This window comes from Malus domestica, chromosome 05, assembly GCF_042453785.1.
Source record: "Malus domestica chromosome 05, GDT2T_hap1".
Classification (NCBI taxonomy): domain Eukaryota; kingdom Viridiplantae; phylum Streptophyta; class Magnoliopsida; order Rosales; family Rosaceae; genus Malus; species Malus domestica.
Genome location: NC_091665.1, coordinates 24457225 through 24518062, shown reverse-complemented (window position 1 = coordinate 24518062; position 60838 = coordinate 24457225). Strand labels below are relative to the sequence as shown.

The following is a 60838-nucleotide window of genomic DNA, read 5'->3' as shown; positions in this document are numbered from 1 at the left end:
GGGATTTTGGAAACAAAAAATAAATAAAAATAGGAAGGATTCTTAGAGCAATTCCACCCCTAAAGACTTTGCGCCAGCACCCATCACATTTATCTACTCAAGTGAACAATAATATACCCCAGTGAACAGTAATAGACCAAAGCATCTCTACCCCTAAAAAAATGCGCTGACATCCAGTCTAAAAATGCGCTAGCACAAACGATCTCCACCCCTACAAAATGCGCTGGCATCGAGCCCATTTAAAATTTTTTAAAATTTTTTTTATAAAAGAATAAATAAATAAAATAGTTTTAATTTCGGATAAGATTTTTAATCAATCTCGTAACGCCACATGTCATTATCCGAACGTACTATTTTGTGAAAAATGGGGATTGCAAGAAAGTGAAGATAATTAAAATGAGCTTGTGGTTGAAGAACAAAGTGTATTTTTTTTTAAGTTTATGTAATTTTATTTTGTTTGTTTTTTTTTAAGTTTATTTGGTGAGGTTATGTATTCTTATTTGATGTGTTTAAATAAAGTACAAAAAAAAAATTGAAATTGCATAAAGTTCTAACAATAAATAAGGAATTACATAAAGTACTAATAATAAATAAGAAATTACACAAAGTACTAATAAGAAATAAGAAATTACATCTATAAATAAAAATAAATAAGAAATACAACATCTTCAATGAGCTTCCACACAAACATTTTTTTCTCTCAAAGTGTAGAAAATATTGAAATATGGTGTAAGGTGGAAGATGAGGGTTAGGTATTTATAAAATAAAAAAAAATTAATTTGTTTTGAATTTTTTAATATTTTTTATGTATTTTTAATAAATTTTAATGTAGTTAATTAATCTGGACTGTTGGATTTGAAAATATTCAAATCCAAGAGCCAAGGAGCTGCCACATGGCCAATGGTCATAATCACATGGCCAATGGTCATAATTATGATCGTTGTGCATTTTTGTTTTTGGGGAAAAAAACATAGACCGTTGATATGTGATCGGACGGTCCATTTTAAAAGTAAAATTTAATTTTTTTTTACTGTTGGAAATCCAACGGTGCTGAGAGGGCCACGTCGCCTACTTCCGGGTAAAGAACAAGTGGGCTGACAGAGGGCCCCGCCGCCTGCACCCATGTCCCCTACTCGCGTCGCGCCCACTTGCAAGTGCACTACACATGCCAGCTAAATAGGCCGGTCTCTGGGTCTGTCAAAAATGGGCTGGTCTATTGCCTGGCTTGGGCTGGGTGCCAGGCAAGTTTGTGGACTGGAGTGAATGGACTGACCCCCAACTTAATTTTTTGAATGGGTGCTGGCACATTTGCACCCCGATGGAAATGCTCTCAAGTAAAATGTCATACAAGCTCAACAAGTAAATTGTAGCAATAATCTCTTAACTCAATTGGAGCAATGTTCTCTCTACTAAAAATCTATTATCATTAGTCCATCAACTCATCAAAACGTGCAACTATGGTCCCTCAACTAAAAATCTATTACCATTGGTCCCTCAACTTTAATCCAACTGGAGAAATGGTCTCTCAATTTTAACCCAATTGGAGCAATGATCCCTCAACTTTAACCCAATTGTAGCAATGGTCCTTCCAACATAACTCATTTTGACAAAATTTTGACGAAGTTGATAAAAATGACCATAGCTACACGTTTTTATGAGTTGAGAGACCCAATTGTAGCAATGGTTCTTCCAACATAACTCATTTTGACAAAATTCTGACGAATTTGATGAAAATGACCGTAGCTACACATTTTGATGAGTTGAGAGACCAATAGTAATGGATTTTTAGTTGAGAGATTATTGTTTCAATTTGATTAAAGTTGAATAATCATTATTACAATTTACTCGGTCTGAAAACTTGGAGGCACATGTTGTTGAGTTGCTTTTTAATCCGAGCCGTCCATCAAGAATCTAAACCTTCATAAAGGGCAACGTCAGCTAATTACCAAAAAAACCACCCCCAAGCAAAGAAAACAGAAACAAAGATTAGAGATGTGTTATCTACGTATCTTTTTTATTTCTCATACACCAATTATTAATTTATGGCATTTATACTCCCTCTCCTCTCTCTCGATCACAGTGTTTTTGGGTTAATTCAATCTCGGCAAGTTTTTAAATTTCAGCTCTTACTCTCTGGAGGATACCCAGAAGAAAAAAAAGGTGCTTTCTTTGAGGTAAAACCAGAAAAAGGAGCTCGCTTTCACGCTTCAGGTGGCATCTGCAGCTGAGATTTGATCTGGGTTTTGAAATTTCAAGCTTTTGGCTTCAATCCCTTCCCTTGTTAACCTTTGGATTCTGGAAAGTTTTGAGTAAGTTTATATTTACCGTTCACATTGCGGTTCTTTCTTCTTTTTACAAATCCTGAAGTTTCTTTTAATGGGGAGAGGTTCCAACCACGCCATCTTCAATATGTAAGTCAATTTTCACAACCCAAGATTTCGTTTTTCAGTATTCAAAAACCAAACTTGAATTGCAGCCGATAAACTTGATCAATTTTGTGAGTAACCCAGATCTGGAATTCGCTTGGATTGATTTGTGTTAACCAATTTATATGCAATATGTTTATTAATCTTGATTCGTGGTTTGAAGATTTTTGGGAAGTATAATATAATGCTAATCAATATGGGGATAGTGTTTGATTATGGTTCTTACTTTAGATATATAATGTAGAATGTATGCATTGTGCTGCAGTTGAAGTTGTAGTGGTTGATTATGGATAAAGAGAGTCCGCGGTCTGTATCTTTTCGCACACATCGTAGAGGCGAAAGGAGTAATTTAAACCAACAGAGTAAAGGTAAGCAAAGCCTACCGTCGTCCCATTGTGAATTGTATCATGTTAATTGTTGAGTCTAAAGATATTGATGTGTGGTTTTTGGTGTAGCATTGATTTTTGGATTGATGAAATGGATATTTTGTGTAGCATGAAAAATGTGAATAAGATGTTTGGTGGTGCTGGTGGTGCAGATGTTGAAGAGGGATTTCCTCTGGGAAGAGTGCCGCAGGATTATCCCATGAAGATTGTTTGGAAGAAGGGCTTTATTCGATTGGTTCTTGTAGGTGGCATTTTGTGGATGCTGCTAATTCTCCTCGCGTCATTATTTCATGTTTGGTCCTGCCAGTCTTCTATCTCCTTCTTCTCAGGTATCGTAATTTTTCTGTTGGAACCATGCATTAAGTTCTTTGGGTTCTTTGTTTGAGTTCATGTTTTATAAATACAGTGCTTGAGCTTGATATGTTTTTTGTTGCTGTTTGGCTCAGCCCCGATGCCCAATGTTTGAAGTAGGCTAGTTGATTGGTGCACCCTGTTCCAACAAATGCAAAGTCTTGTGTTTAAATCTACTGTTTTTGGTCTTCATATACATTTTATCTATATCGAACAGTGGATTTTAGGAATTCTTTGCATACCATGGGTGATAAAACATTTTTTTATGATTTTTTTTTAATTAAAACTTAATTGTACGAGTCTGGGTAACATATTTTAGTAAGCCTGTAAAGGTCTGGCTTGAAATACATGAACAAATGCTGAATGTATCGCTGTTGTTGGTTTAAACTTTCCTGTAGTATGAAGGGTCATAGTTGTCAACTTGTGAGTATCAAATGTTTCCACGATGATCCAATAGTAAGATAATCAACTTGCAATAGCTGCTAAATACAATTTTGTAATATTACCAGCGCATGCTTTGTAAATAAGGTTTCTGTCATTTAATTTGAGGTAAACCAATATGTGTTCTTAGTACTTTGATCCACTTGAATTGCAGCTATGTGTAACAAAGAGAGCAAGGTCTTCTCCATGTTAGGCTCCCTGGGGTTTGTACCAAAAGGACAAAATCAACACCGTAAGAACATTAAAATATTTTACATTGAACTATCGATAACTTATTAGTTTTATTTAATAATGTTGTTTGTTTTCATATCAAATAGGCTGCCCAATTCCTGTTGTCGGTGATCCTGATAAGATAAAAATTCCGAAGGGAGGAACTCCTGATGAAATTGTCAAAAACTTAACCTATGTTTTGGAAGATGAGATTTTGCCCAAAGGAACTCAGTCATCCCCACTATTCGGAGGACATCAAAATTGGGCACAGAGAGAGGAGAGTTTTAGACTAAAATCAGACATGAAGGTAAGGACAAACATCAATACTCTGTTATCTTCAGTCAAAGCATGTTCTTTAATTATTTGTTTTGGTATCAGAAGTAAGAGAGTTATAGGGCCCCGACTTCCTTAGCATCTTCTTATGTTAAAATAATTGAAAATAATGGTGGTGGATATGGAGAAAATTGTCAACTTAATGTAGTGTTTCCCTTTCCTATTTATTGAATTGTTCTTTTTCTGTCTGTTTAAGAGTGTTACTTTTTCCATTCTCCATTGTGAGTTGGTTGATGTCTATATCCTGCAGGTGCACTGTGGTTTTATTCGAAACGGTGGTGCTGAAATGGCTCCTGCAGACATCAAATATGCCAAGAAATGTAGGTTTGTGGTTGCATCAGGCATTTTTGATGGTTATGATGTACCCCATCAACCTTCAGATTTAAGTCCTCGTTCTAAGAAGCTCTTCTGTTTTCTCATGGCGGTCGATGAAACATCTCTTAATTTTATCAAGGAAAATGTCACTGTCAGAGAGGATAATGATGGGGGAAAATGGGTTGGTATCTGGCGTCTTGTTTTGTTGAAGCATCCACCATATGATGAACCAAGAAGGAATGGGAAGGTCCCCAAGATATTAACCCACCGCTTGTACCCTAACGCACAGTATAGCATTTGGATCGATGGTAAAATGGAGCTCATGGTTGATCCACTGCAAATTTTAGAAAGGTAATAAATCGACTCTATCTTTCTCATTCTCTATATTTGTTTGTGCGCATATAGCTATTATCAAGGGATCTAATTTGATTTGCAGATATTTATGGCGTGGGAAGCATACATTTGCCATTTCTCAGCACAAGCACCATCACAGTATATACGAGGAGGCTGATGCAAACAAGCGGAGGAAGCGATATGCTCGACCTCTTATTGATCTACACATGAAAATTTATCGTTATGAGGGTTTGGAGTCATGGGATCCAACCAAGAAAACCGTTAGTGGTAAGAAGGAACACCGTAGATTTTGAGTTGTGTCATTTGTTGGTTTTGCTTATTTCTTTCTCCTCTGCTTCAAGTTACAGGCACCTGCCGACAAAGTGAATGTCTAATACTATCTACATATGCATTGGTATAATACTATTTATTAAAAGTATTGATGGAAGCTATTGTATGCAGATGTACCAGAGGGTGCCATTATCATACGGGAACATACTGCGATGAGTAATTTGTTTAGCTGCTTGTGGTTCAATGAGGTCCACCTCTTCACACCAAGAGACCAACTGAGTTTTGGTTATGTTGTGTACCGGTTAGGGGGTTTGTTTAAGTTCTTTATGTTTCCGAATTGCGAGTACAATTCCCTGTTTGTGTTGCATCCGCACATAAGGGAGCATTCTTCTCGTATAGAGTGGGTAACAAGTTGGAATCAGCTCAAGGGGAAAGGAACTATTTCGAATAGGGGTAAAGATTGGGACCAGGCCAATGCAAAAAATGGTTTGATAGAAAGTAGGGGAGGCTTAGGCTTGTGGACTCCTTACCCTGCAAATCTTGATTCAGTTGTCCTACCCCCTGTGGCAAGAACGTCGAAAGCTGGCTGAGGGGTGAATTGGATCCATTTGGTCGTGTGAAGTTTTTATTGAGCTCCTCCTGGTTCTCTATTTTCTGTCATCCCAGAAGAGACTCGAACGGTATATAAAAAGAAGAGGAAGAGGAAGAAGAATAGCAGCGTCGGGTCGTTTAAATTTCTGGGTCTGGGTGTTGTAGAGATGATTAACAAGGAAATTGCAGCAACCTTTCTGCTACCACTGAGATTCAAACTGGAAACACATTGTGTACTATTTTGATACCGTTTGTTTAGCATCTATTTGAGTTCCGATGGTAGAAAATGGAAGGAAAAACAGTATAGAGTATATATATTGTTTTTACTGGGGTACTAAAAAGGGTCGTACCCAGTGCAGGCTCCCGCTTTACGCAGGGTCTGGGAGAGGTGAATGTCGGCTAGCCTTACCCCCATTTATGGAGAGGCTGCTCCCAAGTCTCGAACTCGAGACCTACCGCTCATGGGCGAAGGCACTTGCCATCGCACCAAGTGCGACCTCTAATTAATGTGTATCTGAAGCATAATTAGTGATTGATTAGATTAATGCGACCTCTACTAGAAAAAAAAAATGCAAGATTGATTGATTAATGTGTATCTGAAGCATAATTAGTGAATATGTGTATTATACGCATATGTGCATATTTTTCAGTAATACTTCTGCTTTTCCGTACACGTTTAAGTATTAGTTAAATTGCATGTTTTTTTAAAACTCCAATGTATTATACATGTGTATATGTATCTTGTACGTTTGTTACACGTTATTTTGACACATAAAATTCATGTTTTTTATATGCATATGTAGCATATTATTGAAGAAATGATAAATAAAATATTAAAATTTTTAAAAAAAAGGCCAAATTTTTCAAAGTACTATTTTAGCAAAGTTGCTGAATAATCCACGTTTTTTATATCCATTCCGTATTTTACCATGATCTGAAATGGAGAATATGTAACTGCTGCTTCCACACTACCCAGGCTCTTGTCTTTTGTCGTACCGTTATTATTCTGTGTAACCGCTTCGGCTTATAAGCACTTTTGCTGAAAACTTAAAAGCAACAAAACTTTTATAGAAAGGAGTAAGGACCTTATTAGACCCAGCACTAAGCACTTTTAGCCCTTCTAGACCATTTCCAACCCTTAAGTTCAAACTAAAAAAATTTTAACCCAGAAATAATTTTTCTCCTCCAATCCTTGTGGGTTAAATTTTTAACACGAAATTATTAAAGAATGAATTTAAGATAATTTTTTTCTTAAAGTAACTTTTTAAAAAGAAAAAAAATATGTAGTCTATCCTAATTTAATTTTATGAACATTTTAACCTAAAAATATTTAGATTCCGATAAGTATTGAAAAATACTAAACTGATACCATAAAACTCATGAAACACTATGAAAGAATATGAAACACATAAAAGAATTTTTTTTAATTACTTTAGCCGTTAGATTTAAAATTTGACCGTTAGATCATTTTTTTACCGTTGAATTTGATCATATTAAACCTTAGCCGTTAGATTCAATGAATTTATAAATATAAAAAGAAAAAATGTACACATATATGATGGCCTAGCCTCACTAACCCGGGGAAATCTTAGGCTAATTTGCCCCATAAATAATTTTTGGATTAAAACTCATATTTGCCCTAAGAGTTGGAGCAAGTTTAGAACCTAAAATTTGAGTTTTATTCCAAGTGTTGGAGTAGATCTAAGGGCAAGCATAAATTTTAATTTTTTTTGGCCTTTTTTTCTCTCACTAGGGCAATAATATCCTAAGCTCTCTCTAATCTATAGAGGTTCGAACTTGAATGTAAGAAATGACAAGACATCAAAGTCAGAGGAAATATTTAATAAGAAGCAAAAATGACAGATTACAAAATAAATAATAGGGGTCTTGAAACAAAGCAAATATATACTACTGAAGGGGCTTTTTGGATCCTAGATGGCCTCGACTGTTTCCGAAACTTTCACTTGGGGAGGAAAAAAGCATAATCAAACAACAACTGGGTGACCAACTAACAAATGAGAAACGAAAATACAAAGCGCTACAAGATCTCTGAACGTGCTCATTGAAATAAAATCTGGACTAGCCAAGACCTTTGAGGGACTTGAACCGACCGCAACCTTTATTATATATGCCGGGAAAGAAGAGATGCAAACCTAGGCGGGCAGAGAATCAATAAACGAATTGCAGAGCTCATTGATGGCTAAATAGGCTGAAGAACTTCGACAAACGGGGATCTCTGAACTCCATCAATTAGTTGCATCTCTGCTGTAGAACAGGTCAAGGGTCTTCGCAGGTATACGGTGGAGAAGCTCACGGGGGAAGATTCGCAGCAACGTCCATGCCAAATCAAGGGACTGGAAGATGTTACGGGTGTCATAGGCTCCTTGGGACACAAACTTCTTCTCAAATTTGTCCAAGAACTCCAGGTATAGCTGTGTTTCATTCAAAAGAAAAATCAAATCAATTTCTTCCAGAAGGTGATTGCTAATAAACAGAAGCATTCTCAATAAGCATATGGGAAATATTACCAAGTCCTCCGAGGAAAGTGCTTCTTCTCCGACCACAGCTTTCATTGCCTGGACATCCTTCCCAATAGCATAATTTGCATATAACTGAAAGTCAAACATTGCATGAGAGGGAAAGATTAGAAGGCTTTTAAGTGAAGACAGATTAAAATAGATACTACCAGGGAACCCCAAACAAACCTGATTTGATACATCAGAATGATCCCGGCGAGTCATGCCTTCACCAATAGCACTCTGCAATTATAGCCAACAATTTTATTTTAACCCCCATTATTGTAGGAGGATGAAAAGGCTCTCTATCTTTAGAGTTGACATCAATGTATCATTACCTTCATCAGACGAGATAGTGATGGAAGGACATTGATTGGTGGGTATATCTGCACAGGTTAAAGAACTTAATAGTTAGTTCAGTTCATTTATAATCTCCACATATCTGATCGTTACCACCTCTTTGGACTTTTACCAAACATAGAGAGCCAACTTTCTACAAGCATCATTAATTACCTTGATTTAGTATCAAGCTAAATCATAGTTTTTTTAATGGACTGATACAGCAGCAACCGCAACAACAATTTCATCAAATTAAACCTTGATGAAAGAAGTCCTAAGGCCATGGGAATACAAACGATAAAACCATGGTAAATTCCCTTGAATTAAACCATGCCGAATGTTGTATTGTGATTTGCATTCTGAATGCATGACCATGAGCAGATACTCAAGACCTTGTTTCTTAATCCAATGAAAAATGATAAAATTTTAGTAACCTGTCTGTTGTGGAGCTGCCTGTCAATGTATATCTGTCCCTCAGTAATATATCCAGTAAGATCTGGAGTGGGGTGGGTAATATCTGGGCAGATAAAGAAATTAAAGATTGAGTTAAGGAATATCACTTGGATGCATGATATGAGACCATCAACATGTAACAACAAGCATTACCATCATTTGGCATAGTTAAAATTGGAATTTGGGTAATAGAGCCTTTTCGCCCTTCAATTCGTCCAGCACGCTCATAGATTTGTGCCAGATCAGTATACATGTACCCAGGGTATCCACGCCTTCCCGGCACTTCCTCTCGGGCAGCAGACACCTGCAGTAGCAATCAGCAGTTTGTGTCATGGAATTAATATAAGAACGAAGATGAAAATGAGGCACGTAATTTGTGAATTCATAATTAGAAACTTTTTCATGTTACCTCACGAAGAGCGTCAGCATAAGAACTCATATCTGTGAGAATGACAAGAACGTGCTTCCCACATTCATATGCCAAATATTCTGCAGTAGTAAGAGCAATACGAGGAGTAATAATGCGTTCAATTGTAGGGTCATTTGCCTGTAGAAGAAAATGGCAGAAAACACATTTAGGCTAAATAGAAATCTCATGAGATATTTGAAAAGAAAAAAAGTTACAAACATATCATGAAACGCTTCATATGTTCACTTCATAATATACCAGATTCAGAAAAAGGGTCACTCTCTCCATTGAACCATTTTCCTCAAAATCACGCTTAAAGAACTGTGCAGTCTCCATATTTACTCCCATAGCTGCAAACACAATGGCAAAGTTGTCGTCTTCTACGTCCTGTAATTTCACAATGTAGGTTAGTCACATGAATGCTAGAAGACAATGATAATTTGTGATAAATCAAGCACCTATCCATGTACAATAATCCATTAACTTGAAAAGCAAAAGGAGCCTATTACTGTTATTTATTTTCTAGCTGTTGCTTTGTTTTGTTTGCAATTACTTTTTCTTCAAATTTCTGCGAAAATATAAAACTTAAAAACATAAAGAGGCCCAAATCAAAATTTTTAGTGAAGCGCTCAAACTATTTCGAGCAAGCTGAGCAGGCTCTTTTCTAGTACTTACTCATTTAACTAGGAGTTCCAATGTACTAGAATCATCAAGATTAATATCTTATCAAATGACTAAATGTAAATGAATTTCGTTTTGAAATCAAAGATGTTTTGCCATAATAATTTGGCTATTTGTAAAATAATGTTACACATGCACTTAAGACTGTCGAACATGAAAATAGTAGATATATGTGATCTCTGCTGGCTAAAAATATATATATATATTTAGCATAAAGCATACCCCAGCGTCAAGAAGACTCTCAGATTTCTCCAACCGCTTGACCAAACCGGCCTGGCGACATATCTGAGCAGCTATTTCATTATGAGGAAGACCAGCAGCAGAGAAAAGGGGGATTTTTTGTCCTCTAGCAATGGAGTTCATGACATCAATAGTAGAAATTCCAGTCTGAATCATTTCTTCAGGATATGTTCTCTCACTAGGATTAATAGAACTCCCTGGAGATGACAAACAATAGATTGACACGCATGTTAATGCAAAGAAACTTGGAGCATAACTTATTTTCATTGAAACAAATAACACACCAGATATGTCTAGGTAAGCCTCAGGCAAAATAGGGGGGCCATTATCAATGGGCTTCCCAGAGCCATTAAAGATGCGCCCAAGCATGTCAAGTGAGACTGGAGTTTTCAAAACCTGACAAATATGCAAGGGGGAGGGTCAAAACAGCATAATTGGTTCTACGGTTCATGTCAGAATATATATTTATTCTTGATTCCGCAATTCAATGAAGGAAGAATATAATTAGAGGGTTTAATACCTCTCCTGTGAATTGCACAGTAGTGTACTTGTTGTCAATTCCAGATGTTCCTTCGAAAACCTGGCAGCATATAAATTGATTGTGTAAACGGTCAAAATAATAAGCACATTGCAGAAAACCTAATGATGCTATTATTTAAAAAGGTTAAGACAATCAAAACAGCTGCTGTCCCAGAAGATGCACACAAGCCCCCAAAACTACAAATTCTCAAAATTATGCACCTATGCCAGAATGATATGATGGGGCAAAACCACAAGAAACCAATAATCATTACACAGCAGTCACCTGTACAATAGCTTTCTCTCCATCAACTTCCAGGACCTGACCACGTCGAGTTGTTCCATCTCCCAAACGAATATTAACAATCTCTTGAAACTTAGGTCCCTGGGGCAGTTTAAGAGTATACATTAGTTTTTGATTCTGAAGAGGACAAATTCCCTGTTGAGAAAGCTTAAAAACATTTTAAATGAGTAAGAGAGCGGATAACCTACCTTAACTTTTTCAAGGATAACCAGAGGTCCGGCCACACCAGACACAGTTCTGTATTCTGCAATGTCAATGTAAGGTGAAAATGTCAAACTTGACACCATTAATGTAAGTGTAACACTCCATAAAACAATCATCGCAATGCTAAGACTTTCTAACAGGACATATTTGAAGAGTTTGACATCTGACTCATATTGATTTCATTACGACTAATGAGTTTTGACCAAAAACTGCATGCCCACTATAGCTATTACCTCATCAAATTACTTCACCCTGTCTACCACAAAAGTATGAAGTAAACCAGTCCAAGACTTACCCATTCCGACCTCTAGGTTTCCCTCGTCCATGTCGTGATTGTTTTGTGAAACAGCCATTTGCAATCTTCATGAAAAAGAAAAATTATCAGCAATTACGAACAAAAAACCAATAGAAGCCATCCAAATGAACTGCGAATTCTGAAACCAAATCTGTAAGATGACAACTAACACCACTTCCTAAAGTTAAATTTCCAATTAGTCGAACCAAATGAGTGAAGATTTAGATCATATCAATACGATTGTGCTTAATTATCACTAGGGGCACGCAGGTTAATGAGAACAGAAAATATTAAAAAATAAAAAATTTCAAAGTCTTTTACTTTCTGTTTGGCTGCTGGGGGAAAATAATGTAACACTAAAAATAATCAGAAAAACACAATAAATCACTGAATTGCATTAATCCAACATGTCTAAATACTTGACAAAGTTCAGGTAACTGTACGGTAGAGTTTCTCCGAATCAAAACAACGAAAACTATAATCTTTGACATTCCGCTATTCTTCATTACCATCAATTTTCTCAGCAACCAAACAAGCCTCAAAATTGATTCAAAACAGCTAAAGATAAACAAAAATAAAGCCAATTGCTGATTCCAATACTTGGTTAAAAATAACCAAATTTGGATCTGCAACAACAATTCGATGAACGCGGTCTTCAATCAAGTGAAGTTTGCGCCTTTTGGAGTCGACGATCAGACGGTTAAAGTCAAATTGAATCAAGTAAAACTGCGATCAAGCGGCTGATACTTGCGTACGGATCTGAAAGCGTACCTACTTTTCGATCTGGAGCGCGCGGAGCCAAGCGGAAGAGAGAGAGAGTGGAGCAGAACGGAGGAGGAAGACGAATTAGAAAGAGTGAGATCTGAATATCTGATGGACTAGAAAAATAAATAAATTAGAAATTCAGTGATACATAAATAATGGAAAGCAATCCTTTCCAATCCCCTTCTTCAAAATTTTAAAGAATCCGTGTTATTGAAATTTGATTAATTAAAATTATAAAATTAAAATTAAATTCATTAAATTAAAAAATTTATGTCGTTAAAATTTAATTTAACGAAATTATGAAATTAAAATTGATTCAACGGAATTACGAAATTAAAATTATTTAATTGCAAATTTAAATACAATTGTATTTTTTTATTTTTGGTGTGTGGTAATAATGGGAATAATGTGAAAGACAACAAAAAGACTGACACAAGTGTCCAACAAGATTGGGCATCCATCCTCTCCACGTGGGTGATTTGGACAGCTGGTTGGGGCCCACTGCAGCTTCCTAGTTTGGACAGGCTATTGATACTCTTCCTACTTAGTAAGGTCACTTTCAATCGAAATGATTAAATATAATTTCGTCTAAAATTATAACTTTATAAAAAATTATTTTTAAATAAATAGTATCAAGTCATACTTGTATATAATTTCTAATTGAAGATATTAATTGGTTCACTTTTACCAGTATAATAATAGGAAGGTAGAGACTTGTAAGCTAAAGAAATGTTTCAGACGTAGAATTAGGTAAGATCAGTTTATTGATGATAGATGTAGGTTAGGTCAATTAGTTAGAACATTATGTATATTATATACAAAATGTACTAAGCACGTCACTTGTGTGTTTGATTCATTTATAAACTCTCATGCATCAACGGTCAAAAATCTCTTACTTGCATTTAGACGATTGTCTGTAATATTTCTTAGGAGCCATTGGATTTGTTCGTATGCCTTTGAGTTCATACAATGCATGACTCTACAAACTATATCTCAGTTAAAGGTGGAACATGCCTCAGCTTACACATATTTACACACGTAAATCAGTTCTAATTTCTAAAGACAAGTCACTTTTGCATATATGAATTTGAAATTTTACGTAGTTGGTCAAGACAGTATACCCATTCTATTGCACTTAAGCATCAATTCTCCTATCTTTAAATTAGAGTAATTTAGAATAAAAGAAATTAGATTCTCGTCCTTGAATTTTTTTATTTCATTGATTGAAATCTTATTCATTTTTCATTTTTGTTCAAGGTCCTTTGATTTGTATCCATGTCATTATTTAAATGATAAAACATTTAAAAATCTAAATTTTATAATTAAAATTATTTAACTATTTCCAAACATATTCAGTTATTAATAAGAAACATTGCATTTGATATACTCATATTTATGGCTAAATTTTGTATCATATTTCTATTTTAATTTGTACCCATTTTTTTATTGCAATCATTTTTGCAACCTTTAACAATTTTATTTTTTAATTTTAACTTGTACTAATATATTTTAATTTCTTTTTGTGCCCCATATTTTTAAACTTTTAGTTCTATCCATATATATTTTTTTAAATCTTTTTCATGTTAAATATTACCACTTTGTTATATGCGGATTGTACCGATGTTTAATATAAAATATACTCATTTTTTAAACGTAAAAGTTATTCAATTTTTTATTTTTAATGTACCCCTGTTATGTAATAAAATAATTACCAAATGTCATTTAGTACTGTTTGTACCATACTTGACCAATCCCGAAACTACCGAGCACCGGCCAACGCTATACTGTCAAGGACCCAGAAGAGTTCCCCTCCGACCAGGAGGCCAATCACTACTCGACACGTGTCAAGATTAGAAGCCAATCAGAGCGCAGCACGTGTCGACATCAAGAACCAATCACAACATGACACATGTCAATGTGACAAAGCTACAAGTTTTTCTATAAATAGGGGTCATTCCCCCACAATATTGCCTAATGCCATTTTGTGTTAAATCATTCACAAGAACTCACTAAATTGAGAGCTTGATCCTTTGTACTTGTGTAAGCCCTTCACTACTAATAAGAACTCCTCTACTCCGTGGACGTAGCCAATCTGGGTGAACCACGTACATCCTGTGTTTGCTTCTCTGTCTCTATTCATTTACGTACTTATCCTCACTAGTGACTGAAGCAACCAAGCAACCAAGCGAAGGTCACAAAACCTGACACTTTCTGTTGTTCCAAGACCTCCGGTTTTGTGCATCAACATTTGGCGCCGTCTGTGGGAAACGACACTTATTCCTACTCTCTTCAGCTGTGTCAAGCTGGTTTCTATCATTCGTACACTTTCTTTTGACCAGGCATCCCTCTCCAACATGGGAAGCGAAGGAAGCCACAGCACACAGAATGACACCCCCCTTGCACATAGTGCGAAACAACGAAAGAAGGAAGGAAAACGAGTTCTTCTTCAAGCTAAAGTCGATGAGTTGGAAGCTCAGAACAACAAGATAGCAATGAAGAATGAGGTCCTCCAGGAGCAATATGAGAAGCTCTTCGAGACACTCCACGAAGCTAGGCAAGCTCAGACACGCGAGCTTGTTGCCCCCGTGGAAGTCAACCATCAACTGGGTGCCCTCCAACATGGAGGGTCACATGCATTCGACATAGATATCCCTGATAGGGAACAGATTACCCCTCGACTTGATAATCAACATGAGGCTTCTCTTAACCCAGTTGCTTCAACCCGAACCATGAGAAGTGGAGGGAGACACCTCTTTACTGAAGGGGCAGAAGGATCGAAAGCCGTCTTTCGCGATTGTCGGGATTTCCTGAAGCAACGTCGAGAGAATTCCATCCATATAAGCTCAAAGATTAATGACCCAAGGATTTCTGAGAGACTCGGTCCCCTGCCACGGCCCAAGCCGGCCACCAATTTGGGGAAGGGGCAACAAGTCCCAGAGAGACATGAGGGTACAGGGGACTCAGAGGTGTTCCGACAGACATACCCTGGAAGCCAGTACAGCGAGTCCAGGGAAAAATCACATGTCCTTGATCAAACCTTCCTAATTCCAAGAGGAGATGGAGATTTACGAAAGAAAGCTCCAGTGACACATAACTCCGCTCAGGACCCCCTTGTCCTACAACTTCTTGAGGAAGTAAACAAGTTGAAGGCTGAACGTCAGGCTGAAATACCTGACTGGAACCAACCCAGGCCTGGCCCTCTTACAAGGAGGATCCTCAACACCCCCCTTCAAGCAAAGACAAAGCAAAAGCTTGGCTTGCAACTTTATACTGGAAAAGAGGACCCGATTGAGCACCTTAACCTCTTTGAGTCCACCATGGCATACCGGATGCACACCGACGAAGAGCGATGTCTTCTCTTCCCCTCCACCCTCTCTGGTGCAGCTCTAAATTGGTATTGTCGTCTTACACCTGAGACGGTAGACTCATTTGAGGAATTGAGGAAACTATTTGTTTCCCAACACATTTTCCAAACCGATCGCTTGCACTCTGCAGATGACTTGTACACTATCCGCCAGAAGCCAGACGAGTCATTACGTATGTATGCTGGCCGCTTCAGCCATGAATACTCCCGGTGTGCCGAAGCAGATGACAAGACTGCCCTCAAAGCCTTCACGGCAGGCCTACGTGATTGTTTCTTTAAATACATGATCAATGCCAATACTTGGAAGACTTACTCTGAGGTGATGGCGCAGGCTTATAACCATGCCTCCGCCGAGGCAAAGACATATCAGGAGAAACCCCCTACAACCATCCTTTATCAACAAGTGGGAGGTGGAAGCCAGACTCACCTAAATGAGAAGACCTCGACTTCCCAAACAGCAGTGGCACCTCCCCATGCCTTGCATAATGCTTCACCGAATCAACAGACATATCAATTTCAAGGCAAGAGGAAGGATTTCCATCCTCACCACTCTCCTTTCAGTAAAAAGAGTAAGGGACACTATCCCGATAACCAAGGGTATCGCCACAATAACGCTCGCCCCCAGGCAGTCAATGCAGTGGGTCAAACCCGCGTCAAGATACCCCCTACCCCAAGGTATGAGACATACACGCCCTTGAATGCCACATGCGCGGCCATTTACCCCAGCATAGCTCACCTGATACCAAAACCAAAGCCGAGGCACCCAGATTACACGCCCCCGAATAACGCGGGCACGTTTTGTTGCTACCATGAGCATAACGGCCATGATAGCGAGAAATGTATCATCCTCCGTGATCGTATTGAAGCTTTGGCACGAGAAGGAAAAATTGATCAATTCCTTCTTCACCCTCAAAGGGATAACCGTAACCAACGCCAGGTGAATGTCATATATTCCATAAGCGGCGGCACACCCATATCTGAATCTTCCAATAGGGCCATGAAAAACAGTGAACGAAGTCTGAGGCCTGGTCACCAAGTGTTTCACGTGGAAGACATCAGGGGAGGGAAGTATCAAAAACCTAACTGGGATCCGATATGTTTCTACCCTGAGGAAGAAAGAGGCATCATCTACCCTCATAACGACCCATTGATCGTGGAGGCTCACATAGCCAACTTTGATGTTCGACGAATCCTCGTAGACACAGGGGCTTCGGTCAATATCATGTTTGCCGAAGCTTTCAGGGCGCTCAGTGTAGCTGAACACTTGCTCGATCGCTCGATTTCTCCTCTGATAAGCTTCTCCGGTGATATCGTGCAACCCTTAGGGAGCATACATTTACCCTTTACTATTGGTACAGGCCCTTACACGGCTACCATTACCACTAACTTCCTAGTGGTTGACTGCCCAACGGCATACAATGTCATCTTTGGGCGCACAGGCATCAATGATCTCAAGGCTATGGTATCCACGCATATGCTGTTGATGAAATTTCCAACCCCCCATGGCAACGGCTACATCAGAGGAGATCAGCTTAGTGCACGATCATGTTACAACACTTCAGTTAAGCAACAACACTTGCCCGGACCCAAGGAAACCCTGTCTGTACATGACCAAGTCACAAAGACCAGCTTAGATGAAGCGAACTTGGATCTTCCTGATAGCAACAATCAACCCGATGATCCTCGAGATGACTCTTTCACCCAGCAAGCCCAACCTGCTGAAGAGTTGGAGAAGGTACCTATCTCAAGAGATTATCCAGATCGCATGGTGAAGATTGGCACCACATTGTCACCACCCCTTCGGTTAGCATTGATATCTTTTTTGAAAGAGAACACTGAAGTCTTCGCCTGGTCATACGAGGACATGCCAGGCATCTCTCCCGATGTCATCTGTCATCGTTTGAGTATTGACCCCAAGATCAAGCCGGTGAGACAGAAGCGAAGATCTTATGACGCTGAACGATACGAGGCAATGAAAGCAGAAGTTGAAAAACTCAAAGGCATAGGCTTTGTCCGCGAAGTCAATTACCCGACATGGGTAGCAAATGTGGTCCTTGTTAAGAAAAATCCGACCAAAGAAAGTCTTTTGCTTCAAAAGGTCTTGTGGAGAATGTGTGTTAACTACACCGACCTAAACAAAGGGTGTCCGAAAGATAGCTTCCCTCTTCCTCTTATTGACAGACTTATAGACTCTACGGCCGGGTGTGAACTCCTGAGCTTCATGGATGCTTACTCAGGATACAACCAAATCCTCATGAACCCTTCGGATCAAGAACACACAGCCTTCACTACCGACAGAGGACTATACTGCTATAAAGTCATGCCTTTCGGCCTAAAGAATGCAGGAGCGACTTATCAGAGACTAGTCAACTCAATGTTCGCCGAGCAGATTGGGAAGAGCATGGAAGTTTACGTTGATGATATGTTAGTCAAGAGCAAACATGCTGACCAACACATCACCAACCTATCTGAAACTTTCACTATTTTGAAGAGGTATCGAATGAGGTTAAACCCCAACAAATGTGCCTTCGGCGTAGGCTCTGGCAAATTCTTAGGTTTCATGATTAGCCAACGAGGCATTGAAGCTAATCCCGAGAAGATCAAAGCAATCCTCGACATGAAGGAACCGGTAACTTCAAAGGACATCCAGAGCCTTACTGGCAAGGTGGCAGCCTTAACCAGGTTCATTTCTAAGGCCACAGACAAATGTGCTCCCTTTTTTAAAGCACTTAAGGGAAGTAGGAAGTACATTACATGGACTGATGAATGTGCCGAGGCATTCAAAAACCTCAAGGAGTACATGAGTAAAGCCCCTCTACTCTCCAAGCCCGAGGTAGGAGACATTCTCATTATCTACCTATCGGTATCAGCTTCAGCCGTAAGTTCCGTTCTCATTCGAAAGGATGGGAATATTGAGCAACCTGTCTACTACGCTAGCAAAGCCCTACAAGATGCGGAGACACGATACTCCAACATTGAGAAATTAGCTCTAGCATTGGTCATGTCTGCTCGGAAACTTCGCCCTTATTTCCAAGCACACGCCATCATCGTGCTTACCAATCACCCTCTTTGACAGATACTCCAGAGTCCTGACACGTCTGGGCGAATGATCAAATGGGCGATAGCATTGGGTGAGTTTGACATCTCCTACCAACCAAAACCAGCCGAAAAAGGTCAAGCAGTAGCAGATTTCATTGCCGACTTCACATATCCGGTTGACATTGCTTCTACACCTGAAGCAGTGGCTTCATTACCCCCGGAAGCTCAGAAGGTAGAATCAACGACCTCAGCATGGAGTCTGTATGTTGATGGCTCATCCAACCAACAGGGCTGTGGAGCGGGACTAGTCTTGACTACGCCCGACAAAGTAGCAATGGAGTATGCTCTTCGTTTCAAATTCAAGGCATCAAACAATGAGGCCGAGTATGAAGCCCTTCTAGCAGGATTACGTTTGGCCAAACACCTCGGGGTTAAACAAATTGATATTTTCAGTGACTCCCAATTAGTGGTCAACCAGGTTACCAACAACTTTGATGCTAAGGACAGCTCCATGGCAGCATATCTTGCGCAAACACAACTTTTGCTCAAGCACTTCCACTACCAGATCACCCAAGTTCCTCGAGCGGCAAACAGTCATGCAGACGCCCTGGCTCGCCTCGCCTCAGCTGTGGAAGACAAGATTGGAAGAAAAATTCATGTCGAACTGTTGGCCACACCAAGCACCATGGCCGCAGAAGTATGCAACTTACAACAGGGGGATAGTTGGATCACCCCGATCTATAATTTCCTTGCTCATGGCACCCTCCCAAATGATAAAGTCCAGGCTAAGCAAATTCGATACAAGTCTACCCGCTACCTGATCATCAATGATCAACTCTATAAGCGAGGTTTTAGCCTGCCATACTTAAGGTGTCTTACGCCTGCCGAGGCGGAAATCGTCCTTCGGGAAATACATGAGGGAGTCTGTGGAGATCATGCTGGATCTCGGTCCCTAGCACACAAGACTTTTCGCCAAGGATATTACTGGCCAACACTCCACCAGGATGCCATCAAAGTATCCCGCTCATGTGACAAATGTCAACGATATGCAACTATTCCTCATTCCCCTCCAGAGCCTCTTACTCCTATGATCAGCCCTTGGCCCTTCGCCCAGTGGGGACTTGATTTGATCGGCCCAATGCCGGCAGGGAAGGGCAAAGTCTGTTACGCAGTCGTTGCAGTGGACTACTTCACAAAGTGGGCCGAAGTAGAACCCTTGGCAACCATTACTGAGGCAAAGATAGAAGACTTCGTGTGGAAGAACATCCTTTGTAGATTCGGCATTCCCAATGCGATAGTCACTGACAATGGGCGACAGTTTGACAACAAGAAGTTCAGGTTGTTCTGCTCTAAGTTCAACATCAGCTTATGCTTTGCCTCTCCAGCTCATCCCCAGTCTAATGGACAAGTTGAGGCCATCAACAAAATAATCAAGCGCACTTTGAAAACCAGCTTGGACAAAGCTAAAGGCTGTTGGCCAGAATTTGTACCCCAAGTTCTTTGGTCATATCGCACTTCATATCGGACTTCAACAGGAGAAACTCCATTCTCACTTGCCTTTGGCACAGAGGCGGTTGTCCCTGTTGAGCTCGAGCAAGCAACATTCCGAGTCCAGAACTACATTCAAAGTGAAAATGACAAACAACTCACCCTCAACTTGGATTTAGTCGAGGAACACAGAAACCAAGCTCACTTGAGGAATGTCGCCTACAAGCAGCGCATCTCCAACTATTATGACTCTAGGGTCAAGCTTCGTTCTTTCAAAATAGGAGACTGGGTCTTAAAGAAAAGATTACTCTGCGACAGAGTCCCGAGTGAAGGCACACTTAGTCCAAACTGGGATGGACCGTATGAAGTCATTGGCATCAGTCGCCCTGGCTCTTACACACTTAGAAGCTCCGATGGCAAGACCCTTGGCCATCCATGGAACGCTGATCACTTGAAGTACTACTACAAATAGACTCACGATGTACAAGTGTTGAGCTATAGCCGTTCGGCATCCTATGTAATGAAGGCCATTTGGCAATGAATTCAATAAAGAGGTAATTTAGCCAACTCAGCCCTCACTCTTTTACATTCCTAGCAAGGGAACACTCAAGTGTTGAAACCTCAAAGCAGATATATCCAACACGAAGCAAAATCTAAGTATGTGTCGACAAGACTATACAAAGAAAGGAACAACCAAACAATGGCTTATATCCAAACAATAGATCTATTCATACATAGCCAAACATGCATTAATAATAGTGCAAACACTCATAAACACCTAAAATCCAAAACTCTCAAGCTTATAACATGGGCACATGTTATACACACATCAGACTACTACATCCAGAATACATGCAGATAGTAAAGACACTGCTATTCATTCTCATCTGAAGCCGAACCCCTGGCAGTATCACTCCGCGTCCTACCATCATCCTCTGCATCCCCAAGATCCTCTTCACCATGCTGAGTCTGTGCATCAGCACTACCTTCATTATCAGACTCATCTTCGCTGCTAGGATCAACAGCAAGGACAAATGTCTCGCCCTTTCGATGATGCTCATCTATATCTTCGTGGTATTTTCGAAGAATGCTCCCATCATCATAACGATCAAGGACGGCCATCCATTTCCTTTTTTCAAAGCGAGCTTCTTGAGCACAGTAGGGTTTAATAGCAAGATGAAAGGTCGAAGAACTTAAGTATTCTTGCACAGCAGCCTCCCTTTCAGTTGGAATGCTCTTCTCCAGTTCAGAAATCTCAACTAAGGCACCATCCAATTCTCCCCTAACCTTGGATACTTCCAAGGTAGCCACCTCCAACTGTTTTTTAGTTGCCTCAAACAATTTCTTAAGCCTTAGGTTCTCACCATTTCGCCTTTTCAAGCTCTCCATGGTTTCGTCCTTCAGTTGGAGGGCCTGAGTCAAAAGTCCCTTATTCCTCCGGGCCTCGTCCACAAGCTGCTTATTCTCCTTCAGTTTTGCCTTGTACCGCTCAACCTCTTGCAGTCTGTCGTGATACTCGGCCATGACCTGCATGGCAAGACGATCATCACTACCTAAATAATGATAATAAAGAGGAAAAAGTAAGGAAATGACAAAGTAACACTCACATATGAAGACAGCTTCAACATCCGGTCGCAATCCGATTCATCCTTAGCTAAGGGCTCTCCGAGCTCATCGAAGGCGAATCGACGCCCTGCCAAGCAATTGTTGATATCCCCAAAATCCTTTGGCCTCGTGGCAACCCTCAAGTCCTTCCACGGGACACTGCCAGCTCTTTCCTTGCCTTTCCCCTCATGGCGGGAACCAGGATCACTTTCCTGGACAGTGTGCTCCATAGTAAGAGGATGAGGCAACAGTCGGCTCCCTTCTCCTGCAACTACGGCAGCAGCATTATCAACGGCCTTGACTCCAGTCTTCCTAAAGGCAGGCCCCTTAAGGACCACATCTTGGGACTTAGGTCTAACGGATGGTTCCCCTCGGAACTTATGAATTTTCTTATGCGGTAGGATGTCTTCCGAAGGAACTAACACTGGTGCTTTCCTTTTATGGGTGCTAGTCCCTGTTTTCTTGCTTACCTTCTCCACTGCATAAGGAAAATCAAAATAAGAAATACAACTTTCCAAATAAAGTAAGGAATTGAGCTAAGTTTACATGAAGGATACAACTTACTCGATCGTCCCTGGCTCTCGGAAACTAAGGGTTGGAAACCGTACCGACGAAATAAGGGTCGTAGCTTGCTTAAGTGTCTATCCTCTTTGGGCACCCTCAACACCTTCTCTATGTCAGATAGCTCCTGCCCAAACAGTTGGATGGTGCCCCGCGTCACTACATGAAGCAAAGTGTTAGAAGCAAGAAAAGACCACAACAAATAGCAAATAGTACGAACGGTTGATACGTTACAACCTACAGTCTGGAAGTGAGTAAGCACACGTCGCTCAGGCGTGACACCCTTATCATACTCCCAATCATTATACAGAAAGCACCAACGGTTTTTCCATGTGTAGTATGCCTTTTTCTTACCATACACAATACGCTCTCTCTCACTCCGACATGCACACTCGGCATAACCAGTGCATGATTTTGCTGGGCGCATCTTGTAACAGTAACGCCACTGATGGAAGGAAGGCTCACACAACCCACACTCCATCCAAATGATATAAAATCCAATCAAAGTATCCCAGAAACCAGGATTGAGTTGCCCAGGTGCATATCCGATCAAAGATAACATCTTTTGCAACCACGGATGTAAAGGTAGTCTCACCCCTAAAGTCAGTAATATCTGGGTGTAGAACATAACATGACCCTGGGGAGGCTCAGAAGGCCATTCTTCATCATGTACCAAACGTATCCCTACACTACGAGGGATATTACATGACTGCCTTAGCGCCTCAACCTGCTTCTCATTATCTAACAAGTTATTCTTTAGATGGTCTGCTGTGAACTCAGAGCGAACTATGGGTATGGCATCAAAAACAACCCCCTCACCCAACGCCATGGAGGAAGAACTAGCAATAGCTAAAGTTTGACGGTTGGGAAGATCATCCAATGTTTCTCTAGTACCGGACTCTAACAAAGACCCTGAAGACTCCGACATTGCAGACTCAGACTTAGAGCTAAAGCTAGAAGAGCCCTCATCACTAGAACTTCCAGGCTCTGACATCTACAATAAGAAGAAACAAATTCTATCACTACATGCATGATCAAAACATAAGGAAGTTCCTATATTACCCACATGAAGATGGTGCAAAGCGATGCCGGAACCCTTCTCAATCAGAAAGCAATCCGTCTTCCACAGTCACTACAAAACAAGCAAATGAAGACCGTGTCAAGCGCCAAAAAAAAAAAAAAAAAAAAAAAAAAAAAAGCTTCATCCAAAAAGCTTCACCCGAAAAGCTTCACCTCCAAAGCTTCACCCACAAAGCTTCCCCTAAAAAGCTTCACCCACAAAGCTTCACCAAAAAAAAACTTCACCCGAAAAGCTTCACCTCCAAAGCTTCACCCACAAAGCTTCCCCTAAAAAGCTTCACCCACAAAGCTTCACCCAAAAAAGCTTCACCCGAAAAGCTTCACCTCCAAAGCTTCACAAGGGCCCAAAGCTTCACTTAAAAAAGCTTCACCTACAAAGCTTCACCATCAAAGCTTCACCTAGAAAGCTTCATCTACAAAGCTTCATCTACAAAGCTTCACCATCAAAGCTTCACCTAGAAAGCTTCAACACCAAAGCTTCCCCTAAAAAGCTTCACCCACAAAGCTTCACCCAAAAAAAGCTTCACCCGAAAAGCTTCACCTCCAAAGCTTCACCCACAAAGCTTCCCCTAAAAAGCTTCACCCACAAAGCTTCACCCAAAAAAGCTTCACCCGAAAAGCTTCACCTCCAAAGCTTCACAAGGGCCCAAAGCTTCACTTAAAAAAGCTTCACCTACAAAGCTTCACCTAAAAAAGCTTCACCTAGAAAGCTTCATCTACATACTTTCACCATCAAAGCTTCACCATCAAAGCTTCACCTAGAAAGCTTCAACACCAAAGCTTCACCTACAAAGCTTCAACACAAAACCTTGCTCCAAATAAACAAATTTTGTTCACAAAACCTAAACATTTTTTGTTTTACACCCACAAGGGCCCAAAATCTTCCTTCTTATTTATTCACTTATATATGTTCCCAAACATATTATGATAGATCAAATAATAATTCAAAGTCCAAAATTTCGTTATGGACAAAAATACAAGCAATTCACCAGTACTGAAGTTGCTACAAAAACTGGAATCTTCCCCAGCCTAGAAATCCAACAAAGCTTCGCCTCCTTTTCTCTATCAAATTTTTGCAGCTGCTGCTTCTCTCCAATGGAGCTGAATTTTGGACACCCTCTAGTTCTTGAGCAGATGAACAACTTTCAAGAAGGAACCATTTCTGTTTGAGCCACGGAAATTAAAGTGTTGAAGCTCCAAGCATGACAGTCGGATTCTTGCAGATTTCGAAGCTGCTGTGATGTTTCGAAGATCTGGAAATATTTAACCATTAGTTCATTCTGAATTTTTGATATGTTATGAAAGAGACGATGAGGAACAACTTCAATGAAGAAAGCATGCTGATCTGAACAATAGAAAATGGAGTTTCGAAGCTCACAACAAATCTGACGGGTTGACAGAAAAATAATAACCAGTCATTCATCATACCTGAATTTCTTGAGTTATACAGCTCCGAGGGATCTCAATTTTGGATATGTTGTAGTTCACAAGTTAAGGAACAACTTCGCTGAAGAAAGTTTGTTGATCTAAGCAAGAGCAAATGGAGGTTTTGAAGCTCACAACAGGTCTGACGTGTTGACAGACAAATGATGCACAATCACTCGTCGTACCTGAATTTCTAGAGTTGTACTGATCTGATGGCTCTCAAATTTGGATATGTTGTAGATAAGGAATTAAAGAACAACTTTCATGAAGCCAACTTTGTGATTCGAGCTACAGATGATGGTCTTATATTGAAAACCAATTCCGGGTGTTAGGGGAAATGAAAAACAATTCCACCAAAGAAACATCATTATGATGTTTCATCATTATGGTGTTTTCATCATTATGATGCTTTCATCATTGTGATGCTTCCATCATTGTGATGCTTCCATTATGATTGTAATGCACCAACGGTTACACCCTCTATCATAGCAGTATGTGTGTGTATCTCCCTATAGTCATCCTGTGCAAGACTATCGTAGTCAGATGGCTTTCCATAAAACAGCTACCAACCGTTACACCTTCTGCAATTCCACTTATTCGGGCCTAGCAACCTTCATAAACAAAATATATGAAGAAAAAGTCCGGGGCTACCACTTAGAAAACAAAAGAATGAAGTTTTGGTACTTACGACATGGACTATTAGCAAGACACCTCATTCGTCAACTCCCTCGACTAGAGACTTGGGGGACTCCCACCATATGCTACTACGCCTTGGTACTCAAAAGTTCGTGACTACTCAGTGACTTGGATTTTTCAAGTCTCCAACCGAGAAGTTTTTCTCACTCGGGAAATTAAGGGAACACTACCTCAAACTACATGCTTCACTCACAAAGCTTCAACAATACAGGTTTCAACAAAAGCAAAAATTCAAAGAACTTTATGAAGAAGGCTTTGGTGTATTTAACACAATATGTTGAAATGAAGCAAAGCTTATTTATTAATATTTTCGATAAGCCACAAATATGTACATATACATGAGTCAAAATAAACAAACAAAAGGGAGCCTTCACAAAGGTTGCTTAGGGGAAGTCTCAGCAGTCGGTAGAGCCCCAGAAAGAGAAAGCACCGGAGGGTGGTTATCCGGAGCCTCAGTACTTGACAAAACCCCAGAAGGAGGAGGCATTGGAGGTTCATCATTTGAAGCTTCATTACCAGGTACAACCCTAGAGGACGAAGGCAATAAATGCCTTTGGAACAAACCCACAAACCGCTGATGATCAAGTAAAACCTTACCATCAGATTCCTTCATCTGGTCAAGTTTCCTCTTCATGTTTGTAGCATAGTCATGGGCGAGCCGGTGCAACTGCTTATTCTCATGCTTGAGCCCTCTAATCTCCTGTTTGAGACTCATCACTTCAGCAGCTAATGATTCAACTTGGCGGGTTCTAGCAAATAGGCGTTGGGCCATATTAGACACAGAACCTGCACACTGAACACTAAGAGCCAGAGAGTCCTTAACAGCCAACTCATCAGACCGTTTGGAAAGTAGTCTGTTATCTTTGGGAGTGAGAAGGTTCCTGGCCACCACTGCAGCGGTCATATCATTCTTCATCACAGAATCCCCAACGGTAAGAGGACCAGTAGGGGATATGAAGGATGGGCGCCATATGTTGTCTGGAGAAGGCGTGGCTGTCTCTTCTCCAAGGTTCAAGTCAAAACGACGGTCGGAGGGTCCAGACATTTTCAAATGTGTTGAAGAAGGAAGAGGTCAGACAAATCAAGATCTTAGAAGTGCAAGAAATGAGCTTCTACTGGTAGAGATTCAAGTGTGCTGTGGAACTTAATGCCAGCCTCTATAAAAATCTGCACTCGACGGAGCTTCAGAAATCGAAGAGGCGTTTGCTTTCTCAAAAGCTGGGCTGCTCAGAGACCACGAGGGCCGATCTCAGAAATCGAAGAGGCGTTTGCTTTCTCAAAAGCTGGGCTGCTCAGAGACCACGAGGGCCGATCTCAGAAATCGAAGAAGCACCTGCTTTTTCAGCCTCGTCAGCACCTGTCACATGCACACTCAGCTTTGCGGAAATTACGGGCAATCTGTCGAAGATTTCTGGTGAAGTAGAAAGCACGTGAATCTTACTGTTCAATCACCGCTCTCCATATGCACCATCAACTCCTCGGGTACCACATATAACTTTGTCAAAGATCTCTGACAAAGTTTAGGCACGAGAATTTCGAAGTTCCAGCTACCCTACTATTACCCATAAGGGTAAAGGAACAGCACCACTGCTTGACAACTGGAAAGTCCCTATGTGTGTCGACCTCCGTGTTTTGCGGCAAGACAGGTTGGCAAGAACGTCCAACCTTTACTCACATTCGAGAAAAGACTCCCAACATAATTACTTTCTCAAAAACCGGAGTAGCACCGCTTTCCGAATCTCGAGAGTCAGATCCTCGACGGGATTGCTTGTTCGAAAACCGAAGAGGCACAACTCTCAGAACTTCGAGAGCCAGATTTCCTTAGATAAAGCTTGTCTGTAATCTTCACACGTAATATCAGCTTTCCAGATACCACATACCACTTTTTCAAAGTGCTCTGACAAAATTAAAACACGTGAAGCTGGCAGCTCCCACTACATTGCTGTGACCAAGAAGGGTAAAGGAATAGCATTACTACTTGTTATTGGGAAATCCCTATATACATTGACCTCCCTCCTCAACGGACAGGCAAACCTGCAAAAATGCTCAACCCTTTCTCGCATTCGAAAAGGCACCCTCAACATAACCTCTCGAAATACTCAGCTTTATTTCCCCCCGATAATACCTCAGCAAATAAGCCACACCAAGAACAAGAGTATCTCATATCATCAGGGTCGAAAGCAAGAGTATCCCATATCATGCTTTCTCCCTGTCTTTGTCTTTGTCCTTGTCCACACCTGCAGGACAAGGAGAAAGAGAGCAGTCAGTCGGAACCTGAAATCAAACCTCCAATTTGGAACTGACTGCCTGGAGCCTTTGCCTGGTCGCTTACTTAGCATTGCTCTCGAGTACTCATCCTCAACTGCTATCAAGGTCACGAATTCCACCGGCAAATACCTCATGACAGTTGATCAGATATTGGCTCTTTACACTGAAGCTGCCAAGCGTGAATGAGTCACTATGAAGGAATGTTCTGAAGGACCATTTAAATGCAAAGGTTGCACACCACTTCTGCCATGCAAAAGATTGAAGCAGAAGGTTCAACGGTGGGCTGAAACAGATCACTACAGCACGACACCTTTCCATACCACATTCATTATTCCGTCAACAGCAATAGTATCCCATATCATCAAGGTCGAACGTACTCTAGATTTGATGGACTTGTTTTGACCCTCAAATTTTTGAGTCGGCCTTATACTCTGAAGGGCACCAGAAAACCCTCCAGCACAGTTCAAGAATAAGCCTGTGGAAAGTTACTTCTTCAAAAGCAAAAGTATCTCATATCATCTCTTATCCATTTGCTTCTCCTTATCCTGGCAGTTGAATGAGAGACAAGGAGAATGAGAACAATCAACCGGAAGCCGAAGTCAAACCTCTGCTCCTGGTTTGCTTACTTGGAAGTTTGACTGCTTACCTTGTCTGTCACCTCTTTCGGCAGATCTCCTAGCTCGGCGACTTGGGGGACTCCTACCATAGGGTTTGTATCGCACTTGACCAAGCCCGAAACTACAAGTAAGCTTCAAGTGAAATTGATACATTACCTTGTGCGTCAACATCAGCTAAATACACCATTCCCGGATGGAGGAAAGGTACTTCCAGAGAAGGGCAGATGAAGATCAGACCACACTTCGGTACTTAGAAGTTTCGTGATTACTCAAGGGATTGGATCTTACAAGTCCCCAACCGAGGAGTTTCCCTCACTCGGGAACTTAGGGGAACACTGTTTGTACCATACTTGACCAATCCCGAAACTACCGAGCACCGGCCAACGCTATACTGTCAAGGACCCAGAAGAGTTCCCCTCCGACCAGGAGGCCAATCACTACTCGACACGTGTCAAGATTAGAAGCCAATCAGAGCGCAGCACGTGTCGACATCAAGAACCAATCACAACATGACACATGTCAATGTGACAAAGCTACAAGTTTTTCTATAAATAGGGGTCATTCCCCCACAATATTGCCTAATGCCATTTTGTGTTAAATCATTCACAAGAACTCACTAAATTGAGAGCTTGATCCTTTGTACTTGTGTAAGCCCTTCACTACTAATAAGAACTCCTCTACTCCGTGGACGTAGCCAATCTGGGTGAACCACGTACATCCTGTGTTTGCTTCTCTGTCTCTATTCATTTACGTACTTATCCTCACTAGTGACTGAAGCAACCAAGCAACCAAGCGAAGGTCACAAAACCTGACACTTTCTGTTGTTCCAAGACCTCCGGTTTTGTGCATCAACAAGTACTACAGTCTAGACGTATTCATATTCACTTGTAAGTGAAAAGTCTTAGATTCGATTCTTGCCAAAGTTGAATTTGAACCATATTCCATTGTGAGGCTAAGCTCAACCATCATCCTTAGTGTAGGTAATATTGTTTGTTAAAAAAATCAACAAAATTAAAATATTTTATTCTGAAAAAGTAAAAAAAATCTGATCAAATGTCATGCAATTCAAATTTAAGAAAAAAAATATAAAATCTTTATTTGGTATTAATCCTTGAATGAATTTAGGGAGGAATTATTAATTTTAGTATTCATAGTACTAAAATTTGTCCTTCAATGAAGGTATTCAAAGTAATAAAGTTTCACTCCAAAATTTTGTTCACAGAGAGACATACGAAGCTAGTGTTGATCGATGCCTTGATAGGGGGATAAATTTTGGTCAATAAATCAATTCAAATACTCAGCATTAGTGATAAAAGGTCCATAATTATAAAGATTTTTTCATTTAATGGTAGGATTCAAGAATAATACATGGGGGATTAAACTGCACAAACAATCAAATCAGACAAGCTCATTGGAGGAAGTAACTGGACAACGGAAGCTGTGCTGTGATCTCCTTGAAGCTTCTGTTCAGGCTGCGAAGCGCTTGAATGTGCGGTTCATCTTCCTCTACAGGTATTATTTTCGCAAAACTTCCTTCTTCTAGGTAGTCTACTGCGCGATTCGCAGCTTCAAGTCCCGTCACGTAAGTTTTCTCCTGTCGAGGAAATGCAGCAAAGCATATGTCTTCAGTCTTTTTGTTTATGCTTATCTTGAACCAGGAAGATGGGAATGATATAGTTTGTTTGAGACTTTGAGTCTAACCTGTGACCATGAACCATGTCGGGTTATAATCCAGTCTCCCGCCATGAACAAGTTCTGGAAAGATGTAGCCCCACGCATCATGTCCTTATATGAACCTATTACGAGAGGACACAACAGCGAAGAAAGATGATGCATTCCAGGATCAATGATAACAACAAAGATACAGCTGCGGTCTGCTCTGATTTGAAGGATCATTGAAAAATCTTTGATTTCCCAACTGAGTTCTCATGTAGTTTATGTAAAGTAGACTTTAGTGCAATTTACTTACCTATACAAAAATGTGTACACAATCGTACCTAAACAATTGAATACCTATAACAAGATGGCATAGGTGATAGGTCATGACATGAAAACTCTTACCGGGAAAGAAGTGAGGTAATGATTTTGGAAATCTGCCAATCTTCTTGTTTGTCACAGTAACATTCTTGAAGTCTTTAATGTACTTTGACAGGTAGGATACTGCTCGAGAGACTATTTGCTCATCTTTCAGTGGCAACAACTCGTTGGCGCGATACTACTCAAGAGACATTTGGAACAACAAAGGATAAGATTTTACCTCTAAAGCAGACTGAGAATAATCACAAGATGAGAGGGGAAAAAATTAGGAACATAGATACTCACAAAATCAGCTTGTAACACTGTTACCGAACTATCTTTATGATCGTCATAGATTGCATTCAAATCAAAGAAAGTCCAACCAAATGAATCGTCAAATCCGGAGCAAGCATTGCATGCATTTGGAATGTTAACCTGGTTAGGTGTGAAGTTTACGAAAAGAATCAGATCTGTCAAATAGTAACGGAAAAATACCATTTTACCAGCTTTGTTTACAGAAAGCTAAGTCAGACTGCCAACTAATAAGGTAGGTACTAGATTCCGTATTAAAAAAAAACGAAAGCAAAGGAGAAATCAGAGCTCAGAAGTGATCACAAAAACTTCATAAAACTTTCCTGCTAATAATAAAGAGGAGAATAAATGTATACATCAAAAAGCAGTTAAGATAAGGAAGCTATGTTAAAGACTTTCGCTGCACTCACCTTCCTATCAAGCCAAAGCTTAACAGAGAGTGCATCAATGCTAGCCAAGTTCAAGACTTTGAGAAACTCCTCCCTTGTACACAACACTGCACTATACAGAACTCAAGTACTGCCAATTAAGGTAGAATAGCAGGTCTAGGTTTAATTGAAGCTCTACGATGCATTTTGCAGTTTTAAACAATAATATATCTCGAAAAAAGTTATCATGTGTGCTGTAGTTTGAGTGCAGTTGTAACATTATTGCTGCAATACCAATGTATAGTTTTCTAACCAAATCCAAAGGAATGCATTTCAAATAAACATTGGATAGAAGAGAAAATAATTTAAACATCCTGATATTCGTAAGATACCTGTTTTCAATAATTTTTTGGAGTGTGGATATTCCAATAGCTAAGACAACTGCATCAGCATTATAAACTCCTCCATTGCAAACTACTTCTGAAATAGAACCAGTTTCCTCATTAAGCACAAAGTCTGTTAATTGCATACCCTTCTCGAATTTGCAACCTTTAGTTGTCAAAGACTCCATCCATGGCTTGAAAATCCTTTCTCTACTTGTTCCACGACACAAAACGAGATCAAAATTTTTCTACACCCATCAATATATTACGATTTAATTAGATAACGAAAAAGGAAAGAAACAAAAGATAATGCTCAACAGTGAGAAACGAATTTTGACCAAAAAAAAAAACAGTGAGAAATGAATGCAAAAAACCTCTCTTACTCTAGAAAAGTAACTAAACATATCAAACCTGGTGAGCAAAGATGTAGGATAGTAAACCAAGAGTTGCGGCAGCACTACATTGTTCAGCCGGTGCAGAAAGACCCACTTGAATCAATGGTGATAAGACATTCTGATAAAGGTTTTCCGAACATCCAAACTGCTTAAAAAGCTCCCTTGCAGTAACTACCAGTGAAACCTCTTACTTAGACTTAGCTTTGAGTGTTTTCAGTGCACGTAAAAAATAATTTTCCGAATAATGGAACCCATAGTTTGTGATATAGAGGGCCTACTTGCATCGTATTTTCTCCAGGCTGTATCTGTGTTGTCAAAATCGATCACTGTAAAGAAAATGCAGAGATAAATTCATCAGTGCAGGAATTGTGAGATGTGTAGGACTACCTTCAACAATTTCTTCCAACAGCTTCTCATATATACAATTGTTTAGGACTTCCTACTAGCTCCTTCGACAGATAAACGTGTGCTGATTAAGCATTAAACTTTTTAAATCTAGATCTTAGATTTTAGTATGAGACATACCTGCAGCTGTTAAGGGAAGTGAAGTTAATCTATCAACCAATGGCAGCTGAGCAAACTGCAAACAATGCCAACTCTATTGATTAACACTATGCTGCTAAACTTTTTCACCGGAACAAGGAATGAATCTATGATTCATAAGGTTGCGACCGTACAAGCAAACTATACCTGTGTATAGTATAAGGTTCCAAATGGTGCTGGCAATTGAGGAAGGTCCTGAAATACCGGAAACTCAGCCTGAAGAACATTACTGCCTCCGTTAACACATTTCAAAACTTCTAACTCAATCTCAAGTTTTAAAACAATAACAAGAAACCAATCACCGAGCATTGCTCAAACACTAAAAATGTAAACAAATGTAGATTAACTTACCTCCAACCCTTCTGCTGAATATTGTGCAAACTTTGTCCAGTTAGTAAAGGGTTTGATACCTAGCTCATCAACAAGGCTAAAAATATTCCGGAAAGGATACCAATTACCTACAAAACACAGCAGAATTCAAATGCTGACATCATTTATCAGAATTCAATTCAACAATCCCTACGTTGAGCTTCTCAAAAATCAAAAAGGGTATCTGCCAAATTAAGATTCGAAAAGAAACCCAGTTTCCAAAATCCATTATAAAAAACAAAAGATTGCTTCTTTTACCGCGCTGGATACCAATTTCATGAAGTACGCCCAAGCCACTACCTTGTTCGATAACAGTAACATCAAAACCCTGCAAATGAAATACCAAAATACGGTATATTTCAGAGAGACGGACAAGCAACTTACTACTAATCACAGCGATATCCTAACTTATCATCTAATCACCTACTAGCCCAAACATATGCGCAGTTTTATCACAAAAGCATCGGTGCAATTACTAGTAGTCGAACCATTCATCATATATTGCATCGTATGCGTGGATTGAGGTGGGAATGATTCTCACAGTCTTCCACAAACATAGAGAGATAGAAAGAGAAACCTGGTTGCAGAGGTGGTGAGCAGCGCCGAGGCCAGCCCAGCCAGAGCCAACAACGACAACCTTCTTCTTTTCCTTGTCGTTTGGGCCCCCAATTGCAGCGTGGGCTTGCCCAGAAGAAGCTCTGCAACGGAACCCACTTCGGCTTCTGGGAGAGAAGCAGGATGAAGTCCGCGAGGAGGTCGGTGTCGGGCATGTCAGAGTCAGCCTCCAACAGGCAGCCAACGACATCGTTCGAGTTTCCAGTACGGCGCACTTTCAAAGGCTACCGAGTTCCCCACGCTTCGAGTAACTGACGTGCAAAAGAGATATCCAGGAGGGATGTGAGGCGCCAAGAGCCGGTTAATTTGGGCGGACCCCACAAGGAATACATACGAAAATTAATGGTAGTAATGAAAAGGTAATTAGATTAGATTAGGCTTTGAAAAAAAAATTAGATTAGTATTTTTTTCATTTGAAAAAAATTTAAGGTCCTCGAATTGTAAGTTTAAGTCCGATCTCAGCTTTTGCCTCACTTATCCATGGGATTTCTCCGATATTCCAGTAAAATGCTCAATAAGGCATAAGTTTTAGTATCATAAGTGTTTCTTTACAGAATTGCTCACGAACTTGATCAATTACTCTTTTCGCTCATTACAATACTGTAGTATTATCAGAAAGACGGGTCATATATCCACTTCCAACAACATTGATATTGTCCTCAACTTGTTAATTACCATTGTACAATCCGTCAACTTGTTAATTACCACTGTACAATCCGTTTACTTGTTAATTACCCCTGTACATTCCGTCAGCTGTAGGGTTTCATCACAAAAGGCACCTACACAATCCGTCAGGTGTGGCATTTTATCACAAAAAAACCTCGAGGCTAGTTAGAATAGGGTAATCCTATTTAAATTGGTTTTCTCCTTTCTCTCTAACCAATGTGAAATTCTACAAATACTTGTATGCTTTTAGCCGAATCTTGATTCATTATAAAAAATTTGAAATATCTTATAAAATTTGAAATATCTGATACTTTATAACACCAAACAATTTTTTTTTTTTTTTGTAACTGACACATCCGGCTGGTTTGGTATTGTTGTGCTTTGAAAAAAAGCTGCTGTGAGAATAAGCGGCTATGAAATAAATCAGCAGAGTGTTTGGTAAACTTTTTTGTAAAAGTGCTTTTGAAAGAAAAAAACAGTCTGATAGTGGGTCTTTTCATTAAAGGAGCACTGAAGCTATGTGTGCTTTGAAAAAAAGCTAGTTTTCCAAAGCTGCAAATAGCTACTTCAGCTTTTTCCTTTGATTTCAGCTTATTCTCACAGCAGCTTCCAAAATAAGCCATTTTTTTTCAGTTTACCAAACACCTAAAACCTTCTAAGCTTTTTTTCATGGGTGTTTTTTTTTAAGCATCTAACTCCCAAACCACCCCGATAGCATGAGATTTGTTAATTCCACGAAGATGCATCACAGATTTTGGAACTACACAACTAAACATACATCTAAACGCATTAGGGACGGGTGGAAATTTGTTTCAATTAATCAAATCTTAAGTGAGTTTTTTTTGTTTTAAGTAACTTACAAAGCAATTTTTATTCCAATGATCCTTCTGTCCAAGCAAACACTTTTAAACGAGTTATTCATAAATTATACAAGCTCCAACATATCAAATCTCAAACTCAATTGACTCCTACTCGTACATATTATAAATAATAGAGGTCAAGACAAATTCAACTTTAGCTAGTACTAACTTGAGTTATCCACTTATTACTAATTTTTCATGATATTTTTTCACACTTGTAAGCTAAAATTCTTAGATTTAAGGGTAGTGTTATTTACACACTTCTTTTTACTTCTTACACCCTTATTAATTTTTTGATCTTCTTCAATTTATGATCTGACGGTCGGAGATTGAAAGAAGTGTGTGAGAAGAAAAATGTGTGTGTAAATAGCACCATCCAGATTAAGGGTTTTTTTAAATCCAAAATTGTCTATGAGATTGTTTTAAAGGCTTTTTATCCAAAATTGTTCATGAGATAGTTAATCATTTTGGTCTTTCTGTCAGAAATCTCCATCAAATTAAAGGTATTTTTGTCAAATTAGCCCATTTTCGTGAACTGGTGTTTTTTAACGGATATTTTTTTACAGAATGATCAAAATAATTGACAGATGATAATATCAAAAAACCGTTTATATCAATTTTAAATTACAAAGACTAAAATGATGAAGTATGATAATCGGGGGAACCAAGTTGGCCCAAAAGCCGTCTATTAAGTATTTAACGTAAAAGGAAGGAAGAAAATAGCGTAGAAGGAAGAATACAATTATTGATTGGTGGTGACATGTCCATCAACGGTCCACAATTATAGATGACCCACTCCGCGGCAAAAGACTCAGCCCAACACAACAACCCATATCGTCACGCACGCTACTTTCGCACCAAATCCAGCCTCACATTTCTTCAAACACATGGCAGCCACTCTCTCCGTCCGGCCCAACCGCCTCTCCGCCGGCTCCTCCTTCCCTCGCCCGCCCCTCCGCCGCCCCGGACCCACTGGAATCCGAAAACCGGCCATGCAATTCGAGCCTTGGAGGGGCTCCATCGCCCCATCCCGCCGCACATTAACCTGGGCTGCCACGGCCGCCTCCAGAGCCGACGACAACGCACCGTTCGAGATGTCAGTCGAGAACGCCCTCAAGCTCCTCGGCGTCTCAGACGGCGCCTCGTTCGATGAAATTCTTCGCGCCAAGAACTCGATTGTCGCAGCTTGTAAAGATGACCAGGAGGCGATTGCACAGGTTATTACATCTCTTAATCTTCCTTTCGAGATTTATGTCAATCTCTTTTGGTAATTTCCTGGGTTGTGTACGACAACTATTGGGTTGAAGTTGAACTAATTAATTTTTGCAAAATTATAGAGATTTTAATGTTTAAAGGTGCGTTTTTTATGTGGATTCTATTGAATAATGTATGATTTTAGCCACTCTAGCTCTAGTTTCTGAGCTTATAAATAAGTAAATGTTTATATTTAATATGTTATGTTAAATGTTTATAATTTGAGCAGTTAATAATTTGATTTGTTTTACTCAATTGCTAATGAAGTATTGATTGGGCCACAAATTTGCAAAAGAGTTAAATTTAGTGCTTGCAAACGAAGCTATGAATTTAGATGTATTTTTTTGGGGTAATTGAGGGTGATGGGTTGTAGTAGTATCACAATTCACAAGCATTTATTATGGTGGTTTCTAGTTTTGGTTTGGAATTTTATAATGCCATGATTATGATTTCCTTATCACTAATGTTAATTAGTTTAGGTTGAGGCTGCGTACGACATGTTGCTTATGAGAAGCTTAACTCAGCGACGGGCAGGGAAAGTTGTGAATAGCAGTGTTCGTTATGCTGATGTTAAGCCAGTGAGTGCTCCTGGGATTGGATCAGTGCCGCAGTGGCTGCAGGCTACTGTGAAGAATCCACCTATTGCAGTGGAAACGCCCTCGACAAGTGATCTGGGTGTACAAGTTGGTGTCTATGGAGCTTTGATGGCCTTAACTTATGTCAATGGAGCTTCCGGTTCTTCTTCGGGGCCGTATGGAGGGGCTGATGTTCCTGGACTGATCCTGGCTGGTAGCTTTGGAGCTTCCTTGTACTTCATGACCAAAAAGAATATTAAGTTAGGTATGGAGTTTTCTTATGTACAGGCATTTCCTTATTGTCGCTTATTAGACGTCCTTACGGTATTGGAGATTACTTGCAAGTTTCTATGTCATAAATCCTTGTATTCACTTCTTTTTGTCTTATCGTTTAGCATGGTTTCATCAATCATGAATGAAAGTCATGGGTTTGTTTTGTCAGGTTGGTTATCTATCTCCAACTTTGAGAACGATTGGTTAATAAAAGGGTATTTCTGAAATTTTCCGCATCTGATCTGTGGATAAGTGCATTTACTTAATGCAGTTCGGGCTCCATAGATTTTTTTTTGTGTGTTTTTCTAAACCTGAGATTAGGCATTAAGTAATTTGGACTAATTTTCCGTTCATCTTTGCAGGGAAGGCGACCATCATAACTGTAGGGGGGCTTGTTGCTGGTGCCGTGGTGGGTTCAGCTGTAGAGAATTTTCTCCAAGTAGACATTGTTCCATTTCTTGGCATCCACTCTCCTGCTGCCGTAGTAAGCGAATTCATAATTTTTTTGCAATTAGTGGTCTCCCTATATTTACGGTAAAACAGCATTGTATCTGTGACTTGAATGGTGAAATCTGTAATTATTCATTGGCAAGATCATATCAAGCTCTATTTAGGATGTATACCGTTGCATGTTGTACAAAACTGACAATAGAAAGTAGTGGAACTTCTCGTTCTCTCGGTCACCCTTTCTCTCTCGTCTGTTTCTCCTTCTCCTTTTTCTTGCTCTATTGTGGATTCAAGAGTTTGTTTATAACTTTATACCTGCAATAACTATGGGGGTTGAGAGTTTTCTTCTTTGTTATTTTCTATCCTTAAATCTGATTTTTATGGAGTTTAGGAGTAAAGCACGGAAGACAGTTTCCCACATTTGATTCACTAACCACGTTGTAAGATTGGATTCAGCTTCAAATTCTCCGGCCAAGCACTTCTTATATACCGGTATGACCCTTTTGGATTCCTTCCGATTTCCGTTAGACCTAGAATGCTAAGGACACCCGTTGTGATGAACCTGATTTCCCAAGATTTACTGTCTTTGTAAAAAGTCATTCGTCTTCGACCGTGAGTTAGAGATTAAAAGGACGGTGATAGAAAGCCAAGTGTGTTGCCTTGGCATATCTTTGAGCTTGACGTCTTTGGCCGGTAGAGAAAATCGTGGCCGAACCAAAACCATGGTGGAGTAGGATGGTGGGACAAGTTTTTATTTATTGGCTTTTAGTGGGGTGGAATGCTTGTTGTTTAAGTTGGGCCATGGAAGGGAAATGGTAAACAAACACCTTTTTTATTTTTTCATGCATGATGTTTAATACTGATGGTTATTTTTATTTGATTTATTCAATTCGACGGCTAAAAATAAGGAAAGGTTTGTGACGGGCTAAATATATTTATGCTTTTTTTTTTTTTTGAACTTTTGTTTTTCGTTATTGGATCAAGACACGCTAAGGAGTTTTAGTCCGAGTGGGACTCTAGGTGAGGATCACTTCAATAAATCAAATAGGGTTTACAACATTCAAAGGACCTTCAACGCAACACAGAAATTTGCCCTGCGCAATTTTTCGGTCTACCCGAAACCCTCTCATTTACCTCCCTAACTTTGTCAAACACATCTTACAATTTGTATTGGACAACAGTGTGCTTGGCAACCGGCGACATCTTAGAGTTTGTATTGGACACATTGGCACCGTAGAGTCACACGGTCGTGGAGTATTTTAAAGTTTGCATCGGACGACACTACTTCAAGTTCAGTTGACTACCTATCCAAGTCTTTATCAACAAGGGTTCTTTGAGTCGTTGGAAGAGGTCACTCCATTAGCTTTTGCACCTCCCTAACTTCGTCAAACACATCTTACAGTTTGTATTGGACAACAGTGTGCTTGGCAACCAGTGACATCTTAGAGTTTGTATTGGACACCTTGGCACCGTAGAGTCACACGGTTGTGGAGTATCTTAAAGTTTGCATCAGACGACACTACTTCAAGTTCAGTTGACTACCTATCCAAGTATCTATCAACAAGGGTTCTTTGAGTCGTTGTTGGAAGAGGTCACTCCATTAGCTTTTTTAGCGAAGTGATGTGTTATCATGTTACATTGTTTGGCATATTGAAAGTTGAACCCGTTTTATAGTTGGATGTTCATAAGGTACATTTTAGAGTTCGACACTTCGACAGCCAAACCACATATACAATTAAGGCACTTATCTCCTTTGAGTATTTGTGTCCGTACAATCTGGTACATATTTGGCGCACTTATATTTGCAGAAATATAATTGAAGTGGCCAAACCCTATGCAGATGAAACTTCGCAAAGACTAGCAACCTAGTCTTCAGGTTCTAGAACCCGTAGGCCGAGATGAGTTCCTTTCTCAACCGCAATCATAAGATACAAAAGCCCGCAACGCGTTCGACACCACCACCGCCGCATTCATTCACTCACCGAACGAGCTCGATCGTCGCGTTGGCATGCATCATTCAAACGAAGGACGTAGTTAGCTCATTAGCTATTTGGCTTGAGCGCCACATAGGCTAAATAATTTTTAGGGTCAACAATTGTATACGTATTTTTCACATTAAAACATGTTATTTTCACACATTTTTCAATAATATATTTAATATTCACACTTTACACCTGTATTTTAAACATATTATTGAATAAATAATAATAAATAAATAATTTAAAAAATAAAATTTCCGAATTTGCAAAGTATTAATTTAGCAAATTGTCGAATAATACACACGTTTTTTTCAAGTGCTTAACCGTTCTGTATTTTACTAACAAAACTTAAATATTAAAAAAAAAACTACTAAAACTCACTCTCTCCTAAGAGGTGTGTTGATTTTTTTTTTTCTGTCAAGGGTTGATTAACAATGAAATATTAAAAGAGATTGTATAGTAACATACTAAAATATTTAAAATTTGTTAAATATTTTTTTTTTACGAACTATAACGTTAGTGTACTTGCAAAAGACACTCCAACACTCAAGTCAATGCGTGCTGCGTGTTTTTCATAGTATTGCTTGCTTACGTCCCTTTGATTAAGTTAATCCTTAGCTTATACAATAGTGATGCTTGGGAACCAAGCTTCACCTTCCCCATATCACGTAATTCTTAAGTAAGCCACAAACGATTATTGATTCACACCCCCTAATTGCCTCGTTGGGCTTTATCTCACGTCCCCGCATGCTAATTAATATTAGCTTGTACTGAGGGTAACATGTCCTTGCACACCATAAAAATCGACTCGCACACCACGACTATCTTGGATTCCTTACAAACCCCTCCACAACCGGCAAAATCCGATTGCACTTAAGTTTCTCTCCTGCGCAACCACCTGCGAGTAGAAATTACGCAATTTTGATGTTCTGAGAAGTCAGAACAGCATCAAACTTTGGAGAAAAATCTGTTCATTTGGAACCAAAGAAGTCTACCATGAGAGTTGCTACTTGCTACAACACCACCAACCCTACAAACTTAAATAATTGTAGCAACATTCAGAAATTCGTCGCTACTTCGCTACGACACCATCACCCTAAAAACTTAAATAATTGTGTCTCAGCGAGCTGCTTTGACACAATATATGTACACAAATACAAATACACAATTCACCAATTCAGATTCTCAAACGCCTCATGTCACCTGCTGCTGTTTTTGTCATCCTTGATGCCGCCTTCTATATACGCGGGGTTCCCAGCTTTATCTGCATTTTCACTGCAAGTCACGAGATCGCTGTACAGTTTCTGTGAAGCCCTGGAAAACTCCGCTAAGGACTCGAAAACTGAACAAAACCCAGTCTGGATTCCGTTCAATGTGATCCTTTGAGTTTCCTCAATGTAATTTTGGTGTTTTTCCCTCTCCATGTCCACCTTTCTTCTGAACATGTCTATCTGCTCCTTCTTCTCTGTCATGGACTCCGTCTTATGTTCCATATCTGTCTCGCATTTCTGTTCTGTGAGCTTTGGCTCCAGACACCTGCTCTCTGTCTTCTGGAATGCACAAACTCTTCGGTCGAGCTCTTTGCCTAGGCTGTCAACTTTCCTTTTTTGTTTCTGCTCTTCCCCTTGCTGATTCAACAGAGCCCTCACGTCCTTTGTAAAGCTTCTCAAGGCAATGGTCACCAAAGTATCAGGTAATTTCTCCAGGGAAGATAACCAATCATGGCAGATAATGAGCAACGGGGGGCCACTGACGCCAAACGGCGCAGCTGAACTCCTGCTCCCCGAGTAGAAGTTTTCTTCAGGGACCACGAACTTGGTTAGCCAACCATGGAGAGTTCCAACATATGCTTTTTGTGCAGCGACGTACTCCTTAAAGCATGCATGCCAATTCTGAAGCTCAGCGAGGAGCTGAAGCGTTGCACGCATGTGAGAGATGTTGCTGAACTTTCCATATGCAGAGCTGGCAAAAGATTTCACCTCAGAAAGGATCTTGTGTTGGGTTTCATGAGATTCCAACATAATTTTCCAGGTGCGCATTAAGCTGCACAAGATACAAGGAAAATGTAAACTGATGAAACCCGCAATGAAACTAATTTGGACGACTGCTTAAGTTCAATCTGTTAGACTTCCATACCCTTTCAACAGCTCAACAATTTGAGGCTGCAGTTCTTCATCTCTCAGTATCTGGATTCTCTTGGAAATTGACTCAGCACTCCGAATTGCAATTAAGATCCTGGCATATAAATCCTTCACTGCAGCTCGAGTTTTGTCCATGGTCTCGTTGTCTCCTATGTCGTGGTGTTTAAGTCGCGAACATTTTTTCTCATACAGTTTCCTTGTCATATCTCCGGCCTAGAAGCAATGCAAATGTTAAGCAATCAAACCACATTAGTAAAATTAAGGAAGTAGTTCACTAATGGAGACGGTGCGAAAATATTACCTTAACTTCTTCATAGAGCTTCTTTTCCCAGGCATATAGCCTTTCTAGAGTAAGTGAATGACTTCCTGAATCCATTCCTCCATAATCATTGAAAAGATCATTGTTAAATTCCGTCCATGTTGACGAACCCTTAGATCTGGATGCCACGAGACTCTTGCACGACGAAAGCTTAGACGATGACGTTGAGTTATGCCATGTTATAGCTTGAATTAGCTTTGTTGAGTTCTCTGCATTGAAATAGGACAAGTGTAGAATTATTAGCTTCATATGGATAAGAAACAAAGTAAGAGACTCATTATTGCTATGAAAACAAGTGTTTATTAGACAAACAGTGTTTGACTCTTTACATGTTACACGTCATTCCTCCATTCATGAAAATCCCAGTTGACACGTGCAAACGTAACTCATTCAAATCACAAAAGGAAAGCTAGCTTTTGCACACATGTCACACTATGATTTGTTTGCAATAGATAATGACTCCTTATTTGTAAAGAATCAAGTTTTTCCCTCCCCTTACATGAAAAATAAGTACATGTGCAACAATATTCCAACTCTTTGAGAAAAAGAAATGATGTTGAGGTCCACAACCCAAATCCTTGATCAGTCTGCAGCAATTTGGGAGAAAGGTTTTGGGTATTTAAGTAAAAATGGAGCCATGCAAGGGAATTGTTATTGACACTCTAAAACACTCTTCCGTCGTGAGCCGGGTGGGGTATTGAATGACTATTTTGGAACGCCAATAAAAGCTCCCTACACAGAATATGCAATATTTGCTAAACAAACATAAAGACTAGAGCCCCACAATTGATCTTTTCAGAAGATGGGAGAAAGAGAATGATGCAACTAAAAAAATAGTTAGAAGTGAATGGAAAATTCTTTTTGGCAAACTTTCTATTAGTTCAATAAAGTTGAAAGAAAAGTGAATTTAGGTTATTTAGTTAGTCTAGGCAGCTGCAAACATATCAACACTCTGAATCCAAAAGAATTCACAAAAGGGTCAAGAACCCAAAAAGATTAAAAATGTTTTGAACAATCGATATTTGACACTAAAGAGTGGGAGAGTGGGCTAAACCTCACAATAGACTAGCAATAATGTGGTTCAAATAGCCTTTAGCGGGAATCAAATCGAAGACCTTCAAGTGAAAAGAAAAATTACTAAAAATTAAAATAAAAACAAAGATATTAAGCATAAATTAAATACACCAACATTTGTCACAAAGCAATTGGCCCTCTAGCACACTAGAAGAGATGAGCGTTTTCATTGCACCACAGCGTGGGTTCGAAGTTAGAACTACAGCTCTCTAATCTAACAAATCTATCGTTTGACAAGAAAAAAATGTTTATCACCAAAACCCTTTGCAGTTCAGCTTAGAAATTGTTCAGCAACATAGAAAATAAATTAAGATTAAAAAAAATATAGTTAAAATTTTCAAGTTTTGAAAAGAACCCACCTTTAATTTCCTCCAAACCAGACTGCATTTGCAATTTATTAGCATCAAGCATCCTGGACACATCCTTTGCAGAATCAGAAGCCCTAGAGAAAAGGTCCACAATGTCCTTCAGTGCTTCCAGAAGCTCCCTCCCTTCAGCTGGTGTATCAATCACAGCAAGCCCTTTTTGCTCCCCCTCCCTCGCATTAGCCGCCTCATCAACCACCTTCACCACCTCAGCTCCGCCGTCGCGCTGTTCTCCGCTGCCTTTTTCTTCCACCACCACCGCCTGGTTTTCTTCCTGCTCTTCTTCTCTCTGACTCTCCCCTTCTTCCTCTTCCAGCTCAGGTATCCCTTCCTCCTCCCTCACCACCCTTAAATCCTCGTCGGAGCTCCGCCTGTACCCGCTTATGACCTCCGGCCTCACGGCGTCGAAAGGGTTGAAGAAATCCCACCCAAAGTCTCTCTGTGGTGACGGCATTGCTGGTGGCATTTGCATATAAAAGTACCCACATCCCTGTTCTTCTTCTCTCACGTCTGTTTTTTGCTCCTCTTCTTCTCTCTCCTCCTCAGAGGAGTCGGAGGATGTTGAAGAACCACATGAGTGACAAGCAATGGCTTCATGGGTCGACTCAGACGGTCTCTGCTGAAGAAACATTGGGTTGGTTATCACATTCTCAGTGATCGGAAGCGGAGCCGCCGACTCCGGCGGCTGAGGAGGAGGAGAGTGAGGCGAAAATGTGATGAGGTAAGGTTTAGGAGGGGAAGAATAGCCTGCAACAAAGAAGTCCACGGCGGCAGCCACCGCAAACAAAGCATGGCCGTACTTACAGTGCGCCTCCGCAAGGGCGTATCTTTTCTCCACCGCCAGCTTCAGCTGCCGTTTTCTCTCTCTACAAATTGTCACAACTCCTCCTTCTTCCTCTAGCTTGGAAGCAACACATCCCCCCATCTCTCTCTCTCTCTCTCTCTCGCTAAAGGTGGAGACTTTCTGCTTTTAGGAGGTAAAAAATGGTGTAAAAGTGATAAAGGTGAGTTTTTGGAAGATTCTTGTGGATTTTTGAAAAAGAAAATGGACAATCTGCTTCTAAGAAATAGGAATTTTAAGAGAAATTTTATGTTAAAAAATAGCTTTTGGAGAATTTTGAGAGAAAATTAGAAATGCAGCCATCTGAGAGCAGAAATCCAGTTCGTTTCTTAGCACAGAAAACAGAGAGAGAGAGAGAGATGGTGCAGCAGAGCAGGGGAGAGTGTTTTATTTTATTTATCTTATTTTTGTGTTTTGGGAAGGAAATATTTAATTGTTCTGCGAAAAAGGACCGTTGAGCAGAGAGAGGTTTGTAGTTTCAAGGAGAGATTTTTATCTCCTCTAGTTCCCTTAACCAGGTAACCTTTACCAACATACGATTAGTTAACCATGTATGCACAGAGAGAGAGAGAGAGAGAGAGTAGATGACAGAGTATGGGTCAGGCAGAACCCTAGGAGGAGGGAAAGTAGCTAGGGGCTCGAGAAAGAGAGAGAGGGAGAGAAAGATGGAGCTAGAGAGAGAGAGGGAGAGAGAACTAGAGTGTGTTTTATGTCCTGTATTTTTTGGTATTTTGAGATGGAAATTGATTATTTCTGATTATCTTCTATCTAATCATTCTTATCAAACAATTTAAATTTTTGAAATTTGATCAAACGATTAATAATAGGAGTTTATTTGAAAAGTTATAATAATTTTAACCGTTTAATCAAATTTAAAGAACCCGGATTATTTGATGAAGAGGATTATGTGGAAGGAATCCGAAAATGATACCTTTCCATTTGAGATATTGATGAGGAGAATATCATTGTAATATTAATTTACGTGTTATAATATAAGTAAAATGAAAAATGATTGAAAATATAATATAATATTTATTAATAAATAGATACATATATCATAACACGACTAAGTGGGTTGCGGTGTTGCCACATAACCGAAAAATTACTCCTTGAAAATCAAGAACCTTAAGGCAACGTATTAGCATTCTAAAATAAAAAATCATCTTACACTAAATTCTATATAAGTGCACGAAAACGTTTTTAGAATTCATCATATGTTTCTAAAACAAATAACCAAATTGAAGAAATAAAAAAGTTAGGAGGAATGAAACATGTAGGTATTAGAGAGGATGACAGATAGAGGTAGGGGTGAGCAGGCTAGTGAGTAAAAAGAGGAGTCAAAGTTAGTAAATAAGTGGTAAAAAGGTGGTCACCACTGCAAAAACCAGAGAGCTCCTTTGTCCTGTCTTTGTTGCCCTTCTTGTTTTTTATCTCTTTTTATATTTATATAATATAAAAAACACATGTGTGAAGGAGAGAGGTTGAGAAAATTGAGTGCTATTTACCCTATGTGTATGTGGAGTGAATTTAACTGCTGTATGTGCGTTGAAGTGTATTTAAGGGGTTAAACAGGTGTGTATTTGTATTATCTAATAATAAGGCTATGTATAATATGCATCGATGTGAAAGAGAAGGACTCTGATGTCCATCCCTTCCCTCTTCCCTCAGAGTTAATGTAGGGAGATTATATTCATACATTTTAAATTACTTCTTTTACATATTTTTAATATTTTTCTATTAAGTGTTAGTGATGTGTATAAAATATTAAAATATTAAAAAATATATAAAAGATATAAAAGAAGTAATTTAAGGTGTGTGAATATAATTTCTCTTAATTTATATTTGATATGCACAACGAATAGTTCAATTGATTGAACGTGATCATCATTCCACACTCAGAAATTAATTCTCCTATCTCTTGATATTTTTGCGTATAAGGAGGAAAGGTTATTATTTTCACTTGGTGAAGAGTGTCTAATATTTACTCTTACACTTGTGATTAGGATTCAATCTCTCATGTAATATTTAGTAACTGTTCTAAAAATCTCTGTTTAGCGCCGCTTAGGTTCTGCCTAGCCGCTTAAGCGGCTGGCTATCGCCTCAATTAATACCTAGACGTTTGAAAATTAAGAAATGACGTCTAGACCTGCTGAGGTGCCCCCCTAGCCCGCCCAGACCCGCCTAGGCACCCAACTAATGTCACGTCTTGGCTCGGGGCCTCATCACATTCCAGGCTCGACTCCACCGTAGCACAATATTGTCCGCTTTGGGTCCCAACCACGCCCTCACGGTTTTGTTTTTGGGAACTCACACGAGAACTTCTCAGTGGGTCATCCATCATTGGATTGCTCTCGCAAGAACTCGCTTAACTTCGGAGTTTCGATGGAACCCGAAGCCAGTGAGCTCCCAAAAGGCCTCGTGCTGGGTAGAGATGAGAATATATATATAAGGCTTACAGGATCCTCACCCCTGAGCGATGTGGAATCTTACACAAAATATAGATAAATTTCATTTTGCATATTATTATTTTTTTCAATAAATTGAAAGAAACTTGTTGAATACTAAAATGAACACACATTATATGTTTGTTATCTATATTTTTATTATGTTCTAATACTTCATAATATATATGTCATTCTATTTTGTAGTCTATATATAGTTTAAGTATAAACTGACACTTATTTACACGAAATATAATAAATTTACTTAAATCTGGACTAGACCCCAACCCACCGCTTGATCAGCACCTAATGTCTTTTAGAACCTTGATATTTACTTGCGCAAGGATCAAAGTTAAGAGGTAGTTGAATTAGAGTTTTAATTGGCACGAATGAAATCTGAATTAAGCAATGCATGGGGATTTTAGGTGGTGAAAATCTCAACTGTCATTGTCTTTCTGTTAAAGACAAATATACCCCTTGGAAGTGAAATCTATTGCACTTGGATTTTGCAAGGATTTGAAAGTGTTGTGACATAAAAGAAAAGGAAGTTCCTGTTTGGTCCATAAGGTGGTACCATTAGTTTGTGCAATGAGTACACCCTGCCACATCTGATCTGAATTCCACATGAACTTTGCAGGTCACCATTGAAACTACTTCAAATGCTTTCTTGAAACAAAAAATAAATTAAAAAGAAAGAATGGTAAGAGTTAGAAACTCTCTCGGTCTCTTCCGCGTATGTTTTTTCACGAGTGAATGATTGAGTTTTAGATAAATGGGCTAATAATTAGAATGGTAATGGTTGGAGAGTTGGGAACTTTCTCCCGCACATATTTTATCACGAGTGAATGATTGAGTTTTGAATAAATTGGTTAGTCGTTTTACAATACACTAATGTATTGAATAATGAGCACGTCAAAATGATGTGGTTCACTTGCATATTTAGTGGCACATTTGGACTGATCTCGCTTCAAATAGTCTGCTGCACCATTTGATTGGTCCAAATGTACCACATGAAGTGACATTTGTAAATGTTCACACTTTATAAACTATAAAAAGAAACCGCAAAACATGATAATAATTCGCAATTACCCATATTTACATGTTTGTTTGAAATACTAGCTTACATGACTCTTCAAAATTCGTACTTACTCGGAACATAATCATTAGATTGACGATTGACCCTCTTTTTTTCTTTTTTTTCTTTTTTCTTTTTTTTTTTTTTGATTGACCCTCTTGTGTACATCAAATTAGATAATTAGCTATTAAACTTACTATAAATATATTCATATTCTATCAAAAGAGTTGAACTTAAGACATTCTTTTAATAAATGGATATTGATACGTAGTTTATTTTGGCATTTCAAGTTTAGTTATGGTAAATGTTAACAATATTCTTCCATTATTCACTAAGGGCACGTTTGTTTGGCCGGCTTAAGTTTCACTGGACTGGACTACTAAGCTAGAATTAGTAGTCCTGTGTTTGGTGTAAATTGGGATTGTGTTTAATGGGATTAAGCCGGACTCGTGCCGACTAAATCCTTCGCTAGGTGGGCTTAGCGAGAGCCACCAAAAACGAGGGGATTTGTAGTCCCGCTTCTGTTCTTCTCTTCACCTCATGTTGCTTCGCTTCACCCCAGGCTTGAACGACAACTTGCGGTCCCTTTCTCTGACTCTCTCTCTCTCCTCCTCCCTCTTCTTCATCTCATAAGATCTCCAAATCTGCAATTTTGGGTTTGACGGAAACGAATCCAAGAAATCCAAGCCATCGCCTTCTCTCACTTCCCCGACTCCACAAACCCCGACTCGTTGCCGGATAGCTTGCCAGGCATTCTTGCAGGCTGGTTCCGCCGCTCCACAGGCTTGCGGCTCCGATTGAATCCACGGACTTGGAAAGCTCTCTCCAGTTGTAATCTTGCACCGAACAAAAACCTGAAAAACCAAGCTCGATTCTTCGTTTTGCAGAAAAAAAATTTGGCAATTAATCGGAAAAAAAGAGGGCAGGAAGGAGAGAGTGGGACGGAGAGAACGAGGGAGATAAAGAGGGAGAAAAGGATGAGGCTTCCACATAGAGAGGGAGAGTTTTATTAGAATAAAAAAGGTAGAATTAATTAATATAATATTATTAGATATGAATTAAAAAATATAATATTGTAGTTTGCTATTATCCTTCTTTTTAGTCCGACACTGCACCAAACGCTTCACTAAGTTAGTCCAGCTTAGTCTAGTCTAAGCCAGTCCAGCTTAGTCCCTGAAGCTAGTCCAGTCTGAGATAGTCCGGTGCAACAAACGCACCCTAATAATATAACTATTCACAGTGAGAATGAGAGCCAAGGATCTAGGGACTACCTCAGAGTTTGCCCTAGAGTTGGAAGCATCCTAAAACCTTAGGGGTGTGCTATCCACACATCTCTTTTTACTTCTTCCATATCCCTAGTTAATTTATGTCTGTTGATCTTCTTCAATTCATCCGATACGACGGTTAAAAATTAAAAATGTGTGAGAGAAGTAAAAAAGGGTGTGAATATCACACCCAAACCTTAATCACAGACTGGACATTTTTTATTCATAAAAATGAAAATCATGGACGTACAGTGGTGTCTAGTGTCTTGCCATGAATAAATCTGGTCTAAACATTAACTAGATTATGTGTGACAAGCATTATGAGTTTTTTATACTCACATCCACGCCAGCGCATTAACGGAGTTTCCGACCAAGTTAATTTTAGAGTCAATACTACTGCTATCTATATTAGGATTTCCAAAGAATTAACTAATCTCATTATTTAGAGCTCTTAACTGAGTGGATGTATAGGACTATTGGGTCCAATAATTTATTTTGATGACCAAATTGAAACTAATAAGATATAAATTTGAAACATAGTACGTTCATAACATGATTATCCAAGCAACCAGCTCATTACGATAAGTCATATTTGAGAAATGGATAATGCTATGAAGATCAAATTTTTAAACAAAATGATATGGTTATTGATTATTAAATTCTCATTTAAGTGTTAATTAACATGTCTATTGGTAACACATCATTTGATTTATAAATTTGATTTAAAAACTTGGGACAAGGATTGTCTGCTCTCCTTGTTCCCGTGCCCTCCTGTTTTGTATGGTAACGGTTAAGCCACGTCAACATTTTATATTGTTTTTTTTATAGAGATAATAAGACAAAAATGAATAGTAATATAAAATGTTGACGTGGCTTAACAGTGACCACACAAACAGGAGGGCACGGGAACAAGGAGGGCAGACAATCCTTGTCCAAAAACTTGACCTCGTAATATTATTCTTCAAAAAATAGTATGTCCGTAACATGATAAGGTATAAATTCAAGAAATAGTATTTTCGTATTTCTTTTTAGCATTTTATATTAGCACTCCACAAAATGTTGAATGCACCTCACATTAAAATTTAATATTAATGACTTATTTACTCTACTATGCAATGATAATTTTGACCTTATTAGGTTTAAAAAATAATAATAAAATTAACTTTTAACGTATTATTTATCTCCTTCAACTATCAAAACCCTTCACACCCTCCATTGTTGAATAAAACTCTAAGCAATGAAACTACAAATATGTTGATTAAGAAAAATTATTTTTGACGAATGGAACACGAAATTGGTGTTTCGAAAGCTTTGAAATCATTATTATTGTTATTGAAAAACATTCAAATGAACCTAAACATTTTTTCAAATCATTCAATTTGAAATCATTCGGCAAATTAAAGTTTAGATGGTTTGAAATCATTCGGCAAAATTAAAAATGACTGTTATAAGATTTGAGAAATGTGGGGTGTATATTAAGAATGTGAGGTATGAGGGTATTATGGGGAAGGAAGGGGTGTATTGAGATAATTTTTAGTTAAAAAAGTAAATATGAGATGTATTAAATATATTAGGTTTATTCAATAATTTGTAGGGTGCTAATATAATAAACCTTTCTTTTTTAGGAAAACTAATGAAAATGGCTTGAAAACTTTAAGTTTTAATGATAAGGACAAAATAAAGGGTAAAGTGAATAGTACCAGGATTGACTTTTTAGTGTAAAAATGTGGTTTTTCGTTAAAGTGAACAATACCGAGTGCTTTTCGTTAAAGTTCCCTTCTTTTTTATGTCAATGAAATGTTTGAAACCTGACTCACACAATTTCAGAGATGGAGTGAGACATCAATCCAAAAGGGCATTAGGAACAGTGGCATTGGGTTCTGTGCCTATGTCTAGGGTTTAGATAACTTAGATTACAGTACAAAATTAAAATAATTAGTTGGTAATTAGGTTAAACTAATTAAGTGTTGTTTCGTATCTGAGTTGGTGGGAATATGCCCGATGGTGTCAGGCAAGTGACAAGTGCGACAGTAAAAACACACACTCCCTCTCTCTCTCTCTCCCTCCCTCCTCGTAATTCCCTACTTCTCTTTTTTCCAATATTTAATTTTGAAAATTCTTGTAGGACCTTATTAGATTTTGATTTGGATTACATGTATTATTGCATGATAGCTGTATATTTGTATTTGTATATGCCAGGCCATGGCAGCTACATACAACCAGAAACTCACAGCGCTTGCATTGCAGATTATGGTTTTATCACAGTTTTATGAAGAAAACAACAATTCACAGGTACATGGTAGGCACAGATGCTTTCATCATATTTCAAAACCATATGTTCATGGAGAGAATTTTAGTCACACAATACGGTACACCATGCATGGGCAGAACCTTTGAGGGATCTAAATGATCCTTGGCCCATCTTCTTGTTTTTTCTTTATGCTGTCTTCATAGATATTGTTGTATGTCAGTTTAAATCCTTACAATTCAACGGTGTTCTCGAATCAAACTCTTTTCTATTTTGAGTTGGCCTCATTTTCCTCTCCATCTCTCTTGTTGCGGTGCAGTCTTCGCTTCTCTTTATTCTATCAACCTTTTTTAAGCTTTAACCCTTATATTGTTAAAAATTTCTTGGTTAGGGTGGTTTGGGAATGGGATGCTTAAAAAAAAAACACGCATGAAAAAAAGCTATGATGGTTTTAGATGTTTGATAAACTAAAAAAAAAATGGCTTATTTTGAAAGCTGCTGTGAGAATAAGCTAAAATCAAAGGAAAAAACTAAAGCTGCTATTTGCAACTTTGGAAAACTGGTTTTTTTTCAAAGCACACAGAGCTACAGTGCTTTTTTAATGAAAAGACCCACTATCAGACTGCTTTTTTTTTCAAAAGCACTTTTACAAAAATGTTTACCAAACACCTTGCTGATTTATTTCAGCCGCTTATTCTCACAGCAGCTTTTTTTCAAAACACAATAATACCAAACCAGCCCTTAGTCTTCACCTCATATTCAGCTTCCTGGGTTTGTAGAAAGCTTTTCGTACTCTGTTGAAAGATATATAATTTCTTCACTTATATTATGATACGTAGACTTAACAAATAAAAAGAGCAAGCAAACAACTAAATGAAAGCAAAAAAACTTAATTCGCCATGTCGTACAAATTTACAGATCTGAAATTCCAGCGGAAAGTGAAAAAAAAGAAAAGAAAAAAAGGAAAGGATAAGAACATTGTGAAGGAAATATAGCTGTGATTACTGTCACCTTCTTGTCTTCTCCAGTTCTTGTCCGTTGTTGACACAGAAGCTAAATGCAAGTATTAGATTCCCAGTTAAAAGTTACAGTGTACATTAAAGAATTGAAGGCCGGCTCCTCCTCGTAAATTGTCTTGGTTCGGAAGCTACCTAGTATTAACACAAGACAATGGTACAATAGATAACACACATGAGAGATACCGTTTACTCAGGTATTGCCAGCTTCCGTTGTCGTGGCATATGGAGCAAGAGTGTTAGGAGGCAGGTTGATTCCACCTCCTCTCACCGATAGGTTCGGGCACTTGACAGAACTAGCCTTGCTCACAAGGTTTGAGTCAAGAAACACGACGATCACAGTTATGTCATCGTGGAAATGGCGGCGAACCCCACGGTCAATCTTCTTCAAGTCCGAATACCTCATCTCTCTCTTTTTTGCTGCTTCTTGCAGGGCGGTTTTTATCAGCCTTTTTGCACTTCCCTGCATGAGGTTGGGAAACAAAAGTCAAATTCTCTTCCGTAAAGGAGAGAGTTTCCATAGACTCTGACTTGTGAGCAAGATGTAATAAGAAGGGCAAATAAACCTGAAGTTAAAATATAAGAACAGCGGTTCTTTCTCCCCCACGAACCCGATGTTAAAATACAGCTAAAACTTATAGGTCAGTTATTCATCAAAGACAGGAGGCACACCGGAAAATGTTGATTCTGACGACTGTGCACATAATAGAGTGATATTCCTGTCTAACAGTACAAGAACCAATACAGATAAATTTACTTGGCCTAATTATAAAGTCCGAAAATTTGGGTTATAGAAACCCAGTTGAATGCTCCACCGTATCAATATGCACTGCCTACTGCATGATATCTAATAGCAATTTGAATTTGTCCTACAAAACCATGGGCTTTCAACAGGATCTAAAACAATGACTTCATGGAAGGATCATTTCAAGTATCTCACAAGGTGACATCATTTCTCCATATAATCAGCTGAGGTGGCTCTATTCACCGAGCTGGCTCCACTCTTACATGTGGATCCTACCAGCAACCGATGTGTGTTGCAGATTTTGGAATGCATGCACATCCAATAACATACCAGCTTTCATTCAATTCAACGTACCAAAACACCATAGAATTTTGATAACTTGGGGAAAGTCTTCAGTTCATGCTGACCGGGACTTATAAGGCAATCATTTTCTCTTTTTACATGGAGGCTAAAGCCACAACTAAGCAACAGCCATCCTAGACCCGAACTTATAGGGCAATCTTATGATCTTAAAAAAAAACTAACTTTACTTTCTGTGAATCAATGTTCTAGTCTGGGAGACCGACTTAGAGATACTAGGTAGGTATAGTGTGGTAGAAAATTGATTTCTTTCCCAGTATTATCTCTAACAAAATATGGAGATACGAGTCTTACACTAGCAATAAGTTTAAAATGACAACTGCTCGCTGATTCTACTTTCAGGCATAAGCATGGTCAATCTTTTTTAATAAATATAATCCCCTTATTGTTAGAGTACTAGTATACTATTGAACAATAAATCTTACATTTCGTGGATGTTTTTGAACTATGTCCACTGCTTCCTGATTGGTGAGGTGTTCCCAGAGCCCATCAGATGCAAATATAATAAATTGATCATGTGGCTGCAATTGGATCTCTGAAATTGCCGGATCAGCGCTCAAAATTGGTCTTTTGATAGGGTCCCGAAGACGAAACTTGGAAAACAAAGGCTCCCTGTTAAATTCAGCCTTTTTTAAATACACATCACCAATAGATCTAGAAATCTGCAAGATGCAAAATAACCAGAATCAGAGTCACATCAAAGAAATGATAAACCGTATCAAGTCAAACCATCTATTGTGTAACATTGAAAACTAAAAATAACCAAATGTTGTCCACGGAGTTTGTCTTCATATATGATAAGCTGCCACCTAATGGTGATCACACATCTTGTTCCTCCGTGGAATGATATTTATCAAGATTTGAGTAATGATCTACCAGAGATATCACTGGTATAAAGATCAGAACCCATATCACTGGTCTTAAGATGTGAAACCATACCAACCACACAACATTTTCCCTAGACATGAATGTTTGATCTTCATTATTCTTTCACACATAGCCAGAAGCAATCTAGATCAGTAAAAGTTCCAGATTATTTTGTAGCTTTGTTAAGTACAACATCTAGTTTGAGAATTCCCACATTCTTGCTTAGCAATTACAAGAAAGCAAGACAAACTTGGAAAGAGCATGAGAAAAAAACTTGATCCACTTTTAATCCCATATAACTAGTAAAATAGCCAACGCACCACAGATAAAGTCATCCGGAAAACATAAACAAGGCCAATATACTTCTTTGAGGGATGGGGATGGAGAAGTATAGTTAAACTAAAGCTATAGGGACCTTTCCAGCATGCACTATTGTACTGTTAGATTACAACAGAAACACAAGTATTTACAGCCACTTGGGTTCGGTGCAAAGAAAGTAGAGAAGTTATATAACAAGGTCTAACTCTAAGGACCTAATATCAATAACCATTTCCTGATATTGTAAAAGAGTTACCTGTATTAAGCCTTTCACACGCCATACATTATGCTTCAAAACTACAATATGTGGATCATCAGGGTGCAAAGATTGCAGCTCCTGTCTCACAGATTCTATAGAGGCATTGTGCTCTTGTGACAACTGAATGGAGAGCACCTCCCCTGTTGCCTTCATTATTCTTCCCAAAACAGCACGGGAATCACCACAGTTAGCGATATAAAGAGTTCCATTACAAATAACACCAACAAGGCAGCACGATCCTACTGCTGCAATCTGTGGTTTCATAGGCCACTCCCTAGTAACTACGGAAAGAAAACCCTCTTCTGTTGCTTGAAATGCTTTTCGTATTACATCCACAGACATGGACTGCTGCTCCGAACAAAATCCTGCATATTACAAAGAAACTCTAAATTTACAACAGGAAGTTTGTATACAAATCTAAGACCAAATGCACTTAATGGAGTGTAAAGTTTTACATTCTGTACGCTACACCAATAGCTGCTGATAAGAACAATGCATAATCCTTGACTTTAACCTGCCTTTACGGCACACACTAAACTTAATTAAGGGCAACTCATCTTTTGTTAACATTAAAAAAAATAATCAAGCATGCATTCTCAGATCATCATTTTGAACATGCCTTTGCAATAAATACTGAACTTATGTAAGAGCGAGTCATCATTTTGAACACTAAAAACATAATCAAACATGCGTCACAAGGTTCTCTTCTTTTCAACTCAGCAAGGTTTGAAATCCCCACTAATGCACCACATAGCCAAACGATGCCCTCTATTGTAAATCTCTTCCCCTCAAATTCCTCACCAATACAAAGGCCAAACAGGATTTCAATTCAAAAGCCACAAAGCCAACAAGGCTTGCTGAAGGGACTCAAAATGTTCAGAATTCCATTAGAAAGGCTAGAGTCACTTACTCTTGAGATGTTGAAAGAGGTGATCATTGATATAGCGTGACGTCTCCGGACCCCCATGACCGTCATAAACACCAACAAAAGTACCATAGGCGCCAGATTCATGTGTGCTCAAACTACCCGACTCGAGCTGACTCTGATCCTCAAGTAAATTGTTGGCCTGAACTACAGCCATTGAGAAATCACCATTTATGTGCTGGCCTGTGTCTTTGTACCACAGAAGCCCGTCTTGGCGACCCCCGGAATCTGCACCAGTATGAACGTATCGATTCGACCTTGGCCGAAAACAGGACCTCAAGAAGTTCATCAACTCTGATAACATCCCTCATTTCATCCAAACAACCTCCAAAATCTCCACATGTAAGAACAACTTAAATTAAACCCTCTGCCCCCAAAATTCCAATCCTAAACAGTATCAGTATTGCCCTCTAGTTCTCAGCCCAACTATACACTGCAAAACACAACCAAAGCAAAAAAATACAAGTAGTCAATAAGCGCACAATTGAAATTGTTTTTCTTTCCTTCAGTCTTAGCAGGACAATCAGGACCCAACAGATCAAGAAAACAACATAAAGCAGCCACCTTTACACTTAATTTCAGTTGGGTATTGTACCCAAACAGAAGGAATGAGGATTTCAAACCCAATATTCCAAAAAACCCATCTGAGTTTCCATTTAAAACAAAATACCATGACCACAAAAGCTGCTGGTATAGAGAAAAAATCAACAGAAACTTAATGGGAGGTTTGAAAAAAAAGTCCCTTCTTTTATTTGTCAACAAAGAGCTTGGTCAGCCATTTGAAAATCCAGAAGGTCTCCCTCTTCACATTGCTAAAAATGAATCTTCAGTTTTCACAAATTCCAAAAGCACCCAAATAATCATAATATAAAAAGCACTTTTCTTTCTCAAATACCAGGACCTAGAAGGCAAAAGGAGACTTACCCAATTCCTAATTTGCTTGCTTCTGCTTGTTGGAACCAGCCTTTTGCAACAGCTGAATTGGAGGAAGATCTAGAAGGTCACGTGGGCAGGGAACCATTAGATCTGTGGATCCATGAAATCAAAAACAAGGAGCAGACTTATGGTTTATGTATTCCAATAGGTGCTTGTGGAAGATGATGAGATTGTTGAACAAGTGGAGAAAGTGAATGGGAGCATTAAAAAAGGAGTCTTTGGGGAGGAAAATAGTGGGCAAAACTGAAAAAATGAAAACTTTCTCTTTCTCTTTCTCTTCAGCATACAAGCCCCATAAAAGACCAACAATGGAGATTGGAGAGCTTGAAGCCAGCAAAGCAAAGGCCCTGCTATGGGCTCCACACCATTATATGCTACAGACGGTGAGAAAGAGAGAGGAAGAGAGTCAATGAAGTTAATACTTTTGACAATGATAATGTGTAAGACAGTATTGGGGGCATTCCATGAACTGCAGCTTATGTCACGACACGTGGAAGAGATGGGAAGGTTTCATATGATATGCGTGTCTCACGAGTTATGAGTCACAACTAAGAAATTCAACTCCGGGGCATTTTTTATCACCATTTTTTAGTACGGTGTAGTATATGCTTATTACTCTATTTATCATCGTTAGATTGAATTATGAAATTTGTGTTTATCTATTACATAAATCTTGAAATTCAAACTTATCTAACATTGATAACTAAAATGATAGGTATACACCACACTAAATGAGGAAAAATACACCCATTCAACTCCAACATAAAAAATAAAAACTGGAAATCAAATGTTTTTTCTAGACGAAACGATGCATCTCAAGTCTTTGTTAATACAATTTGGTTCGAAAAAAAAAAACAATACTCTTATTTGAATGTGGATTCAAAATTAATTATTTTAAATAAATAATGAACAAATAGCATTATTCTTGATTTACAATGTAGATACTATTCTCCGTATTTTTGTTGTTAATATTTCATTAGAGTAACTAGAATCTCCTACATTCTTTTCAACTTGTTTGGACTAAACATCAATTCCTCAACAAAATTTGATGCAGAGCCTTTGATCAATTCCAACTCATTATTTTTTTATTTGTTTAATATACAAAATTATAAGGAAAAATTAGACTCCCTTACTGACACATCCCGATCCTAGAATCAAGGTGTGACGGCCAGCACGCCTTGATTCTAGGATCGCATAAGTACTAGGTGCAGTCAAGTAGGAACATGTGTGTTTTACACTTAAACTCACTCTAGTATGCTAGTTGGATTATTATTGCTAGTAGTTGGTTTTTATTCATTCGTATTTTCGTCTATCATTTTTACTTCCGCGTCGCACTTTTGGTTACGTCACGCTCACGTGATGGCCAGCACACCTTGATTCTAGGATCGGGGACGCTCACGTGATGGCCAGCACGCCTTGATTCTAGGATCGAGGTGTGTCACCTACAATTTTTCTATATCATTTAGATTAAACATCTATACCTTTTAAAAATTTGATTAAAATGCTTTGACCAATAGCCACTTCAAGCTAAATTACATGTCATTATTATAATTTTTTTAAATTAAAATAATTTTTGAATTTATCTTTTTATCTGCATGATGCATTTTTCCTTATTTAGTGGAGATATTAGTAATTTAACTATATTTTCTCTTCTTAAAGATATGTTTTTTCTATCATTGTTTTTTTGTAATTTTTGTTATGCAAACATTTAATATTATTTCTTTTTCCAAATGGTTTTTTTTTTCAAATAGTTTGTGATCAACATAAAAGCTCCGTGTAATTTTTTTTCAAATTTTTTGTGAAATTATATATATTTTTTGCTATTTTTTTAAGTATAGTTGTTGACGAATTATTATTATTAGGTACAATACATTATGTATATATATCTGCAGGTACGTTTGAACTTACAAAAATAATAAATTGGTACAATACATTATGTATATATTATCTGCGGGTACATTTGAATTTACAAAAATCATTAATTGGTACGTTTATTTGCAATTTTGGTATGTTTGATTTGATACATATTGTTAATATTGGTACGTTTGATTTTATGGGATTTAAAAATATTTTAAACTATTTTGGAAATAAAATATCTTAAATCATAGATAATTATTGCTAAATTGTAGCATTATTGTGAAAATAAATTGAATCTAACAATTTTTTTATTTTACAATTATGTCTAACGGAGGAGAGTGTAATCAAAATGCTAGATTATAAGAAATTTGTTACAATATAATGTGCATATAGCACCAAAAATATGACCCAAAAAAAAAGTTTAATCAAATCACTAAAAGGCATGGATGTTTGATCTATAAAATTCAAAATTGAGGCGCCTATATACCATTTATTTGAACCAACTTCAAATAGAGATGGGAACACATGTGTTAGTGGATCATATCATCTTGTATGAATAGATGATAAGTGTAACATCTCACATCGACCAACGGAGATGGGGTGATGTGCCTTATATGTACATGCCCACTTCCTATAGCACGAGGCTTTTTGGGAACTCACTGGCTTCGGATTCCATTGGAACTCTGAAGTTAAGCGAGTTCGGGTGAGAGCAGTCCTAAGATGGGTGACCCATTGAGAAGTTCTCGTCTGAATTCCTAAAAACAAAATCGTGAGGGCGTGGCCGGGGCCCAGATCGGACAATATCATACTACGGCGGAGATGAACTTAGGATGTGACAGAATGGTATCAGAGCCACTTTGCCGTTTGGTGCGAGTGTGTCGACGAGTACTTCAGACCCTTAAGAAGTTGTGGATTGTAACATCCCACATCGACCAACGGAGGGGGGGTGATGTGTCTTATATATGTACATGCCCACCCTTTATGGCATGAGGCATTTTGGGAATTCACTAACTTTGGATTCTATCGGAACTTCGAAGTTAAGCGAGTTCGGGTGAGAGAAATCCTAGGATGGGTGATCCACTGGGAAGTTCTCGTCTAAGTTCCCATAAACAAAACCGTGAGGACGTGGGCAGAGCCCAGAGTGGACAATATCATGTTAAGGCGGAGACGAGCCTGGGATGTGACAATAAGTGTAACATTTCATTTTAATAGATAATTATATATCCGCTTAAGCTAGCTAACAACTAATTTCTTACAATCTAAGAATTTTAAATTCGTGGTTTTTTCAATTATAATTTTTAATTTAACTAATTTCTCATTATGACTAAAAAAGAGAGAACTTTTGATTTCTATTATTATATTTAATTAATCTCCTCCTACATTAGAAAAAGTCACTAACAGTTTTATAAGAAAACTTCATTAATTTGTTAAAATTTTACATATAGTTATATAAAAATGTATTTAAAACTTATGATACATTTCAAAATAAACGTATATGTTTATATTCTAAATATATTAAGAAACACAATGTAACAGAAATCTAAATGTATCATAAAACTAAATGTGCCCATATTATAAGTAATCAAACCCACTAACATAATCAAACTATTAAACAACTAAACGTATCTTTACTATATTTATGTACGTGACAATGAATTTTGAAAATTCTTCACCACTGCTAACTCGATGTAGCACCGGCAATACTTAAGTCTTGATTTCAGTACAATTAAAAAAATTTAAAATCTTAAAAATATTTGGAGGTAAAATAAATAAATAAATAAACTTTGTGCATTTTTTAGGAAGATTGTCCAATCGATGAATTCAAAATAAAACAAATTTTGGCTGTTCATACTCACCTTCCCTTTTTATTTTATTTTCTTTTTATCGAGAAAGGGAAAATAAAAAATAAAAAAAACCTTGTAGCACGGAGTGATTGTTCCGTAACAAGATATTGCGTTTCTAGGTTACTGTTGGGCGGAGAAACATAGTCCGTTATTTCTAGTTACTCACGCCGTCACCTGAGTTTCATTCGAGTCTAATCCGTAACAAATTTGTGTCCTCTATGTGCGTTACTACACAGGGTGTGGGAGGCCAACCAACACGGTGCCGATACTTATAATGATTACATACTAGCCGATGAGCGCATACTCTATGTGTGTGAATAATTTCATTTTGTTTTTTGTTTT

General features: G+C 38.7%; 6 protein-coding genes and 1 long non-coding RNA gene across 15 annotated transcripts; 2 read left to right on the top strand and 5 right to left on the bottom strand.

Annotated features, from left to right (window-relative positions):
* The first annotated feature begins 1948 nt into the window (after positions 1 to 1948).
* Positions 1949 to 6348, top strand: LOC103440788 (probable hexosyltransferase MUCI70). 4 transcript variants are annotated; one of them, XR_011580545.1, is made up of 9 exons: positions 1949 to 2309; positions 2692 to 2794; positions 2965 to 3141; positions 3759 to 3836; positions 3922 to 4121; positions 4398 to 4813; positions 4899 to 5083; positions 5258 to 6023; positions 6238 to 6348. XR_011580545.1 is itself a non-coding variant. In XM_008379496.4 (8 exons), the coding sequence occupies exons 2-8, from the start codon at positions 2713 to 2715 to the stop codon at positions 5674 to 5676; spliced, it is 1557 nt and encodes a 518-aa protein (XP_008377718.1). In that variant the 5' UTR covers positions 1949 to 2309; positions 2692 to 2712; the 3' UTR covers positions 5677 to 6348. The 4 variants fall into 4 exon arrangements, 2 of the variants coding, with proteins under 2 accessions (XP_008377718.1, XP_008377717.1); XR_011580544.1 differs by having other exon boundaries at positions 1957 to 2411; XM_008379496.4 differs by having other exon boundaries at positions 5258 to 6348.
* Positions 6349 to 7494: 1146 nt separating this feature from the next.
* Positions 7495 to 12888, bottom strand: LOC103428706 (V-type proton ATPase subunit B2). Of its 2 annotated transcripts, none has more exons than XM_008366832.4 (15): positions 12409 to 12888; positions 11638 to 11702; positions 11327 to 11382; positions 11121 to 11219; positions 10836 to 10895; positions 10600 to 10711; positions 10298 to 10512; positions 9653 to 9781; positions 9395 to 9532; positions 9139 to 9289; positions 8967 to 9049; positions 8532 to 8579; positions 8383 to 8436; positions 8206 to 8289; positions 7495 to 8109 (listed from the first exon to the last, which is right to left on the bottom strand). In XM_008366832.4, exons 2-15 carry the CDS (start codon positions 11693 to 11695, stop codon positions 7924 to 7926), a joined length of 1473 nt encoding a protein of 490 aa, XP_008365054.1. In that variant the 5' UTR covers positions 11696 to 11702; positions 12409 to 12888; the 3' UTR covers positions 7495 to 7923. The 2 variants fall into 2 exon arrangements, with proteins under 2 accessions (XP_008365054.1, XP_008365055.1); XM_008366833.4 differs by having other exon boundaries at positions 12413 to 12810.
* Positions 12889 to 24595: 11707 nt separating this feature from the next.
* Positions 24596 to 25070, bottom strand: LOC139196459 (uncharacterized). The gene is made up of 2 exons (XR_011581381.1): positions 24968 to 25070; positions 24596 to 24792 (listed from the first exon to the last, which is right to left on the bottom strand). It is a non-coding gene; the product is annotated as an uncharacterized lncRNA (long non-coding RNA).
* A 4796-nt stretch (positions 25071 to 29866) lies between these two features.
* On the bottom strand, positions 29867 to 33833 carry LOC103440874 (uncharacterized). Of its 3 annotated transcripts, none has more exons than XM_029102209.2 (13): positions 33509 to 33833; positions 33190 to 33259; positions 32914 to 33020; positions 32710 to 32778; positions 32545 to 32599; positions 32298 to 32345; positions 32036 to 32190; positions 31634 to 31872; positions 31284 to 31374; positions 30868 to 30996; positions 30607 to 30760; positions 30247 to 30341; positions 29867 to 30139 (listed from the first exon to the last, which is right to left on the bottom strand). In XM_029102209.2, the coding sequence occupies exons 1-13, from the start codon at positions 33734 to 33736 to the stop codon at positions 29954 to 29956; spliced, it is 1626 nt and encodes a 541-aa protein (XP_028958042.2). In that variant the 5' UTR covers positions 33737 to 33833; the 3' UTR covers positions 29867 to 29953. The 3 variants fall into 3 exon arrangements, with proteins under 3 accessions (XP_028958042.2, XP_028958043.2, XP_028958044.2); XM_029102210.2 differs by having other exon boundaries at positions 33232 to 33259; positions 33509 to 33832; XM_029102211.2 differs by lacking the exon at positions 30247 to 30341 and having other exon boundaries at positions 29867 to 30246; positions 33509 to 33832.
* A 1907-nt stretch (positions 33834 to 35740) lies between these two features.
* LOC103410602 (protein CHAPERONE-LIKE PROTEIN OF POR1, chloroplastic-like) lies at positions 35741 to 37857 on the top strand. Of its 3 annotated transcripts, XM_029102208.2 has the most exons (4): positions 35840 to 36289; positions 36806 to 37166; positions 37297 to 37343; positions 37537 to 37857. In XM_029102208.2, the coding sequence occupies exons 1-3, from the start codon at positions 35960 to 35962 to the stop codon at positions 37314 to 37316; spliced, it is 711 nt and encodes a 236-aa protein (XP_028958041.1). In that variant the 5' UTR covers positions 35840 to 35959; the 3' UTR covers positions 37317 to 37343; positions 37537 to 37857. The 3 variants fall into 3 exon arrangements, with proteins under 3 accessions (XP_008347511.1, XP_028958041.1, XP_017181084.1); XM_008349289.4 differs by lacking the exon at positions 37297 to 37343 and having other exon boundaries at positions 35741 to 36289; XM_017325595.3 differs by lacking the exon at positions 37297 to 37343 and having other exon boundaries at positions 37344 to 37857.
* Positions 37858 to 40554: 2697 nt separating this feature from the next.
* Positions 40555 to 45025, bottom strand: LOC103410601 (protein ALTERED PHOSPHATE STARVATION RESPONSE 1-like). The gene is made up of 4 exons (XM_008349288.4): positions 43494 to 45025; positions 42043 to 42269; positions 41737 to 41954; positions 40555 to 41643 (listed from the first exon to the last, which is right to left on the bottom strand). The coding sequence occupies exons 1-4, from the start codon at positions 44422 to 44424 to the stop codon at positions 40800 to 40802; spliced, it is 2220 nt and encodes a 739-aa protein (XP_008347510.2). The 5' UTR covers positions 44425 to 45025; the 3' UTR covers positions 40555 to 40799.
* Positions 45026 to 52239: 7214 nt separating this feature from the next.
* Positions 52240 to 57203, bottom strand: LOC103440791 (probable protein phosphatase 2C 60). Its single transcript, XM_008379499.4, has 5 exons — positions 56784 to 57203; positions 55845 to 56292; positions 54932 to 55299; positions 53916 to 54152; positions 52240 to 52848 (listed from the first exon to the last, which is right to left on the bottom strand). Exons 2-5 carry the CDS (start codon positions 56161 to 56163, stop codon positions 52579 to 52581), a joined length of 1194 nt encoding a protein of 397 aa, XP_008377721.3. The 5' UTR covers positions 56164 to 56292; positions 56784 to 57203; the 3' UTR covers positions 52240 to 52578.
* Between the last annotated feature and the right edge of the window lie 3635 nt (positions 57204 to 60838).

Bases quoted from the DNA above. Each gene is read 5' to 3' on its own strand.
- LOC103440788 (XM_008379496.4), top strand. From the start codon at position 2,713: ATGGATAAAGAGAGTCCGCGGTCTGTATCTTTTCGCACACATCGTAGA. The intron at 4,122-4,397 runs GTAAGGACAAAC...TATATCCTGCAG, and splicing joins GACTAAAATCAGACATGAAG to GTGCACTGTGGTTTTATTCG. The intron at 4,814-4,898 runs GTAATAAATCGA...TTTGATTTGCAG, and splicing joins CCACTGCAAATTTTAGAAAG to ATATTTATGGCGTGGGAAGC.
- LOC103428706 (XM_008366832.4), bottom strand. From the start codon at position 11,695: ATGGCTGTTTCACAAAACAATCACGACATGGACGAGGGAAACCTAGAG. The intron at 9,290-9,394 runs GTAACATGAAAA...TTGCTACTGCAG, and splicing joins ATGCTGACGCTCTTCGTGAG to GTGTCTGCTGCCCGAGAGGA. The intron at 9,050-9,138 runs GTAATGCTTGTT...TTATCTGCCCAG, and splicing joins TTTAACTATGCCAAATGATG to ATATTACCCACCCCACTCCA.
- LOC103440874 (XM_029102209.2), bottom strand. From the start codon at position 33,736: ATGTCGTTGGCTGCCTGTTGGAGGCTGACTCTGACATGCCCGACACCG. The intron at 32,191-32,297 runs GTAGGCCCTCTA...TTTCACTGGTAG, and splicing joins CTGGAGAAAATACGATGCAA to TTACTGCAAGGGAGCTTTTT. The intron at 30,761-30,867 runs GTGAGTATCTAT...TCTCTTGAGTAG, and splicing joins CAGTGTTACAAGCTGATTTT to TATCGCGCCAACGAGTTGTT.
- LOC103410602 (XM_008349289.4), top strand. From the start codon at position 35,960: ATGGCAGCCACTCTCTCCGTCCGGCCCAACCGCCTCTCCGCCGGCTCC. The intron at 36,290-36,805 runs GTTATTACATCT...TAATTAGTTTAG, and splicing joins ACCAGGAGGCGATTGCACAG to GTTGAGGCTGCGTACGACAT. The intron at 37,167-37,536 runs GTATGGAGTTTT...TCATCTTTGCAG, and splicing joins CAAAAAGAATATTAAGTTAG to GGAAGGCGACCATCATAACT.
- LOC103410601 (XM_008349288.4), bottom strand. From the start codon at position 44,424: ATGGGGGGATGTGTTGCTTCCAAGCTAGAGGAAGAAGGAGGAGTTGTG. The intron at 42,270-43,493 runs GTGGGTTCTTTT...ATTTCAATGCAG, and splicing joins TGGTTTGGAGGAAATTAAAG to AGAACTCAACAAAGCTAATT. The intron at 41,955-42,042 runs GTAATATTTTCG...CATTGCTTCTAG, and splicing joins AGCTCTATGAAGAAGTTAAG to GCCGGAGATATGACAAGGAA.
- LOC103440791 (XM_008379499.4), bottom strand. From the start codon at position 56,163: ATGTTATCAGAGTTGATGAACTTCTTGAGGTCCTGTTTTCGGCCAAGG. The intron at 55,300-55,844 runs GTAAGTGACTCT...TGTAATATGCAG, and splicing joins CCTCTTTCAACATCTCAAGA to GATTTTGTTCGGAGCAGCAG. The intron at 52,849-53,915 runs GTAAGATTTATT...AACCTCATGCAG, and splicing joins TTCAAAAACATCCACGAAAT to GGAAGTGCAAAAAGGCTGAT.